This window comes from Apodemus sylvaticus, chromosome 16, assembly GCF_947179515.1.
Source record: "Apodemus sylvaticus chromosome 16, mApoSyl1.1, whole genome shotgun sequence".
In the NCBI taxonomy this organism is placed as follows: Eukaryota; Metazoa; Chordata; class Mammalia; order Rodentia; family Muridae; genus Apodemus; species Apodemus sylvaticus.
In genome coordinates this window covers 65827166-65898941 of record NC_067487.1, presented here as the reverse complement: position 1 = coordinate 65898941, position 71776 = coordinate 65827166, and the positions used below count along the sequence as shown (strand labels likewise).

Sequence of the window (71776 nt, the reverse complement as noted above, 5' to 3'; positions counted from 1 at the left end):
GCAATTGTGAGAAATGGGGGAAGAAGTGATAAAAAGGTCCTTATGGCTGATTTTAGCATTAACTTGCCACAAGTTAGAATCATCTATGTAGGGAGCTTCACCCGAAGAACTGTCCTCTTCAGACCTGAGTTTCTCTTGGGAATCTACGCAGGTGCTTGGAATTACCTCACACCCACCTATTCAGAACACATAGTTTCCCCACAGATATCAGGCTTGTCTAATTGATCTTAGGGGCCTGTGATGTAGACTGGGGTCCCCCCAGAACAGAAAGGACATTCCCTGTCATCCTCGCTTTCCTGATCAAAGGATGATGGCTCGGCCCATCTGATCAAGCAGAATGGTACCCTTGTAATTTGTCCTCAGTCTCGACAGACAATCTTCAAATATTCCCTGTCGATTTTATCTACCAGATATCTTCCATTTCTATGGATGTTTCCAAAATCTGATCTTCCTCTTTCCCTGACCTAGTATAATCCTTGACTTTTGCCAATCTCACCAAAATCCATTCTTAATATAACAGCCAAAGTGATTTTTTTAATCATTAAAAGTCCCCCAGGTAGCAACTTATGGCAGGCATCTTCTACTTCAAGAGTGCTGAGATATCTTTATCTTAAAATGATGTTGAATTGTATCAAATGACTTTGACACAGAGCTTACAAGATCACTGCTCAATACCTAAGTTACTAAAGGGAAATGGCTGACGGAGAGAAAGAACAGAGGAAGGCAGGGTTATCAGAAACAGTTGAGTACCTCCCAGCCCAGTGCAAGGGGCCGTTGACTCCTGATGCAGGGACACCTGGGCATGGACTGCATCCCTTGACGCTAGGGGTGCAATCTCTATGTGAGGCTGACAACAGGCACTCGTTCTCCAGAACAGCATCTTGGAATTTCTCTAGGGAGCTGCAGCTTTTCCCCATTCCCTCTGCCTGGCTGCCACGGCAAACACAAATATGACAAATCAACACAAAGCCCAGCTGCATATCATCCACTGTCATGGCAGCCCTTGTAATTAGCTATTAAGTTCCAGGTGCCAAACGCCCACAGCAAATCCATTCAGAGAGGAGTTCATTGGACTTGACACTCTCATGAGGAACCCCTGTTTCCCTGCCCTTTCATTTAGGCCATGGGTTGCAGGTGACAGCTGTTGCTTCATAACTTGCCTATCAGTGGCATCTTCTATTTTGATCCTATAGCACTTGGACCTACTTTAAAATAACTCTTGATTTTGCAGAACTAATCTTAAGGACAAAAGACCACCAGTTTAACAATTAAAGGCATCTAGACCTAACAAAGGCAATAAACTATGGTAATGTCCCTTGTCTCAGCTTCTACATGAAATGATGCTCAGACACCAGGGTGTATCATACAAACTGCACATTTGCTCAAGGGCAGATCCCAGCTCCCAGATATGATTTGGTAGTTATGCAGGCTCTTACAGTCATTCTGACAATGCAGCTGGCCCATGAACACCTTTGTGGTCTGACCTCTGATACTGTGTATCTGTCAGTAAAAGGACAGGATAAGACATGAGTCTCTTCCTGAAAACCCAGATCAGGCACAGAAAGGGATGTGAACTGAGCGCACACATCAGAAGCCTTGGGAAGACACACAGCTTTGGTTAGTCACTACTGGAGTCTACCCCTCCAAGTTAATTTAGCAAAGATTCCATAGTGTTGGGCACAAGGTACATGATCACTGGTTGTGATCGGAGTAAGCACTAACATATCAAACCAGCTGAGGACAAACTCACTGTTGCCTTCAGGAAGGACTTAAATATTCCTTTGTCTCCCTGTTCTTTCCACCCCATCTGTGAAGTCTCCAGAGCATCTTTTGCTGTTCACTAATTCAAGAGACAGTAAGAACAATTCCTTATAAATCTTAATCAGATGGCTCAGAATTTCACAACTGAACAAACTCTTGAGATTGCCTTCTTCAACCCCAAGAGGTAGAAAGCAGGATCTGAAAGACTTTTCTTTGATCGAATGTTGTATACATATGTATATGAATAAGACAGACAGAAGAAAGAAAGAAAGAAAGAAAGAAAGAAAGAAAGAAAGAAAGAAAGAAAGAAAGAAAGAAAGAAAGGAAGGAAGAAAGAAAGAAAAGAGAGAAGAGAGAGAAAGAAGGAAGGAAGGAAGGAAGGAAGGAAGATGCTATTATAGAAGGAGGAGGAAGAGGAGAAAGAAGGAGGAGGAGGAGGAAGAAGCGAAGGAGAAGGAGAAGACGAAGAAGAAGAAGAAGAAGAAGAAGAAGAAGAAGAAGAAGAAGAAGAAGAAGAAGAAGAAGAAGAAGAAGTACTTTAGGGGAGTCTGGAACCCAGGGAATCACTGATGAGGCACAGGAAGTCTACTACTGAGTTACATACCCTTGAGACACATTGATGTATTTTTTTTAAGAAAAAAAGCCTTAGACCTACACAATGATCTGTCATAATAAATGAATATGACAATCAAATGACAAGTAAAGGTCATCATAATTATAAGTGGAGAATAAACCCTCAACTTTAAAGATCTTGCTCAAATAGCAAAATATGTAATATATGAATAAAAATTTTCCTTTACCAAATAAAAACATTACATTTGATAGTTCCACTGTTTCAAATTTTAAACACAAAGTCTCCAGTGGTCACATAGATGGAAGTTCTATTTCTTCATTTTTCAATCATCGTGCTATAATTGCTTTTTTGAGGACTTTCAGGGAGAAATGAGGGACTATGGAATCCCAACAGTGGAGGCACAGAGTGCACTAAAAGGGGGCTGTGGTTATTTCAATCTGTTAGACATCTTTGCTCTAAAAGAGTTTGTCTTGGGGTCAAAGTACCCTTGGGAGAGAGATAGAGAACTTGGCACTGCCCATAAAAAACTGGGAGTGTGTGTGTGTGTGTGTATGGTGGTGGTGGTGTGGGTGAGGGTGAGGCACACCTGTATATGTATAGGCCTGTATGTGATATGTTTATATATGTATAGGGGCTAGAGGACAACCTCTGCTGGCCAAGTAGGATAAACTGCCAGACCCCTGAGCCCTAGCCGTCCATCTACCTGTCTCTTCCTCACTAGCAGTAGGATTACAAGTCTTGGCCATTATGCATGGTTTTTTGTTTTTGTTTTTGTTTTTGTTTTTTAAAAAAAAAAACAGGGTTCTGGAGATCAAACTCAATTGACACATGTGTACATTTGAAATGCATATATATATATATATATATGCAGGGAAGTTCAATTTTAGCAAGTGTTTAGAATGTGTGTGATGAGACTTTTTTGTTGACTTTTATTTTAGATTAACAGAATATGGTAATATTTAAAAACACAGTAGATTGTAGGACACTTGTGAAGAACCTACAGCTAATTATCCTACTTAATGGTAATAACTGAATATTTCTCTCTAAGGAGCTTCACAGATAAATATATGATACTGTTCTCACCCGTTTCCATTTGATCCTTTGGTATGTAGCCCCAACCATTAAGAAAAAGGTATGAAGGAGGGGCATGTGGGGAATGGAGAAAGCCCTGGGTGAGTGAACGCGTTGCCATCTGCTGGCCATGCCAATGAACTCAGAGCCTCGGACCCAGGGAAGCAGGGGAAAGCCTCCCCCTAGAGTAAGCACAGAAGCATGGTGAACCTTCCTTGGGAGTCCCAGCGTGAGTCCTGACAGTGTACACACACACACACACACACACACACACACACACATGTAGATTTCTCCTCCCACCCTTAGATGTTTACAGCCTGAAGACTGTTCCCCTACACTGACCGCTCCTATCCAGATTAGTTAAACCTTTCCCCTTGATCAAGGGGATTCCATAAATCCTGCCTCCCTCTTTATCTCTATGTAATAACTTTATCTGTAACCAATGACTCTGCCTCCTTGTCTAGCTGTACACAATAAGACTGCTTCTCTGTTCAACTCTAAACAATAAACAGACTGCACTTCTAAGATGCTCAGGCTTTCCCACCTGAGAGCCCAGGCTACCTGATCTGAGCTTTTTGTCTGTCTGTCTGTCTGTCTGTCTTCATTCTCTGGCCATCGTATTCAAGTCCATGACACTGGAGCCACTCAAGGATACAGCAGAGGAGGTGGATACATCAGACCAGAAAATCATAGAACAACTAGAGTTGTAAAAAGGAGCTGTTGTGTAGCTGTTCTCTCTGGGTTGGGCATGATAGCTGCCATTTTGAATCACCACATGAGACCCTCAGGAGACTGGACCCTATTGCCAGAGCCTCATGGAAGGAAGGTAAAGGTTGACACAGCTCACAAGACTGGTCAGTGATTGCTGGGGGAGGTGTGTCAGTGCTGCTGCTGCCTGTAAACCACACAGGGAACAGCAGCCAAGGGGCTCTAGGGCTGACATCCTATGCTGGGGGTGCGGAGGGAGGGGCAGTGAACATCTTTTTTTTTTTTTTTTTTTTTTTTTTTAATCTGCTTGGTTTTGGGTTTTGGTTTTTGAGACAGTTTCTCTGTGTAGCCTTGGGTGTCCTGGAACTTGCTCTGTAGACAAAGCTAGTCTCAAACTCACAGAGGTTTGCCTGTCTTTGCCTCCTGAGTTCTGGGATTAAAGACACGTGTCAGCAGCCCCTGTTGAGGGCTGAACTTAGAGATAGATTAAGTAGAGCATGGATCGAATACAGTCCAAGTTCCTGTAAGCGACTTTAAGAAAAACCTCTGGCTTACCAGGCCACGCGTGGTCAGAGCCCTTTCTTTTGGTCTGAACCTGCACCCTCCGTCTGTGGAATATAACGCCCTCCTGTGGAAAATCACACAAGACCAGAGACGTTAAGAGGCTGCAGCAAGGTTTCAGAGGCAGGAGTAGCAGAACTGGACTCCAGAGCCCTGTTGTCAAAGCCTGTGCCCTCAGCTACTGCCCTGCCTTTGCTCCCGATTGCTTACCTCTGGGCAGAGCCAATGGAGAACTTTCATTTAGAACAGGCAAGATGGAGTGGGGACTAAGGCCAGAACCTTGAATTCTGGTCTCCACTCCGTCCTAGCTACATACACAAGCCCCAAAGTTAGAATTTGTTTTATATTATTCAAACCCAGCAGTATTCTTGAGGTATCCAGCATTCCTGCTCCCCCTGGTGCTATAAATCTACAGCATATGAAGGAAATGGAAACTCCAGGTCACCATCAAATGGAGACCTAGTGGAAGAAAAGGGGGGAATATCCCACAGCACCGAGGCACGTGGTGGGGGGGATAGGACCACCACCATGCTGGTAAACGGACGTGTAAGGGCAGTGTCTGAAGGTGTAAATTGCACCTTGGGTTTGTGTGAAATACTTTTCATGAAATACTTCTACTATCATAGCCTGACAAATGTTCCCACAGGAAACCAAGGCAAAAATAACTTTAGATACCAACACTAGAGAACTTGAAACAGGTATCCAGCCATCCTAATAGTTACCGATAAGGAAAAGGGCTCTCAAGCTGAAGCCTACAGCTGCCCTTAGCTTGTCTGGAGCAGACAGTCCAGGGCAGGATGGAGACCTTACTCTTTTCTGACCACAGGCCTGTTTTTACGGGGTCCCTCTCACAGGGGATATTCCCCCTCCAATCATGGTCTATAGCATCTGGGCCAGCCAGGTAAGAGAGAGGCAACTGTGAGCAGTCTCTAACTTAGTCTGAAGAGCACAGGTGGGGCGTATGAGCCCAGGGGCTGCCTGCAGCTCGCTTTAAGCTGGCTGGGAACACTCAGTCTGAAACAATCTGACCCTTGCCCAGCCACCAGCTTGCTGCCTCCCAGGAGTTGGGGTTCATGTGAGGGTACACATCACAGGGGATTAGTGGGGTACTGCTGTTCTTTGAGACACACGGAAATCATTGATTAAAAAACCCAAACAGAATAAAACACATCAGACACCTCCCATGAGTGTGTTATCACTGAGTTTTCCCCCAAGGCTCTGGGATACCAGAGCTTTGCTTGGAGCGGGTTCTGACTCTTGTCCCAACTATTCTCATGTTAACAAACTTTAAAACAACAACTAAAAGCTTGCTGAAAAGCTTCCCAGTTTGTTTTTTTTTTTTTTTTTTTTTTTTAAGAAGTTGACAAGAGGAATGCTGAGCTTGGTGACTGGAACCCTTTTATTTCCTGAAACTAAAACACTGCCTGTGTTAATCACTGGCTCCCTCTTCCTTCTCCAGCTCCCAGCCTCTACCAGCCTACTTACGTGTCTATAAAGTTGGTTACTCTTGCTATGCCCACGTGGTACAGAACATGGCGTTGGTGAGTGTGTGCATGCATGTGCTACAGGTAAAAGCAAGATATCAAACATGCTAAGCGCACGCTCCCACTGCTGAGCTCCCCTCTTAATCATACTTTTTGGGTTGAGTTTTCAATTCCTCCATGTATTTATGAGATCTGGTGTTGTCTGGCAGCCTGCCCAGCATAGACCTGGAAAGGAATCTATAAAATATGAGGGTTGGTTCCTGCCATTTCAGAGTGATCTAAGAAGTCTTCATAAGAGCTGAGACTCAAAGAATAGACCATCTGGCAGGTCAGAGAGGAGAACTCCGACATTCCTAAATGCAAGGCACCCAGGCTGGGTGTCTCGAAGCAGAGCCAGCTGCAGCCAATGCAACAGTGTTCTGACAGTTCCCCTGGAGACAGAAGAACACAGCGTGGATCTGAATATCGGATCTCTACCTGTCTAATCCAAGCCACACAGCCAGAGGTAATTCCTTACTTCCCTCCCAGTGCTAAAAAGATTTTTATAAGACAGAAAAAGGAAAGGGGGAAAAATGAGTTGATTCTGGGTTTGTTCTTTATAATTTTCTCAGAAAATTGCTAAACCAGCACCGGTGTGTCTTTTTCCTTTTGCAGAAGGATTTCATAAAACCGTGTAGAATTTGTGGAACCCCAGAGACATGAGCCTGAACATGTCTGCTCCAGGCAGTCACACTGGATAGAAGAGCAAACGGTGGGGGCCAGCGTCCTGGGCCCTGTCACCTGCTCTGTCCTCGGTGCAGCCAGGCAAGGAGCACAGCTACCCTTGCTTCTCTTCCCATTGGCTTTCGTTTCCTTCCTTTCATGCTTTCACTTGAGAATGGCTCTGGCTGAATGTGGAATGTCTCCCCTGGGCCCAAGTCACCCCTGGGCCCAAGTCTCCCCTGGGCCCAAGTCACCCCTGGGCTCAAGTCACCCCTGGGCCCAAGTCACCGCCTGGGCTCTCAGGTCTTTGGACTCATGGTCCCCACTGGTAGTGCTGTTTTGAGAAGTTAAGGAGCTCATAGAATATTGGGCCCCACTGAAGGAAGTGGGTCACTGGGAGGTGAGCTTTGGGGGTTACCCCAGGCCTGCTTCTTGCAGACTCTGTGTTGCAGACTCTGTTTAATAAGCCAGCAACCCCACACTCCTGTGGCCACACTCCTATGAGCCACTCCAACCAAGAGTTCTCTACTGTGGTGGACTATACCCTCTTTAAGAGCCCCAGTAAGGGCCAGGCTGTGGTGGTGCACGCCTTTAATCCCAGCACTTGGGAGGCAGAGGCAGGTGGATTTCTGAGTTTGAAGCCAGCCTGGTCTACAGAGTGAGTTCCAGGACAGCTAGGACTATACAGAGAAACCCTGTCTCAAAAAAACAAAACAAAAAACAAAACAAAGAAAAACAAAACAAAAAAAGAGCCCCAGTAAATGTTCTCCTTATCTTAAGTCACACGGAGCTCAGGATGAACTGTATCTAAGAGTGGCCTTGAACTTTCGATCCTCCCGCGGGCCAGGATTACAGGTGTGTGCCATCATGGCTCGGTTTTATAAAATGCTGAGCCTTGAACTCAGGCTGTGGTATTTGCCAGGCATCTACAACCCTATTCTTTCTTCCCTTAAGTTATTTCTGTCAAGTATTTGATCACAAGAGGAGAATAATTAGTAAATGTGTTTCTTCTAAAAGTCCCCCAAATACCCTACATGGTTTTTATTGAGCAACTTGGTCTATAGCCATGCTGAAGGGCGGAGTCAACTGGAAGGTGATTAGGTCATGGACTTCTCCTTTGGAAGGGGTTAATGCAGGTCTTCTGGGACTAGGTCAGTCATTCAGGGACTGTCTCTGTAAGCAGCCCGCCATGTACCGCTCTTACATGTTGCCGAAGAAAGGCCAAATCTTTTAAGTTCAGTCTACATTTTAGAGAAATTGACCTAAATTTAAACTCAGGTAAACTAACAGGCTGGTACCTAACATTAGTTTACAAGTTGCCGCCCAGCAAAACCTAAACCTAGCTCTAGTCTCTAGGATAATCCCCAAGGCCAGTGTCCCCAGTTTACACCCTCAACAAGACTAGTCTCTCCAGGCTATTGCCCCAACAAACCTGCACCCCCAGCTTACAAGCCCACCCCCTGCCTAACAACCACCAATGCAGAGGGGAGCAGAAATTAAGTTAATGATGTGACTCCCAGCACCAGCTGATTATGTTAAAGGCCACAGTAGCTTTCCAATTAGATGTTTGCACACATATCCCCTGATTGCCTCTTCCTATAAGGCCTGGCCCTGATAGACATTAGGGGCTCCCCTGCCACCAAAACCATACTGTGTGATGATGGTGCATTGGGGGTGGGGGAGTCCCTGAGCTGGCTTGAATAAAGACCCTGCTGTGAGTCGCATCAGATCAGCTCCTGTCTGTTTTCTTCATAGATGGATCACTAACATTTCCCTGACACTACACCACCACTATGAATCTCACCATGATTCAAGTATATATGTAGCATATGCTTGGGCCTTCAGAAAAAAATTAGCTAAACTAAACCATTTTTTGTTATAATGTACTTTGCCTCTGAGATTTCGTTATGATGATGGGACATGAACCAAGATACTTAGTCCCTTCATTTAAGTTACAGCAGAAAGGCAAAGACAGAGGCTCCTTTCAGATGAGACACTTCTCAGTATGTGCCATTGTAGATGTTTGGCTCTGATTGTCCAGTCATCTAAATGTGTTTTAACAGAAACTGCAAATGCAGGGCTGAGTTTGTCAGCCAGAGAAGCCTTTGCAGGGCTCCTCAAAGCCACAGGAGAATGTGTGATAATAGAGGCGCTCCTCCCTGGAGAGGGGACTAACGGATTCTGAAAAGGAGTAGAAAATCTGGGACAAATCTCCAAACCATTTCTTCTTAATAGTTCTAAGAAATATAAATTGATTTCTAATGCATTTCTGAGAATTCCCATAGGAAGGAAGACAGCCATATTTTTTTTTCTGTTACCAAAACATTGGTACAAGCATACAACTCTGTAATTTATATCCTCCGGGAAATCTCCATATATATTTTCCTAAAACCTGGGTAGCCCGGGTAGCTGACACCTTGATTTTGACCTCCAGTCCCTAGTACATATCTGATGCATTAAGTCATTTCATTCATGGAACTAATACATTAAATTTGACCTAGCCTCCTTAGGAGCTCCGTCAAAATTAGCAAGAAGACAGCTTGATATACACAGTGGGTCCTAGTTGTTCTGGGGATGCAGTGTACCAGGGCACTAGGACATCAGAGAAAGTTTCTGGATCTACAGAGAAAAAACTGTGGGATGTGGTGGACAGTGGTGAGGGAGGGCATCCCAATGCTACATCTGATAATGAACTTCATGGAGATGTTCCTACAATGTGTCTCACGGAAGGCAGATGATATGAAATCAAAGGACAGGTGAATAAAACCCCATGTGGGAAGGAAATGAAAGAGAGCACTGACAAACAATAGAAAAGACTTGAATGCTATGAGCAACCATACCCATCACATGGAAATGAAATGGACGGGTCCCCAGAAGATCCAAACTACTAAAACTGTCACAATAATAAACAAATAACCTAGGCCTGAAACACATGAAGAGATTTAACTAGTACTTAAAAAATGAATCAATTTTATTCTTCATAGATGGATAAATGCTCTTCCCAGAAGCCAGGGAATATTAGTCTCCGTGCCAGGTGTGGTCTAGCTCCCTTCCAAGTTGTTGCCCAAGCTGGTCCCAAAGGCCCTTGGAACAATACAAGCCTTCGCTCTGGGCCATCCGTTGTTGAGTAAAACCCTGCTGCTGAGACAAGACTGGCACTGGCTACAGGACACAGAGGAAGCCCCTCCCTACTGGGTAGCTCTTGTGGGGCCAGAGGTGCTATGTGGACTGTTGTCAGGGAGTAAAGATCAACAGTCGCACCCAGCTGTGAATCCTGTGAGCTACAGTCATGAACTGCTAGGCGAGTCATGCTAATTAGTGCAATCTTGGCATGACTGTTATGAGGGTAACCTGCTGCTTTGTGATTAGATCTGAGACCCGTTGCAAAGGAGAGAACGCCCGTCTGGTTCTGTAAACCTGGTGTCTTAGTCAGGGTTTCTATTCCTGCACAAACATCATGACCAAGAAGCAAGTTGGGGAGGAAAGGGTTTATTGAGCTTACACTTCCACATTGCAGTTCATCACTAAAGGAAGTCAGGACTGGAACTCAAGCAGGTCAGGAAGCAGGAGCTGATGCAGAGGCCATGGAGGGATGTTTCTTACTGGCTTGCTTCCCCTGCCTTGCTCAGCCTGCTCTCTTATAGAACCCAAGAGCACCAGCCCCAAGGTGAAACCACCCACAAGGGGCTCTCCCCCCTTGATCACTAATTGAGAAAATGCCCCACAGCTGGATCTCATGGAGGCACTTCCCCAACTGAAGCTCCTTTCTCTGTGATAACTCCAACCTGTGTCAAGTTGACACACAAAACTAGCCAGTACACCTGGTCAGGAGTCTGTGACTTTGGGAGGTCATAGGTCATAAGTGGGGACTAGGACCATTGTCTTCCTACAGGGTCACATGGTCCAACTGTCTTCTAAAACCTCGTGTTTACATCCACAGATTAATGCTGCACCCAGCCTTTGTGAGAGAATCTTCTGATGGCAATGGGTAGTGGTTAGTATGGAAATGCATGCGTGACGGTGGAGTTCTCATCCCTAAATGGGACCACTGTATCACACACACACACACACACACACCCAGACCAGAGAGCATCAGACCAGAGGAGGCAGGCAGAACACAGGAGTGAGAGGAAGCTAGCTAAAAGATGTCTTCTAGATACAGTATACCCATCGCAGCACTCAGCAACTAGCTGAAGTTGTGGCTGTTTGAACAAGACCTTCAGGAGACTGGGCCCAATACCATTTCTTCAAGATTGTGAGAAAGAAACAAGAGGCTCCACCTCTTCCTGAAGTTCATGCAGACGCTACCGGTTGCTGAGAGAGAGGGGTCACTTTCTTCAGCGGTGTGTGGCCGCTGAGAAGATGCCCTGGCTCCAGTAAAAGGTGCCACCCACATTCATGCAAAGAACTCTAATGAAACTCAGCGGGTCACCCACAAAGGCAAGAAAGAGGAGCACTTGGTAGGAAGAGGGTTTCAGCAGGAGAAGGGTGAGGATGAGGCAGGGGGATGGGAGGTTGGAAATGACTGAAACTCACTATAGAAAAGTGTGAAATTACCAAACAACAGCAGTAAAACATATCTGTAAGGAAATGGCAGGGCCCAGAGGGGCCTCCTCTGTTTAAAAAAGATATTTTTTACCATTCGAGCACGTCTGTGTCTTAAGAAATCTCCATAAATAATTTTCTCAAGCTGTTTTTTTTTTAAATAAAGATTACACAGCAGATTTTGAGTTTGTTTTTTTTTTCTGGCATGAATCTGCAGTATTAATATTCTGTCTTAACAATGAAATTCAGACCCCTACTCTTTGCCAAAGCCCAGGACAGCAGACATCAATAAAGGATTTTCTTAAATGAAAATTAGATGCTATGTATATAGTAATAGAAGAATAAAAGAGGAATTGCCCCTACCTAGATACTGTAAACAAGGTGACATGAAACCTCCAAGCTAAACCACTCCTTGGGGGAGAAAAACAGTTTACTGGGGGACAAACTGCTGGGCTGCCTCAGAGACCAGAGAACAACTTGTTGGGAAAGCAAGCAGGTTTTATATGTCAGCCGGTGGGAGTATTTGAGCCGGCTGTTCTAGTTAATCAGGAACTAGATGGACTTTGCCCGAGGAAATCAACCATTATGGCCAGAGAGGAGAAGTAATGCTTTTCTGGCAAACCAAAACTTACCTCACAGGGGTTTCTGAAGAATGCTAAATTTAGGTTTCTGTTTACATGGTTAAAAAAAAAATTCTGGCCTGGGCTGGCCATCATCTCCAGCAGTCTGTCATCAGTAGCACTGCCACTGACCTAACAGATGTGAGCTGGAGACTATTTCTCCAGCTGGAGCCTGAGTAAATATCATAAGGGAAAGTGGAGTTTGAGTTATTAGTTATTTTGATACATATTTTATCATTTGCTCTGAAAAGTAATTTAAAAGTACCAAGAAGAGATGTCTGACTATAGAAACTATTAAGTATGACGCCAAAATCAGGAGAGACAGACTCTTTTTCTCGGGTCTTAAAAAGAAACCCCAAACACATCTTGTTAGAGTAACAATGCCTGGAGATCAATTCCCACCTCTTCAGGTGGCGAAATGCTACCCCTTCCCAGTGCCTCTGGCTGTTCGCGGTTCACTGCAAGGCTGGACTCTTTTTCCTCCTACTTCATTGCTGCTCTTCCTGGGGCTGCATCTCCCCCAGCTGTAATCCTGAGGGCAGCCTGTAGGAAACTGTGAACTTCCACTCCATTCCCAGTGTCTGCTTGTTAGGAGGATGTTGCGGTCTAGGTTTACAATCCCAGCTAATAGCCATGCTAAAAACAGGCAGATTGATCAGGTAATATGGCAAGACTCCACTTGGAAACATCATGAAAAAGATACACTAGATGTGTGCACACCTGTAAGCCCACTATTCTCGACGTGGAGACAGGAGGATCAATTACAGGCTCCAGAGCAGCACGGGTTCATAATAAGACCAGTTCGAAAGGAGGGGACTCGGGGTTTGCTAGTGACTCGGGCTTAGCAGGATAAGAGGTGGCACCACCAACTCTGATAATTTGAGTTAGTTTCCAGAACCCACATAGTAGAAAGAGGGAACCAACTTTGGAAAGTTGTCTTCTGACCTCTGTACCCCACCACACACATACAAATAAATAATTTTAAAATCTAAAATAAGAAGAGAGAGAACATTATTCTATAAACCAACAAAAATATCATATACCTCATTACAAGGCTAGTTTGAGCCAAATGACCGAACCCTGTGCCCGCTACCGTTGGCCTGTAGCTCCAGCCTTCTCCTCTTCATTTTTATTTTGAAAAAGAGTCTGGCTGACCTGGAACTTGGATTCCTTCTACCTCTGCCTCACTTGCAGTGCGCCACCAATCTGAAGTGTCAAATGGATGTGTTAAGGCATTCAGACAGGGACACCTAGTGCTGGGGATTCAGAAGAGAGGCCGTGGCTTCCAGCTCCAACTCTGAAACTAGATAAATAAATGAGACCTCTTACTAAAAGATATACCAAACACAGTAATTTCATCAGTGCGGGAAGCACAAATTAAGAGATGGCTTTCAGTGAATTCACGTGTATTGCACACTTTCCTTTTAACCTGGGTGCTTTTGTTAAAGCAGAGGGAGGCAAGCCCACTCCGTGAAATGGAACCCTTACTGTTAAAGAGGCCCAGAACCTGAGACGCCTGAGGTCACGGCCCTAAGGCAAAACCTACTACTATGATCCTGCTAAATTAACACAGCCATAAAACAACTCCCAATGGCATAGTTTTATACCCATGTGAAATCAGTACACCACACAGCCTTCAGCAAAGAAGCTTCTTCCTGCAGTAGAGGCTAACACAGACCCACAGCTGGACAGCTTGCACGGAGTAAGAGATGTTGGAGCATCCTATCATAAATGGGACATCCTCGTCGCATCCTCCCCGAGGCTCAGGGACTGTGTGGGAGAGGAGGTTGAAACAGTGTAAGAGCAAAAGGTGTGGATGACCGCAAGGGAACGGTGTCCTCCAGACCCACCAAGGCTGACACGGGTGACACACAGAGACTGTGACAGCATGTATAAGACCTGCACGGGGGCAAGCCAGACCACATCCCCGTGAGAGAAGAAGCGGGCAAGGTCCCACTCCTAACAAAGAGGCCATTGCCGTTTACCCCTGCAGGAAGAGGGTGGAAACCTGAGCTTTCTCCAGTAGAGATACTGTCAATCAAGCACACACCAGGGCCGCCTTCGCGCTCAGAGTAGTTGGCCATTACAAAACCGGCTCCATGTGTGATGGCTGCTCTTGGTTATCAACCTCGCCGCATCTGGAACTAACTGAAACCCGAAAATGGAAGGCACACCTGTGAGGGATTCTTGCCTAATCTGAAGTGGGGAGATCCACTTCTAATCAGGATCTTTGAGGTAAGAAGACACACCTTTAATCTTTTGAGCCAGAAAAGCCCATCCCTAACCTGGGCCACGCCTTCTGCTGTAGCCTATATAAGGATGTGGAGGAGGATGCTTTTGCTCTTTGCTGCTGAGCTCTGGCTGCCCTTGCTGGCAAATCCATCTGCGCTAGTATTTCTGCCAGATTCCAGCGTATACTGAAGACCAGCTGAGACATCCAGCCTTGTGAGTTGAACAACTAGATTCCTGAATTTTCCGTTCATAGGCAGCCACAGTTGGATTTGCTGGAACACAGCCTGTAAGTCATTCTAAAAATTCCCCTTTCTATATATAGAGAAAGAGGGGAATTTGTTCTATAAGTTCTGTTACTCTAGAGAATCCTAATACACTTTTTAAAATGTGCTTTTTTAAAAAAACTGGTTTGCTGGATTAAAAAATAATATGATCAAAATATATTGTATGAAAAGAAATAAAACTTGAAAGAGGGGTAGGGAATCTAATAATAAATTTCTCCATTGCAAAATTATTCCTTTCAAGATATCCAACAAGATTTTTGTTTCCTCTAAAGTTCTTGGCATAGTAAAAAGTCAACAAATAGGTCTATCAGGTTTGTTTTTTATTTTGTTTTATTTTTTAAGTTAGGGTTATAGTAGTTCCATGGCAAAACGTGTTCTCTTCATGAGCAAGGCCAAGGGTTCATCCCCAGCACCTCCCTTCCTAAACCACTTGAACAAAAGCAATTAACATGGATTGTAGTACTAACAAAAGAATTTGTTTCTTTTTTTACATCTTTTTTTCTTATTGTCTTCTGGCTAGCAAGGCTTCTTGTCCATTGTTCAAGTGTCTTACTTTGACCAACAGAATGTGAGCAGAGCAGTACTTGGACTGAAAAGATTCAGTGGGTAAAAAAGAAAAAGTCGTTAAGGACGATCCATCACCCTCTTCTGGATTCCACTGGCACTGCACCCATGCAAGCACAGACCCCACCACCACCACCACCACCACGCTAAAACACTAAGTTATAAAGCAACAAATTATTAGTGAGGGTTTTTGTTTTGTTTTTATGAATAAAGGGCAGAATGTGCCAGCTGTGCGTAAGAGCTAACTGGTGCATTCTTGAATTTGGCAAGTCACTTCCTTACGACTATTGTAGATTATAGTCCGTATGTCGATTAAAAATCCGTATGGTGGGAATATTTAAAGGGCTGGAACAACAAACTACCTCACAGGATTGCCCCTCAACCTGCAAAGCCCCAGAGCTCTCACCCGCACTTTAGCGGGCTGCACTTGAAAAGGTTTCTCTTTCCACCCGGAGCGTGGAACCGAGAAACCCGCCTTAGAAGGCAGCTGCTGGCGGCTGATGTAATTGTTGTAAATCACGCAAACGCTGTTACTCAATATAATGAAGACAAAAGTAGTCCCCTGTGCTGGTGGTTCGGGTGAACACCTTTTCCTCCTTAGACCTTGATTGCAAGGACTTCTGACTTGTGTCACATCAGAGTCCTTAAACAGAAAGAATGCGAGCAGTGCCCCCGGCTAAGGATCTGGACCAGCTGAATCCAGGTCTTGGAAGGTTAACGCAAACGTGCGTTTAGCCGCGGCTAAAACGCTTTCAGCATCCCTGCACTATTATTGCACCGTTCAAAAACCTCCCACAAATTTCAATTCGTTAAACTAGTTCTCCATCCGTTACTCTAAACCCCTCCCGGACCGGATGGTTTAGCAGGGCGCCCCGGCGTCCAGACCACGCGTCACCGCCCCCTGGACGCCCCCAGACGCACAAACTGAGCGCTGTGTCTTTAAGGGGGAATCGGCTCTTTCCGTCCAGGACAAAATGTCTGCGAAGAGCCCGGAGGCGAGGGGCGACCTTCGCGGCGTCCCGGTGAGCGTGGCTGGCTGGGGCTAGGCGGCGTGGCGTGGCAGGAGCGATCGCGGGGACACCGGGGACTGCAGTGGTCTCGGGGGTCCGCGGGGACGTCGGAGATCGGAGAGAGCGCGGGGTGGAGAGATGCGGGGGACGCCACGCAGGACCGCGGGGACTTCGGGAGCCCCTAGGCCCTGGGCTGGCTCCGGGGCCGCAGCCGCGGGTTTTGCAGGGGATGCCGGCTACCCCAGGCTTGGCGGAGGGGCCCAGCCTGTGGGCTTCCAGGGCCTTCTGGGGCTTCTCGGTTCTCTAGGGTTAAACAGCTCGGGGGGGGGGGGGGGGGGGAATCTGTCCCCATAAAGTTGCCTCGGTGAAAGCTGACTTTGAACCCAGCCTGCGGCTGTGTGCCCACCGGGGCCCTCTTGCGCTAATTGTGACTTGGTTAATGTTTCCCACCTGTGCGAGGGGGAGAAAACCGGTGTAAACCAGAATCCCCTCCTCCACTAGACACAAACAAAAGAGTTTCCCCCATCCTTTCCCGGCACACTGGTGCCTTTGGTTGTGCAAGCCTTCTGTGGCTGCCTCAAAGCTTTACTAAAGAGAATGGGAAGAGTTTTCCTTCATTGGAAGAAAAAAAGTACCTGCCTTTGCTGAGCTCCAAAGAGGTGTTTGGATAATTAGTTTCCTGAGTTGAGAACAGCTGTTGGATAATTAGTTTCCTGAGTTGAGATAATTAGTGGTGTTCCTGATTTTTTTTTTTTTTTAAGACAGGGTCTCACTATGTTTCCTTGGGTGACCAGGCTAATCTCGATCTCAGGGACTAACTGTCCTCTGCCTCCCAAGGGCTTGGATTAATAAATTCATGGGATTAAATTCCTATGATTCCAGTTGGCCTCCAAGATAGTTCAGGCAAGTGACAATAAAAAGCATAGGAAATTTTGTTTTTTAAAGTGTTTTTTAAAGAATCCATACCAGGTAATTCTCAACTTTAAAATATTTTTAAGTTACAAAGGCCATAAGTGTGTTTATGTACATGAATAGATACATATATATTAATGCAGAGCTGAAATTGAAGGTGCACTTTCGGGCATAGTGCCTTATTTTAAAATGCATTAATGGTGCTTTGGTGCCTTTTAGCTAATGGTAGAAGTAGCTGAGAACCCAGCTGAGCTTAAAGCAGTCAGGTAGCACTTTTGCTTTACTAAATAGCTATGAGTCCAGTACTTTTTTAACAGCCCATGTAAAACCTTTTTCTGAACCTTTTTTGCACTTACCTCTTGTTTCACAATACTTTGCAGTCATTTTTACTGACTTAAAACACTTTGTATGTGAATGCTTCCACTCCCACCTGGTGTTTGCATGCCCATGAGGATGCCTGAGGAAACCAGAGTGTCGGATTCCACAGAGCTGGCTAACAGGCAGTTAGGATGAGCGGCTGGACCCGGATGCTGGGATTGGGATTCCGGTCCTCTGGAAGAGCAGCCGACGCTCATAACCACTGAGCCCTCTCTCCAGCCCTTCTACCAGCTTTTAATATATGCCTTCAGGCTAATAATTACAGACTAATTTTTCTAGTTGTCTGGGTCTGTTTATGAATGAGTCCATGGCAGGAAACTGATAGGTGAGCAGAACTGGACAGATCACAGGTGAGTGGATTGTAGCTCCTTGGCACTGCAGCTGTGAAGGCTAATTAATTACTCAGTTATGTTTGCTTTGATTTTAAACCTCTGTTGAAGTAAGCACAGGTGCAGTTAGTGTTTCACATAATCTGTGAATTTCATAACATCAGTTTTTCATGTTAGATCCAGGCTCAATCAACACATCCCTGTTTATTACTTTGCCGGGCCAATCCAACTGAAGTGACTGGCCTTGACTACAGAAGCACAGACAGGACTGCACCTCACTTGTTTCCTTTTGAGAATTGTTCCCTGGTTCTTTGACCTCTGGCCTACCCAGTTCTAATGTGTGCAAACATGAGCTCCTGGGTGGCTTGTAGTGACCACATGCCTTAAACAAAGCCAGGTAGATGTGCAATAAAGGTGCACGGCAAAGCCCGGGGCTTTAGAGTGAATGGAAAATGGAGCCCTGGTGTCCTTCGGGATGGTTAAGGTTTATTGTAGCTCAGAGCGCATAGCCAGAGGCAGCCAGAATATCCAAACTGAAGGAGCCCTGAGAGGGTAGGGGGAAGAGAGGCAGGAGGGGCTAACAGCCTGGCGGGCAAGTAGCCAAGAGGTACTAAAGTGGCTACTTTATAGGTAAGAGTATAGAGAGCAGGGGTTGGGGGAAGGGAAGCCAGCCCCTGAGCTGGAAGGTGTAGGGTAAGGCGCCAAGTAAGGAGTACTGAGAGGAGCCAGGCCTCTGTAACAGGTGTTGGGGACGCTGATGGAGACCAGCAGCCATGGTCTACTTTGATAAGTTAAATAGTCACCTTAGCCATTTGTCCTGAGTTTGAGACGGAACAGTTTTCTTCCTTTTTTTTTTTTTTCTACAGGGCAGGAGATAGAACACTTGCCTAGCATATGTGAGTACAGTCTCCTAACAGCACACACACACACACACACACACACAATAAATAATAAATAATAAATAAAAACCAAAACCACCAACAAAAGAATTACTAGAGATAGTACATCTGCTTGTCTTATGATAAATGTTAGTTATACATATGTACATGTATACATGTATAGACATACATATTAGCATATAAGACCATAGTTGCACCATCTGAGTCCCAGTGTTCTAACTCTGGTCATCAGGCCTGGGGTAGGTGCCTTTAACTCCTCAGCCATCTTGCGGGCTCCATAGTTCCAGGTTTTAGTAGCCTCCTTAGCCTGTGTTGGTATTTGTGGAAGTCATACTGAGGAGTCTGGATTTAACCTGGTAGTTACTAGTGAGTTTCTTCAAAATGGACGCAAATGCGGAGTGATCCACAGGGAATCTGTTCTCTCACCGGATGCAGGCTCGTCACTCAGAGAGTGGACCCAGGTGACATTCAGCAAGATTTATAGGCACAGCGCCAAAGTGGTGGTCTCCCCTTGCCGTGAAAGCTCGCAATTAACTTTGTCATCTAGCACATGTCCCCTCTAAAACTGGACTCAAAATTGTCTGTTACTAAGTTGATTTTATCCTAGCAGTACTTTTAAGTAGCTTGAATGTGTTTAATTTTAAAACAAGAACTCAGAAGCCTAGTTATATACTAACAAAGCAGAACTCTTTTTGAAGCCAAACGCTGATGTGACTTTAACCAAGGATGTTGGAATTTTTATTGGAAATACCACTTCCTCCCCCACGCCCCTGCCCCTGTGGTGAGTGTTTGAAGGCAGAGTCTGCTCGCCTCTTCTCAGCTCGGCAGCAGCAGGCCCAGGGGGGTGGGGGGAGCCCCACACAGGTGCATGGCGAACTTTTATTTGGATGAGAGTTGGCCAGAGTAAAGGCACAAGCAAAATAATCGCACCTGCCGGCGCCTTTGTGCCAGGTTTTAAAAATGTCCAAGGAAAAGAATGAAAAGTCTTGGCCTTCATTTTCTCCGTTAACTACTCATATACTAATGGTTATGCATTGGTATCTGGTGCTAACAGATGTGGACGTCACCTAGCCTAGGCTAGCCCACCTTGCCGTAGTCCCTGGACCTGAGTATTGAGCAATCTGTGTCTATGTGAAGGGCTATTTGGAAGGGGAAATCAATCTGAAGAGCGATGGTTGTGGGTCTCAGGTCCTTTCTGGTTTGCTTTGGGCATTATGAGTCTCTTAGGACTCCATCTTGGATGTGTGTGAGAAATGCCACAGTGCTTCCCAGCCACTACAGTCTCAGTGCTGGTGCGCCTGAGCGGGAGGTGCTAGTCACGCCTCTGCAGTGCCTCTGCACAGTGCTGGGCAGCCAGGCAGCCTGCATCTTGGCAACCCTTTAGAAGCACACCATCTTAATTCACAGAAATGTACCTGCGGCCTCCGCAGCCTGGTGTCTGCTCTGTCAAGCAGGGGAACAGGTTGAGCTCCTTCCTCTCCCGTTCCATCCTCTGCTTCTTGTGGGCACAGAATCTCCTGCTTGAGCAAGGCTCAGGGAACAACGCTACACTTATGGACCCTATAGGTCCATGTCGCCCTTCAGATGGCAACCCTCTGTGCCTGTGGATCTCAAGTGTCTGAGCAAGGGCTTCGTCCTTGGGACCATCTTCCTCCAGCCTCCTTAGTGTCTGTTTCCACCTGAACTCATAGCTGAGAGGCCGAGGGTTGTTTATTAAAAGTTGCTTTTTATTTACGTATAGATCTTGCCACATGCATTGTGGCAAGGCATAGGCATAGCACCCATACGCTTTCTCAGGTTTTCTTTGGCTTTTTTAATATTTCCCCTCCTCCTCCTCTCCTATCACCTTACACCTCAGCTGTTATGTCTCCATACTTTCTTAGCCTGAATCTGTGGAGACGGCTCCATATAGGAGTTTTGGACTCTGTGATGATGGTATGCAAGTGGTAGACATTCAGTAGAAGCTGTATTTTTTTTTCCGATGCAAAAAGAGGAATTTATTGTTCCAACATGTTGGGGTCGCCCTGCACACAGAGAAAGAACGATCACGCACAGCCCACCCAGTGGGCCTTTATACCCTCCTCAGGGCAGCCGCCATTAAACACAATGTGATTGGCGGAGCAGTGTTACCTTTAAACTAACTGGCAATTAGAAGCTGTACTTGGAGTTCTGACATGTGATGTGGCTAGCAGCACACAGCACGGGCAGCTGGGCAGAAATGCCCAGTGGCAGCTCTGGGAGCCTCGCAGTCATGAGGAAACGGCTGATGCTCCGTAATGCACTGCAGTGTTTAGTGCACACAGTGCTTGGTAGGCTAACTGGGTTAAAGCCAGCTTCTGCTTACAGATCTTCCGTATCTGGTGGGTTCATTAGGCTATAAAAGAACATTTGTATCTTTACTGCACTTTACTACACTATAGAAATCTGGCATTATCTAGAAATGATGGGATTTTATACATACTTTATAACATGCCCCCCACTTTATCCCCCCCCCCGAAAAAAACTTCTGCTAGAACACCTGGTAGATTTCCCATCCTTTAATGACTGCAATAATATTCCCTGTTGTAGACAGACATTATATACTCAGCTGTCGTTCCCATTCTAAATAATAATGAAGTAAATATCCTACCACCTATGACTTCATGTGTTGGTACCTTTAGTTCTACAGAATAAAATCACACCTATTTTTAACTAATGTAGAAGGTTCCAGATGGCTTTCCTCAAAGCGCTCAGATGTTTGGTAGGAAGCGAGTGTGCCCTGTTTCTGCCCCCTTCCTGACTTTGGAGGTCCTGCCTGCCCACCTCGGTCAGGGTGGTGGATGTAAAATGACACTTGCGCTTGCCCCCATAGCAGTTCCCTGAGCAGAACTGCCTTTCCACAGATGTTTGAACTGGCCCTGGGGTCAGTGGCCTACCCATGATTCTTGCCCAGTTTGCTATTGGATCGCTCGCTTTTTAAACATCCCGTTGTGAGAACTCGCGGTGCTCTGTCGTGCTGAGCAGTTCAGGAGCTAGATGGGTGAGCCTGGGCTTCCGCTGGGCTCCAGGTAAAGCAGAAATGGCTCGGGTTGCATTCTGGGGCTGGGCAGGTGCGGGGGCGGGGCTTCCACCCTGATAGAAAGTCGTATCTTAGGGAGCCGGGATGCGGCCGCTGTGGAGGACAGAGAAGGTGGAGCAGTCCTACCATGCTGCCTTCCATTGGTTAAGACCTCCAACAGTAAAGGGCTGACCAGGCAAAGAATGTCCTCTCCACCACCTCGGAGGGGCAGGACTGAGCTGGCCCACACCCACCACCTCGGAGGGGCAGGGCTGTGCTGGCCCACATTGCAGTGTTGCTTGTCCCCTCTCTGGTGAGGAGCATGGTGAAGAACTCATGCTAGCCTGAACTCCCAACAGACCGCACATGTGGCCGGTGCGCGCTCAGCATCCCAGAATTTACAGGAAGCCCAGCTCGCAGCTCACAGGGATGTAAAAAGCTTAACAGAGATGGGTCACCCCGGCATTGTTAGAGGTGCATAAGAAATGGGGACTCTGAACCCTCCACACAGGTGAAAAAAACCCACAGGCTCACATGCCTGTCAAAATGGTGAAGCGGTAGTCAAATCCTTTTAAATTTATGAAATAAAGTATACAGGTTCACTATGATAGCATTCCATCCTCTGTCTAGTCACTAAAACAAGCCCTGAAGAGTAGATCAAAACAGAAGGAAATGGAGTTTTTAACAGATGGGGTATATAGATAAAACTAGATAACCAGGTTCTAATATGAAATCTTGTCCTATGTACTCTTTAGAATAATTGGGCAGCGTGAGGAGATCTGGGTTTCACTGTGACATTTTCATACGTAGCTGTTTCTCCACAGTTCGTTCTTTTACCCCTCACACACATACCTACCTTGCTGGTCCCATTGTCCCCTGAATGGTTCTACCTTCTGCTCCTATGACGCATGTCTGCTGTCATCCTCTTGTCCCCTCCCTAGCCCTTAGCCTCTTCTCTCTCTGTACAGTCGTGTCCTACAGATGCATACATTTGTGTATACACCTTACTTCTGTATGTGAGGGGGAAGTGGCACTTGTCTGAGTCCGGCTTATTCACTGCATACAGCTCAGTTTCCTCCACTGTCCTGTGATGTCAAGCTTTCCCTTGTCTGTATGTGTCCCCTGCCACATCCTCAGCCATCTGTTGATAGACATCTAAGCTGGTCATATTTTAATTGTGTGTATATGGGGGGTGCACATAAATACCCTGGGAGCTGGCTGTCACACGGGATGGGAGCTGGCTGTCACACGGGGTTGGGAGCTGGCTGTCACACTGGGTTGGGAGCCAGTGCTTCCAGTTTTGCTGGTTTGCTTTGCATTGAATTGACTAAGAGTCAAGAGTCTTCTGTGTCAAATGAATGTTGGGTGTTTGTTCTCTAATTCTTGCAGGTGATTGCATTAACTCTGTAGATAACTTTTGATAGCATAGCCACTCCCACTATTAATTCTGCTAAACCATGAGCACAGGCTCTCATCTTCAGTGTCTACTTCAAATTTTTTTCAATATTTTAGTTTTTATATTAATAGAGATCATTCACTTTAGGCTTTGGGGTTTTTGTTTCGTTTTTATTTTTGTTTTGGTATTGAGAATGGGATTTTCCCCCCTTTTTTCTTGGCAAGTTTGTTACTAGTATGTAGAAAAGCTACTGATTTGGGATGCTGAGTTTGTTTCCTGTTACTTTCTGAAATTGTTCTCTGGTGGTGACCTAAGGGTCTTCTCAGGATCCTGCCATCTGCAAGTTGAAATAATTTCACTACTACATTTCTGTTTGTACCCATTCCCCTCGCCCTGCCTCCCCACACTGGCTGAGACATTGAGTGAGTCCACTGAACCAGGGCAGAGAATGGGCACCTGTCCTCATTAGGGAAAATGCTTTGTTTTCCCCATTTATACTGTATATAGCATTGGCTACTCTTTTTGCCCATATATAGCAAGAATGGTTTAACAAAAGCTCAATAAATGTAAGTGTACATAAACAGACTTAAAGTCAACCACATGATCGCCGAAGCAATGAGGGATAAATAGAACATACTCAGTACCTATTGCGATCAGGGATATTGGTCTATAGTCTAGTTTCTCTCTTGTGTCCGTATCCGGGTTTGGCATAGAAGGAATCCTGGCTTTGTAGAGAGTTTGGTAGTGTTGCCTTTTCTGTTTTTTGGAATGGTTTTGAGGCACATCTGTAGTAGCTTCTTTTAAATGTTTGGTAGAATTCAGCAGTGACCCCGCCCTCCTTTGTTGGGAGACTTAATGCCATTGCCTGTTACAGAGCTGTTTAAATTATTCACTTTCTCTAGCCTTTAAGTCTGGTAGGTCATAAGCAGCTGGGAGTGGTCCACTGTTCTTTTGGAAAATGGGTGGTCTAATTTCTAAATGTCCGGGAAGTTTCTATAGTTTTTGCTGTTTTCTAGATCTGCTTCACTGTGATCTGTTGATTCCTTTGTATTAAGATTCCATGGGCTACTGAAGAGAACTTATAGCCCTTGTCTTTTGGGAGGCTATTCTGCATGAATCTATAATTTACAGTATAGTTTAGCTCTGAAATTCCTTTGATCTTTAGTTTGGATGATCTGTCTGGACACGGGGAATGGGTGTCGGAAGCACTCGCTGATGTCATTTCTGGGATTTGATGCCCATTATTTTGTAAAATTGGGAACCTAAATCTCTCCATGTCCATTCGTGTGTGTGTGTGTGTGTGTGTGTGTGTGTGTGTGTGTGTACGCGCGCGTGCGCACAGACACAGACATACATGTACATATGCAGAGGTTATTTTTCCTGGCCTTTGTCTTCAGTTTCATTGATTTAACAGTTCTGTAATGTTAGTCTCTCCTGCTCCTCCCTCCCCCTGGCAGAGGGAGCAGTCACTGGCCCATTCACTAAGCTTGACTCTCCTTGGCCGTGATGCTTCCTGCGATGGTCATCAGAAGAGCCCAACAACTCTTAAGCATTCTGTTTTAACTTTCACAGTCTGTCCAGATCCACACATTTGGTCCACTTCCAACTTGTTCCAATTTGTTCCAAATGCCAACTTTTTAGGTTTTTTTGGATGGAGGGGCAGGGAGTTGTGTGGGTGAGTTGTCTTAGCCATTGGACCAGGGTGATGGCTCAGCAGGGAAAACGCTCGCTTTGTGAGCCTGGTGACCTCTGAGTTCAATCCCCAGAACTCACGTAAAGATGGAAGAACAACCCCAGTCCCTGGGTGAGTTGTCTGATCTCCGCACCCATGCTGTGATGCCTAACACATATTGAAGACTTGGTAATTACAGTCCTGACACTGCGTTTGGGTCCCTCTTGGGTAGATACTTTAGCAGACAAAGCTTCTTCCCCAGCCCTGTAACTGGAAGTGTCAAACAAGCTTTCGATCATTCTAAATGAGTGTGTCCTAACCGTTAGTTAGCATGGACAATAAAGACTATGTGCCTATGTGTTGTAGACTTAGAAAATGCTCTGGAATAGAGGATCCTAGATGGGTGTTCACTGGTCATCTTCCTGCTAACCAAGGCTGTTGTTCCATGGCATTTCTGTGAGTCTGTATGTCCTATAATCTCTAAGATCATCCTGAGTTATCCTGTACACATCTTTCTACTTTGGAACCTAGGATGGTCCAGAACCTCCTGCCAATAACCAGGACCTCAAGGTCATGAGAAAGACCTGGCTACCTTCTAATTTAAAGGCTCTGCTTTATATCTGCCTAGTTCCTAAAATGTGCATACTTTGAAAGCTTATGGTTTCCTATATGGCCAATTTTCTTATAAGTACATTGCTATAATCGCCACTCCTAATATGTGGTGTTTGGGATCAAATCTAGTCACGTGTGCATGCTGAACAAGCACACTACCTAGTTACATCTCCTGCATTTAGCTTAGTTTCTTGATTCACATACGTGGAGATAACTTGTTCGGAAGAGACCGCTTAGTGCAAGAAGGACTAGACATCTCTAACATTCTTTTCTTAGACATTGGCATTTAATGCTGAGTATTAAGGAGGGGAGGAAAAAGCATATCCACAAATTTTCTAGCATAAAAGGTAGTTTGTCCTCAGCTAATGTTTATAGGATCTGTGTGTATAATAATTACTGTTATTCTCCCCGCCTCCATGCAGACACTGCAGAAGGAATGAAGAGTAAAAAGCCCCCGAAGACCACCATGGAAAACAGAGGCAGGCCTGATAACCCTGCAGAAGAAGGCAGCCCCACAGGGCTATCCTACTCCGAGGCCTGGGGCTACTTCCATCTGGACCCGGCTCAGCCTAGGCAACGGGTGAGCACCTGGGCCACCTGCCGCCTGTGCGGGGAGCGAGTGGGCGGCCATCCCACCTTCCAGTTGTGGACACGGGCGCTGTGGCAGCACCTGAGTGCTGTGCACCTGCAGGAGCTCAGGAAGAGCGCTGATCAGAGCACACCGCCCACCGCGTGCTGCCGGCCGCTGGTCACCGTGGCTGCCGAGGGCGACTGGGCACGCCTGTTGGAGCAGATGGGCGCGCTGGCAGTGCGGGGCAGCCAGCGTGAGCTGGAGCTGGAGCGGCGCGAGGCGGCCCTCCGACAGGCGGAGCTCGCGCTGGAGCGCAAGAGCAAGGCTCTGCAGCAGGAGGCGCACTCCTTGGCGCAGGAGCGCCGCCAGCTTCAGGTGGAGCGCGAAGCGCTGAGTGAGTGGGTGAAGAAGGCCAGCCCCAGTGCGAGCCCCAGTACACAGGTCCCGCAACAGCCTTCTCCCACGCCTCTGTTGCCCAAGGAGGACCCTGATGTCGACAACGACGGCGGGATCACCAAGATCCTGCTGTAGTACCACCAACCGCTCCGTGTGTAAACCTAACACTGCAGGCTCAGCAGCGTCCCCAAGTCCAGTAGCCTGGTTCAGGTACACAGGATGGGCCTCTCAGCTACCTCCTTGCAGTGCCTGAAGGCTTTTTAAGCCAGAAGGTTCTCTAAACACCAAAGACTCATCACACCGCCAGCCTTTCAGGGGAAGGGGCATGGTTATTTATCCAGGAACCTGTCCACTCCTTTCCAAATGTATAATCTTGACCCAGCACTAGCATGTTCCAGAAAGGAACCTTGAGTATCACCTTCAGCATCTATAGAACCCTACATTGGGCCAGTCCCAAAGAGACCCCTTTTTGTTCCTGTCCCTCCTTTGACCAATCTGAGGCAAAGAGCACCCTTTTACGTAAATCATCTTTCCGTGTGTATATTGGACACAGTGACGGGTACATTCTCCCATTTTCTGGTCTTGCATCTTGACATTAGCAAGATATCTGTCACTAGGGAGAATAGTTTCTTGCCCCACAGGTCCCCACAGACCTCCCCCTGAACCAAAAGAGAATGCGGAGTCCGCACCGCACTGCCTTAGAGTCAGCCCCTGACTCATTCCCTCCCTTTCTTCAGTCGGTCCCCGCAGTGCCTCCTACCCCGAAGGTCAAGAAGTCCTCCTTGCCCACCCACACTTGGCACTTTGCGTCCCCCCATGTTTGTCTCACACAGTATTACATACTGAGCTGCCACCCAGAAACCAAATACGGTTCCCGCCCCCGATGTTCTTTCTGAAGTCCCTTTCGGAGGTGGAACGTGGAACGTGCTTTCCCCAAGTTTTGTTTTGAGATACGGTCTTTTTTTTTTTTAGTAGATGAAATGTAAATGCCTTTTTATGAACAGTGTGGAAGGGCAATCTGACCATTATAAAACAAGTACATTCTAGGACAAATCTGTACATTTGACTTGGGAAAGAAATGTTTCTATGACATAAAATATAACACTAACAGATTAATCTCATGAAATACTTGTAGTTTTGCAACATACTCTTGGGTCTTTTTTAAATAAACTATATGCATTGTTTTCCTTGCATGTATGTCTGTGGGTGTCAGCTTTGGGAGCTACAGACAGTTACGAGCTGCTGTGTAGGTGCTGGGAATTGGACCTGGGTCCTCTGGAAGAAGCATTCAGTGCTCCTAACTGCTGGGCCATCTTCCCAGCCCCGTTGTTGTTGCTACTGCTGCTGTTTTGGAGTTGTTTGGTTTTGGTCTCTAAAGCTTCTGTTTTCCTGAGTGAGTTTGAAAATTAGAGTCATCCTTAGCACTTGAGCACAGGAATGCACATAAATTATTGAAGGTGACTTCTAAGCAAAGACAGAAGAAAATAGGTGAGTAAGCGACCTTTAAAAAGTTCTGAAAGTTCGGCCCTTTGAGGAGTAAGTGACGAGTCTTTATATCGTTGGTGAGATAAGGTTTTTCTGTCCCGGAACTCCCGTGCAGACCAGGCTGGCCTCAAACTCCGATCTGCCTCAGACTGAGACTAAAGGTGTGAACCAAGTCCCCAAACTGTTTTTACTCAGAAAACTTGTCAAAAATTTTTTTTTACCTTGAACAATCTAGGAATAGTTGAAAGGTAACAAATTGAATACCCGTACACATGGATGGCTATATATGTGGTTATATATAAAAAACAAGCATCCACTTGTATTTTAGATTGGTTTTTATGGGCCATCTTCTACATTCGGCCCCTGGTTCATTTCCTTACAGAGTTTCAGTAACTTCTGCCAGCAGCCCACAAATCCCTGCCTTCACTGCTCACCCTGGGTCTGGACTTTCACACCCTGTTCCTGCGTTAATGGCTTCTCCTCCTCCCTATCTGCCACACTGACACCTGGTAACTAGTATTTTCTGGGCACGCTGCACGCAGCAGCTCCAAGGCGAGGTTATCAATATTGTGTGTGCTTTATAAACAATGTCATCGAGGAGTCTTATTAGGTGAAGGGGCATGCTGCCAAACATGAAGACCTGAGCTCCATCAGTCGGGACCCTACCCACGCAGTGGGAGAAGAGAAGCAATTCCCACAACGTCAGACTCCCATATATGCACTCCCGCGCGCGCATGCACACACACACTAAAAGCTTAAGTGTTTTAAGGAAAAGCTTGGTGCAAGATTGAAATGGTCAGGACGGCATCCACATGTGGCCAGCTGTCTGCAAGCTGTTTTGAGACCCATGGTGATGCATTCCTGTGATCTGCACTTAGGTAGAGGCAGGAGAATCGGGTGTTCAAGGTCATCCTGGTGGCATGTCAAGTTTTAGGCCATCCTGGGCTGCCTGAGTCCTTGTCTCAAAGGCGCCACACATAAACAACTCGGCAACCTGAGGACAGTTTCATTGTGTAGATGAGCGGGTACAGCCCGCAGCTTTCTCCTCGGGTACAATCGCAGCGGAGCGGGGTGCTATGGGGGGCTCATTCGCAGAACCCTAAGCACACGCTTATGTCTATAAAATACTGCACCCTCCTCTCGCCGTTCAAGACTTCTCATTCACCTGGGATTCATCTCATCACTGTGCGCCCACCCTCCTGTCTCTCAAAGTCCCTTTAGGGTAAAACCTGACACCTGGGGCTGGGGTACAGCTCAGTACCTGTCAAGCCTGTGAGAAACTCCCACTGGCAGGGACAACGCCCATTGTAAGACTCTGAATCTTCCTGAGGGGTTTCCTTCTCCGAGCAGGCCAGCCAGTAAGCGGCTGCTTTCAGCCATGCCTTCCCTGCTGATAGGCTTGGGCTGAGGAGGTTGGAGGGAGCAGTTCACCATCTGTGCTTCCAAGTATGAGAGCTGTCATATGCACTCTAAGAGACGTTACGAGTTGTTCTGTAGTTAGACGTAAAATTCATTTTAATTCTTTAAAATTCCCAGTAGAAAATTAGCTTAGCTAGAAGTAACTTTTTGTTTATTTTAACTGGAAATAGCTTTTTAATTTTATTTCATTTTTTTTAAAGAGAGTCTCAGTAGCCATGTGTGGCCTGGAACTGGCTATGTAGACCAGAATGGCCTCACAGAGGTCTACCTGCCTCTGCCTCTCTGGAGTGTTTAGATTAAAGGCATTTGTACCACATCCCTGTTCAATTTTAAAAATTTCTTTAGCCAAAGAAACAGATTTTAAAGATGCCAGTTATTAGACTTTCAGGCCCCACAACTGGAGGAAATAGTTTGGACAACTCCGTCTCCTTATACAGGTCATGCGAATGTTATGCCACAGTCTAAGAACAGAAAATTTCCCAACATCCACATGTCACCAATCATTTACAACTTCTGTGTTAGCTTAATAATGACATTTCTCCTAACAATTGGACTTTAGCTTCAGATCCATTTATAAATCACACTGTAAGATCTGAATTTGGATGTTTTAGAAGCAAAGACGACTAAGAGATGTTACTCTTTTATCTCACCCAACAATCAGAACCATGAAACTAGAGGAGTCCATTTTAGAATTATGCTTTTAGATTCTTTACAATGAAGAGAACAGAGAGGAGTCGGGCAGCTCTGAGTGCTGGCTTGAGAGGCAAAGGGAGAGACTTGCTCTCTGCTTACTTGTAATTTTTTATATCAAGCTTTATAATAAAAATTATCTACATTTGCAAGCAAACCCTTTCCCTCTGTGCTCAGCTTTCCCGGTCAAAGGTCAAACATGAGGGGGTATATCGTCACCATTTTCCAACACCGTCTAGAGAGAGCTCTCTCCCTAGGCCACCAAGCCATCATTTGACAGTTGAGGACGATGGGCTCTGACCACTCAGCAGGCAACGGGGACGCCAGGTCACCTGTCTCCAGCCTCCTCTCCAGGCGTCCCGCCTCTGGCTTTGAGGGATCCTGGCAAACACACCATGTGGCTGGCACAAACATGGTGCTAGCATTGGCATTCTAGGACCAGCAGAGGAGGCATTGTCTGTCCGGCTCAGGGTTGGGGGTAGGGCCAGAGCAGACTGCTCACAGGGAACTGTCATTCCTGGTTGGTGATCGGGACAGTCTTGCGTGTATCCGCAAGGCTGATAAGGTGACAGGGTTTGCTGATGGCATCACTGCTGCTGCAGTGAGAGGAGGAGAATTTGGACCGCCATGGTTGTACTGCGCACTCTACGTTGGGAGCTGGAGCAGAAGTGTGAGCATAGCGGGTGACATGGCGCCCGAGCTGTCATGCTTGGTGGCAAGAGGATTTGACTGGCACGTGCTAAGTTTCCACTGTGACTTCTGTGCCCTTAAAAATCCCAGAAGGGAGTCACAAACACTGTTCCGATTTTGCCGTTTGCCTAAGATTTTGTTGTATTCTCCCTCTGGACCCTGCACTACTACTTAGCTCTGTCAACTCGACCCAGCCTAGAGTCATCTAAGAAGGGGGTCTCAGTTGAGGGATTACTCGGCTCCAAATGGCCTGTGGGCAGGCGTGTCTGCAGAGGAGAGTCTTCATTATTGATTGACACAGGAGGTGCCCTGCAGGTGGTCCTGAGCTGTGTGAGAAAGCTGACAAACCATGAGCCTTTGAGTGAGCAGGCAAGTGCCAGTGTTTCAAGCTCTTGCCCTGGCTAGCTCAATAACTAGCTGAGACCAGAAGGCAAATAAACCCTTCCCACGTGGTGCTTTGGTCAATATGTTTTATTTTAGCGGCAGCAAGGTAGCTAAAACAGTGCTCCGTTTCTGAAGGTCTGAACTTTGACCCTGCAGCTATCGCTGTGTGACTCTGCCTGGAAAGTGGATCAACCTAATTAAAGTCCCCTTGGCTCTAATCTGCTACAATTAGAAGAAAGATACTAGAACAGCAATTATAGTTCAGTGAATCAATTGCTTGGTTGACTAGATTTTCTTTTCTCTCTCTTTTTTTTTAATTCGATATAATTTATTTACATTTCAAATGATTTCCCTTTTCTAGCCCCCCCACACCCCGAAAGTCCCGTAAGCCCCCTTCTCTTCCCCTGTCCTCCCACCCACCCCTTCCCACTTCCCCGTTCTGGTTTTGCCGAATACTGTTTCACTGAGTCTTTCCAGAACCAGGGGCCACTCCTCCTTTCTTCTTGTACCTCATTTGATGTGTGGATTATGTTTTGGGTATTCCAGTTTTCTAGGTTAATATCCACTTATTAGTGAGTGCATACCATGATTCACCTTTTGAGTCTGGGTTACCTCACTTAGTATGATATTCTCTAGCTCCATCCATTTGCCTAAGAATTTCATGAATTCATTGTTTCTAATGGCTGAATAGTACTCCATTGTGTAGATATACCACATTTTTTGCATCCACTCTTCTGTTGAGGGATATCTGGGTTCTTTCCAGCATCTGGCAATTATAAATAGGGCTGCTATGAACATAGTAGAACATGTATCCTTATTACATGGTGGGGAGTCTTCTGGGTATATGCCCAGGAGTGGTATAGCAGGATCTTCTGGAAGTGAGGTGCCCAGTTTTCGGAGGAACCGCCAGACTGCTTTCCAGAGTGGTTGTACCAATTTGCAACCCCACCAGCAGTGGAGGAGTGTTCCTCTTTCTCCACACCCTCTCCAACACCTGCTGTCTCCTGAATTTTTAATCTTAGCCATTCTGACTGGTGTACTTCGGATGGCGGAGAAGCATCTTAAAAAATGCTCAACTTCATTAGTCATTAGGGAAATGCAAATCAAAACAACCCTAAGATTTCATCTTACACCAGACTAGATTTTCTTATTGTCTGCATTTAGAAACAATGCTGTCACATAGCTATACTTCTCAGTAAAAATAAGTATTTTTTAAAAGATTTATTTATTATATGTAAGTACACTGTAGCTGTCTTCAGACACCCAAGAAGAGGGCAGCAGATCTCATTAGGTACGGATGGTTGTGAGCCATGATGCTGGGACCTTTTGAACTCGGGACCTTTGGAAGTAATCAGTGCTTTTAACCGCTGAACCATGTCTCCAGCCCAGTAAAATAATTATTAAATCTAAAAATGGTATCTGGGTGGTGGTGGCACACACCTTTAATCCCAGCACGTTGGAGGCAGAGGCAAGTGGATCTCAGAGTCGGGGGCCAGCTTGATCTACAGAGCTAGTTCCAGGACAGCCAGGGCTACACAGAGAAACCTGTCTCAGAAAAAAAAAATTAAAATGTTTGGTGGCTCATACCTGTAGTCCTAGCACTTGGGAAGCTGAGCCCGGAGGATTGCTGCAAGTTCAAGGCCAGCCTGGGCCACAGAGTTTGAGGCTAGCCCAGACTAGAGTGAGATCCTGTGTCAAAAGCACAGTTCACGGCCCTTTCCAGGCAGCGGTAGCTAGATCTGCAGCAGCGGACTGTTCTCCCAGGCTCTCCGCCATCCTGTCTGCTGTCAGCACTCGGAACTCTTGCTTTGCTAACTTGAGACTGATGTCGTGCTGGCTGTTCCCAGCCATGAGCTCAGTGATGAGAGCAAACTGTGCTCTCAGAGGAACGAGAGGCTGGCTTTGTCCTGTACCATCTTAGTGACTTAAAAAACAAATTCGACTTAGAGTTCTGCAAATTCTGAAACGGATCTCAAGGGTCAGCAGGCTGTCCCTTCTAGAAGTTCTAGGGGGACATGCAGTTTTGTCATTTCCTGCATCTAAGAGCTCATAGCATCCTTACTTCCAGTCTCAGTTGACTCTTGCATTTCCCTGCCTCTCTCTCCTATAGTTAAAAGGCTGCCTTTAAGGACAGCTGGTTAGCATCCTAACCTCATCTAGACCCTAATCGTTCCTTCCTTCCATAATCTGTTGACAGGCTTACACAATCTTACATAATCTGTTTCAAGGCTTACACAGACATCTTTGAGGGGAAGTCATGCCCGCATCTGACCACAGGCTAAGGTAGGTATGAGAGAGGGACAGGCGAGCAACTCTCCTAGAACGGATGCCACAGTGCGTCCTAAGCTGCCCCTTCAGACATGTTTTTGCCCCGTGCAGGGGACACTCAGACTTCTGGGACAGAAAGTGAGTGTCAAGAATGTCTCTAGAAAGAAATTAGAGTCCTCAAGGATCTTGAAAACATCTGTGACTGTTGAGCAAGTTAAATAGGAAGACTGTAGTGGTGTGTGGGTGGTTGCCAACATGCTGAAGTGAATGGGCGGGGTTATAGCTGAGAAGCAGGGTGGTTTGATTAGCAAGCTGGAAGCCCTGGCCTTATGCCCCATTTAGGTTACAAAAAAATCAGGGCCTGGAGAGATGGCTCAGTGGTTAAGAGCACTGACCTTCCAAAGGTCCTGAGTTCAATTCCCAGGAACCACATGGTGGCTCAAAACCATCTGTAATGGGATCCAATGCCTTCTGGTGTGCCTGAGACAGCTACAATGTACTCATATACATAAATAAATCTATTTTTTAAAAAAAAAACCCAAGCTTCCTGCCACTTAATGCCGTTAACCGTGCCAACCCCCTAACTCTGGGCCCCAGTCTGCTCATCTGTAAGATGGAGATAATACACACCTCACCAGGCTGTGGGGAGGAAGACACAAGTTAGCCAAAAGCTGGCTTATGGTTAGACCCAATGACCAGGACTTCCATGTCTTACTTCATCTGAGAGGGGCCCAAATGTAATCCCACGGCCATTTGAAAGGACAGGCTCCCTGAGGGGACTAAGAGAGGCTGCACATAAGCCACAGAAACAGTTTGTAAAGTCATTCTCCTGCCCAACCCCAAAGGAACTGGTCCCTCCCGCCAAAATTGTTGCCACCCAAGATTACCGGTCACATGACAAGCCCTCCATCGTAGTGACCCCGTAGTCTCCTCGTAGTGACCCAGGAGCAGATACAGTTATTTCAAAAGTACTTCCTTCCCACAAACACCTTGTAGAGTGACCACCAGATCTACCACTTTTTTTTTTTAGTACATCCTTTGAATTAGCAAAATATTCATCTTTTCAGAAACTTTTTTCATGTTTAAAAATAGTGCCAGAGCCTGGCGACTACGGCACATGACTAACCAGGTTAATCTTTCTGACTAATACGGTGAGATTATAACAAAGCCACGATAATTATTTTTGTGTGACGAATAAGCTGGTTTGACAGCACTGTAACGTAGGGTCACCTAAAGCAGCATAGTTACAGAAGAGATTAAAGCTGGTTTTAGTTGGTTTATGAAGTGGAACACTGGAAGCCATTATGTACTTAAACAGTATTAAGTGATTCTTCTTTTGAAAACCTTGATAATGACATTTCTGAGATCAAACTTCATAGAATTAAAATAAGGCTTTAAGAAAAAAAAATCCGTTAAGTGGCAATGAGAGCCTTGTTCTTGCAGAATGACTCTCGTGGGCTTCTGGTCAAGATAAGTAATGTGCAGGTGAACGAGCCGGTGACCTTCCTAACCTTTGAGTCTGCCGGTAATGGGAGTTAAGTAATTCACTCTCGCGTGTTCAAATACATCTAATACCGCTCCACCAGCTGCTTCTGCCTTCTGCCCGACAAGGAGCACTACGCCACGGCGCTTTCTCACAGGTGAGGGAAGTTCGCTTCTCTGTGGAATAACTCTGAGAGCGCTTTCTTTCTGAGCAGACAGGAACACCCTTCTGTCCACACACCAGACCTCCCCTGCACTCCTCGGGCCTCCAGGGACTACCTCCATCAACATCAATACCTAGCAGCTTGACTCACAGCTTCCGTTTTGATTTTTGCTCTGTCCATCATCTACTGGTCAGGTTGAGAGGAATACAACCCAATGTCTACACTGCTGTTGAATACAGTTCTTGGGCAGTGATACAAACTGCACCATCAAATGAGGGCCTGCGGCCTTGGCAAGATTTTAGTCATCTTCATGTCTCAAAGCTCAAAAAGATGAATAGTTGACTCAGAAGAATGGTTAAGGTCTCCAAAACTCAAGAGAAGAGTTAAAGACAGCGTTTGGTAAGACTTCTCCAAATAGCTTTGAAGACAAATCTGAAACCAGAAAAGAAAACGCCTCCCCACACCCTGTCCTGAGAAATCTACCTTTAAAACTTGGAAATTAACAGAGATGTCTTTTGCTTATTGTTTGGCCTTTGTGTTTTGCCTACTTCTACCTGAAAATAAATGTAGGCTCCGTGAATGCCGCAGGTCATCTGTGTGTCCTCGCTCACGGTGATCGCCCTAAGAACCCCAGTCAGCACCCAGCCTGTGCTAAGCACCCTAGAGCTGCCTTCTGGATCTGTGTATGCTGCTCAAACATGTTTCCAAAATCTTATTTTTCTTTCTAAAGTCCTGACAAATCAGCACCTCTTCTGAAGATGGTAAAGATCACCCATGATAGCTTCCACCTTTTCTCCCTGACTTGCCTACCAACACACTACTTATTCTCCAACATGCATCAAGAAACTCGGGTCCTAATTCCATCTTCTTGACGGCATCAACTGCCTTTCACCGAGGGGGATAAAGTAAATGTCTTAGGCCAATTCCTAATCTTCCCCGGGAGTCAGTAAACACATGTCCACTGTAGGACTCAGCTCCTTCACACACACACACACACACACACACACACACACACACACACACACACACACACCAGCAGCAGCAGCACAGAAGGGAACAGTGCCAATACCCAACAAATCTTGAGGGTTATTATATGGTGCCATGAAGGCCCATCTCATTAACAATTCCCAGCAATTACAAAGAAATACCAAGGCATAGAGATTAAATACATTTTTCCAGTGGTCATGTAGTTCAGAGGACTTGAACCCAGGGCCACCAAACTCTTTACCTTGTGCTCCTCAGCATCCCACACGAAATGAACAAAGACTAACATCCCAGCTCTGCAGACACACTAAATGGGGGGGGGGGATACACTTCTTCCTGGGTCACTGGGCCAGCACTAAGCATAGTTATGATCTATTAAAACAACTAGTGCTAATTATTAATTATGAATTAAGTCCTTATTGTGAGTACTCCTGACGTTCCGTTTTCCTGTAAATGGGAAGCAATGTTAAGGACGGGACAATAGGAAGTTTCTTGTTGTTTAACCATTTATTTGTTTTGACTGTGTGGGCCTGCGCATGCGTGCCGAAGTGGAAGAGGTCAGAGAGGACGAACTGCATTTATTTATTCTTGTGTGCGCATGCGCCTGCGTGCTGACGTCCAAGAGGTCAGAGGACAACCTGTAGGAGTTGGTTCTTTCCTTCTACCAAGTTGGTCCTGCTGGAACTCAGGTCACCAAGTTTGTCAGGGGCACCTTTACCAACAAAGTCATCTCAGGCATCTGGGATGGGGCAGTTTGGCTCTATCGACAACAGCTGTTAGCTCGCTTTCCCTCGCTGTCCTGGCTGCCTTGAACCAAAAGGCTGTCGTGCTAACAGACAACTGGGACGACCTTATGCCAGCGCTGGACATGCTGAATATTCTGCCGATACCCTGGAACAATCAGGGTATTATGATTCCAACACAGTGATTCCAGCTGACTGTCCTTAGCTGCGACTGCAGTGACAGTGACAGTGACAGCTGAGTGATAAGGCAGGCTGTGCTGGCCCATTTAATGTCAACTTGACACAAACTGGGGTCACCTGAAAGGAAGGATCCTCAACTGAGGAAATACCTTCAAAGGACCTGGCTGTAGGCCATTTTCCTAGTTAGTGATTGATGGGAGGAGGGGCCAGCCTACTGCAAGTAGTGCTATTCCTGAGCTCCTGGTCCTGCATTCTATAATATAGCAGGCAGAGCAAGCCGGTAAGCAGCACCCCCTCCCATACCCCGGGGCCTCTGCATCAGCTCCTGCTTCCAGGTTCCTGCCCTGTTTGAGTTCCTGCCCCGACTTTCTTCAGCTATGGACTATGATGCGGAAGTTTAAGCCAATTAAACACTTTCCCTCCAACTTGCTTTCGATGATGTTTTCCTTTTTTCATTTTTGTAACATAGCAAGCATGAATAACCCTAAGACACAGGCCAAGTAGGAGATGGCCTGTTGCTTGGCACTGGGACTGGTGTCAGTCCTGATGGTATTGCGGATACAGATATAACCCCAGCCAGGCTGTTCGAAACAGTTTGAGCTAGACTCTTTGGGGCCATAAGCCTAGAAGTCTAAAAAACCTTAAATTATTTCTACCTTGGCCAGAGGGGTACAGCGCCCCCTGGTGGTCTAACAGAAAGCGGTAACTGGTGCCTAGAGACAAGGCTGTGGTTGTTAAACATCCAAAGCATCTCTGACTAACTGGTGCTGAGGCAAGGCTGACTGTCCCAAACAAACAGTGATGGTGCACACACTCCACAGCTATACAAGCAGACTACTGAGGCTCACTCAGCAGGTCAGCAGAAAGAGACTATCCTTTGCTGTTCCTATTTCTGCTGCAAAGCAGGCCCAATAATAGGCTTACTCAGAATGGTCTTGACTACTCAGTTTGAGTTTGGATGTGGGAGGGCAGGATAGAGGGAAGACAGCAGAGGCGCCAGCACCAGGCTCCTGCCTTATAAGGCAGGTGCCTTAGGAGGCCCAGCAGGAGCCACACTGCGCGTGCTATAAAGATCAGCATTTGGAGCCAGTGGTGAACAGTATGAGAGTGGCCAGGCTAAGAAAGGAGAGGGGAGAGGAGAGAGAGGAGGAGGGAAGGGGAGGGGGGAGAGGACAGAGAGGAGGAGGGAAGGGGAGGGGGGAGAGGAGAGAGAGGAGGAGGGAAGGGGAGAGGGGAGAGGAGATAAGAAACTGGAAAGCTGAAGCTAAAGAAAGAAGCATTGTAAGGACCCAGAGAAGAAAAACTGTGAGCTCCCAGTGCCAAGAGTTCTAGGGAGCTGTTTAGGACCAAGAGTCTCAGAGCACAGGCTGAGAGCTGTTATCGCTGGCCACTGGTTGGGTATGGGAAGGGACTTGCACAGGGACTGTGACATAGCTTCTGCCCACCCAGTGGCCCACTGCTGCCAGAGTCAGAGACCAGCACTTGGCATATTTTTTGCTGCTTCTGTACCTGAGGTTTCTACCCAATTAAAGAGAAAGAGCCATCAGCATTGTCATTTCCAGCAAATAGGTGTTTTGACCTTGAAGAAAATAAAGCCCCCACTTTTTTTTTTTTAAATACAGGCAATGCTGTGGATCCACCCCACCTCCCCAGTAAGAACAAGCACACAAAAACCAAGTCTAAGTTCTATAATTCTTAAAGTGCTGAGAGTCATGGCTACAAGTCAAGTGCCTATTGCAGTCTGACACCGTCAGTGTGCACTGCATCCCAGGCAAACATTACCAAGGACCTCCAACGAGGCCATCCTGAGCTAGGTGCTGAAGGACCAGCTGTGACAGACGCTGACAAGGTCTGCTGCCCTCCGGCTCTGCACAACACTCCTGGAAGGTTGAAGGTTTGCTGTACAACCTCTCGGTCTTCAGCCTTCGCTGTCACTTGTCCTGCTGAGAGTGAGGCAAGGAAAGCCCTTCCCTGCTCACGATACCAGTGGGCGTCGGGGTGCAGCGCCATAGCATGACCCGTGTGCAGGCATGCAGGAGACCCTGGACTAATTCATACACAGAAATAAGTAAAAGGAAGTAGAAAGCTGCATACCCCTTGGATCACTAATAATTCAACGTGTGCCTGTTTGTAAAATAAAAGGGAGACTGCACATTCTACAATGTGCCTTTAAAAATCAGAAAGCAGTGACAGATTTTCCCAGGTGAGTGTTTGGAAGTCCGGATTTGAATGGATACAGATCGTAGGGATGCATTGTAATGTGGTTACCTAGGCAATAGTCATCTGCTTACGCAGTATCTACTGCCTCGCCTCTGGTGTCCGCCAAACCTCGACAGTGTTCTGACAGCAACTTGCTCAGCCCCAACTGATGGCTCACAGCTAGGCCTAAGCCACCTGTGACCACCTGCTACTTATCTTTAATAAGTCTCTTGGGGACATTAAGAAGTGGACAGTGTCAGTCTGAGGTCCCTTGCTTTCCTGACAGAGAGAACTGGCATCTAGCACCATTCTTGCCCATTCTCCCTTAGACAGGACTATGGCCAGAGTTCCAAGTCACTTTGCCAAAAAATATGACCAAGCAGGAAGGCAAAGCCTGTGCCGGACGGGCAGGTACACACAGCGAGGCCACCTCACCCTGAGAATCCAACAGCAGCCGACTTTAAAAGTCTGAAAAAGCAACGGAAATGTTCTGATTCAAAACTTTAAAGCAGAAATGAAGGTGATGCCTTAAGAAACACATATATGGGGCTGCAGAGATGGCTCAGCGGGTTAGAGCACTGGCTGCTCCTCAGAGGTTCTGAGTTCAAATCCCAGCAACCGCATGATGGCTCATAGCCACCTATGATCAGATCCAGTGCCCTCTTCTGGCCTGCTGTATACATAATAAATAAGTCTTACACACAGACACACACACACACACACACACACACACACACACGGCCACATTCTTGGGAAATTGTGTCCTCCTGTCACTGAGGTGACCTTAGGGCTTGGTTCAGAACTGTCCCCGGCACCAACCATGTGTATCCTCTCTATTCCTCAACTTCACAAAGTTCCTCAGACCCTGGTTTTCCCTCGTTTGGGATTTGTCCCTTCCACCTATCCCCCAACTCCTATGAAATGCTTCTCACACAAAAAACTGGATGCCTTCTGAGCTGGGTGAGGCAATGTAAAGTTCATAATCAAAAAAAGGAAATGCTGAAAGTAACTGTTTTTCAAAAAATAAAAAAATAAAAATAAAAAAAAGAGTCCTGTCTCTTTGAGTAGAAGTGTGTCCATTAGCTATTTAATACCAGAAAACGATTTGTTGAACAGCTTCTTCAGCAATTACAATGAACAGTAAATTTCTCATGTTCTGACAAAAAGTAAGATGTTAAATTACTTAAAATTCTGATTTAAAAAAAAATTCAATTTAAACAAAGGACTTAAAAGCTACTATATAAATTAGCAAATCCACACATAAATAACATACTACTTAAAATTTGCATTTAAAACCATTGTATGCGTAATCCAAACCCTATGGAGCTCACATTAATGTTTCTAAACCAACAGCTCGCACGTTGTTTTACTAACTTGTTACACATACATCTCTTTCACCTGACAGAGACCTGTGATAAAATTCTTTTCCAGGCATTTATTGACTACATTAGTACTACACAGCACAGCCCTGAGGTTCAGATCTGCAGAGTTAAGAATGCACATACTTTGTACATATATATTTCAGTCTCTGACATTTTCCACTTTTCCATTTTCTTAGTGAAAAGCCCTATGAAAACCACCTCCCCCAAAGTAGACTACAGGTAGAGGACAATAGTCATGAGGGAGAGCCTCAGCAGAGCCTGTTCTGAAGGTTCTCCTATTCCTTACTCAGGAAACCAGCACCAGAATACAACTGACTTCTAAAGAAAATAGTGCAGAGCATTCCTGCTGCCTCCAAGTGCAGGTGTGTGTGCGTGTCATGTGTGTGTGCATGTATGGACACAAAGAAACACTATCCAAATGAGGAGTCACAGGGCTAAAGACCCCACCCGGCCCTCCAGGGACTTGCTAGCTGGTCCTCTCTGGCCTTTGGGGTAACTGACCTTTTAGCACACCGCCCCCCTCCACACACACCCTGTCCTCACCCTCCATTCTGAATCACTTCCTGGGCTGTGTCTCCTATACCGTTAGAGACTCCTGCACTGGCTGCTCAATCTCAGACATTCCTTTTTTCGCAGATGGGGAGTTGCAGTTCATTCTTACCCCCAATGTCGCTCCCGCTGCCCCTGTGGGCAGCTGTCAAAGGGAAGGGGTGGACAGTGGTGACCTGTGGGACACCAGCCCCACAGGCTTCTTCTGCCACTGTTCTGCCGATTCAAAGGGGGCAAATACAAAGTTGGGTGCAAATACAAAGGAGACCAATATGTTTATATCATTTATTCAAGAAATCAAGTCTTTAAAAATGTTTTTTTTATTGCATTTGAAGACATTTCCAGCAAATGTTTGAAGTCTTGGCAAGTAACCCATCTCAGATTCATCAGATTTCTCGAGCACAGTCCCATTGCCCGCAATGGTATTTATCAAAACTAAAAATGCTAGCACACTGAAATGCCAATACTGTACCAGTTGTCTATATCAAATATCCAGCAGCTAGGAAATACCTAAGGCAAAGCTGACCATCTAGTACAAACCAACATTCTTCACAGAAGAAAACAGCGTGAGACTAATTTTCTACAGTCTGTCACCTGCCATCAATTCTTCAATATTTGTACTGCAGTTATTTCAGGATAGTAAAATTAGGCTCCACTACCCGTGGTTTCTCGTCTTTTTTTTAAAAAAAAATCCTAAGTTCTAAAAGGTGTAAACAAGTATACACATAGAATTGTTTATAAACTTTTGATATCTGTGTGTCATAATGATGATGACATGGAGACAGGACACGTGAAGTCATAAGTGGTCATGTGCACTCTGCTCACATGGTTAGCTGCCCTCCATGGGGTGAGTGACAGGTGTCGACGACAACAAAGGTCTGGCAGCTGTCCTGCACCTGTCACCTTGAGCCCACTTTCCGCACAGGTTCCTGCTCAGTGGGTAAGACCTGCTTTCTCTAAGCTGCAGACCACACGCCCCACACACGTGTGGGTCAGGGACCATCTAAGAGTTCCTCCTTGACGGACTCTAGGGACACGAGCTTCTATACTGAAGTTTCCAAGCTCTGTCTCTTCTGAAGCTCCGATCTCCCCTGTGACAGCAGGCCTTTACTCTGCAGTCCCTGTCACCCACGGCCCAGCCCCTGGTGCTTCTTTCCGAGGTTTATTTTCCGTGAAGTTTTCCGCAAAGCGCTCACGTGCTTTGTCCCAGTTTCTTTTGCTCTTATTGTGGAGAAAGTGGACATCATCAATGGAGGATGGCTTCCCTGTCCCCAGGCCTGCGTGTGTCCGTCGGAGCTGCAGCTGGATCTGTTAGGAATGGTGAGCAAAGGAACTGTTTTAGAACTTAAACACGCCAAACTCTGTGTGGACGGACATCTGACTGTAACCCTTTGACTTATTAAAGACTCAAGCCAAGAAAACCTGCCAATCGCATTAACACACAGAATACATGTTGTACTCCACATGCAACTCAAGCTCCTTTTGTGAGCACTGTCTTGTTCAGCCAACTCTATAAAAGACCAGCCTGTGCCTTCAACAGCCATCCTCACGCCCGATGCTTGTCCTTTTCAATTGGGATGAATGCTTTTATCCAAAAAATATGCTCAGAAAATGTCCAAAACCAAACAAGAAGTCCCCCATGCTTTCTGTCCACTCAAGCTTCGATTAGACTACACTCAGCTCTGCCGGACTCTCACAGCCCAGACACCGGCCAGACACTCCTGAACAATACATAGTACATCAGTCCACTCTAGCCAACAGCAAAGGCCATGGGCACATTGAATCCGGCCCTAGCCTCATTCAAGTAAATGTACAAGAGGACCAATCATTAAAAGAGTAAGGCGGCCTGGGGCAGTCACTGGACACTGGAGTGTCTGTCTGCATGTACAAAGCCATGGCTCACTCTCCAGTGCTGTGTGCACAGTTATGTAGACAATCTGACAGCCGTTTATCTTCCTCTGAGGAGATGAGGGCCTCTCATTATGTTAGGAAGTTACCAGAACCTGATGCCTTCTGAAAGTATAGGTGGGGTCTGCAGGACATTCTTGACAAAGACTCAGTAATAAAGCTCACACATGCTAAGAGTCTAACTGCAAAACCATCATGAACCAATGAAAACCACAAAACCAGCACTATATTCCCCCTGGTGGTCCATCAGCTTGGGCAGGGTGTATGTGTGTGCGCACATGCATGTGTACCCATGTGTGCACACACTAAAGATAGCTATTACCTCCCATCAACTATGAGGCTATAGAATATAACCAATGCATTGTATTCTAGACATTATTCTCTATACTGTAAATAAAGTGTTCTGGGGCTCTTGAGCATAATAGATTCTCTAGCTAATGCAGAATCTGCCTATGTATAAACCAACATCAACTGTTCCTTCGATGTTCAGCACTAGACTAGCAAGAATGTCATCTAAAAATTTTTAAAGGGCCAGGCATGGTGGCACATGCTTTTAATCCCAGTACTTGGGACCCAGAAGCAGGCAGATCTCTGAGAGATCGAGGCCATTCTGGTCTGCAAGCTAAGTTCCAGGACAGCCAGGGCTGTTAAACAGAGAAACCCTGTTTTAAAAAACCCAAACCAAATGAACAATGAAAGAAATGGATACATGAGTGAATAGACAAATAAAGTGACAAATAATAAATAAGTAAGTAAATAAATAAATAAATGTACTGAGTGTATTTTAGCAAGAGTACTTGCCTAACATGTTCAAGATTTAAATGGCCAACACGGTAAAGCAAACAAGCCCAAAACCTATACAATACAGTCCAAGAAAACCTTTGATTCACTAAATAACACTTTAATAGTCTTGATTTAAGAAAAAAAAATCTAAATAAGGCTTTCCCAAAGCACAAAACAGGAAAGAAAATGCACGTGTTAAACGGAACACTGTAAAAGCCTTCGCCATGTCTGGGGTGGGCTACGACTCCAGCCGCAGCTCTTGGCAATGCCTGGCTTGTTACCACGCAGACGCTGTGCCTAGCAGAAGACACGGGAGGAAGGGAATGAATGACCATCTTACCGGCGCCTTCATCCCCCCGCCGTCCTTTCCCAGGCCTTCTCCCTGTTTCCATCCCATCTTCTCCAACATCTTTCGGCCTTTGTTGCTATCTGTAATTTCACTGTAAAGGAAAATAAAGCCAATAATTGACTTATAAAAGACTTTTTAGGCCATGCGTACAATAAACTCATGCATCAAATAAATTGGTAAAGATAACCTTAAAAAACTGACAATACTTCTTAGGTGGAGGTCACAAATGCTACTCTATAGACGCTACCTAACGGAAATGCAACCAATGACATATGCACAAGGAAGCAGACCAAATGGCCAACAAGCCACAAGCAATGCAGGCGTCCACACACGCTGAGAGAGACTGAGGACATGCACAAGGAGTCCTATGGCCGAGACAATAAGCTGTATTGAACAAGGCCACGCGGGACAGGAGGACACTGACACCAAGTGAATCCTGTACTGCCCCATGCACTCAATACTTCAAAGAGCGACTGCCGTAGGACGGTGGGTGAGTTTGGGAAGGAACCAGGGCAGTGATTAGCACAGCTCAGAGGTTACTGATACTGTCGCACTTCTTGTTCATGAAATATGTGCGCTTGTTTTTTAAATATGTATTTATGTATTTACTGCCTATGAGTACACTCATAGTACACTATGAGTACACTCTCTTCAGATACACCAGAAGAGGGCATCGGATCCCATGGTTGTGGGATGGTTGTGAGAGCCCATGGCTGTGGGATCAGATGGTTGTGAGCCACTGTGTGGTTGCTGGGAATTAAACTCAGGACCTCTGGAAGAGCAGTCAGTACTCTTAACTGCTGAGCCATCTCCCTAGCCCCAAAATGTGTGCTTTTAATGTACAATCTTCCACATTATTACAAGGCTGAGCAGTCAGCACGGAACAGTATGCCTTTCTGTCTATATAAATGTACCAATATAAAGGGGACCTGGAGCCCATTTGTCCCTGTTGCATTTGCTGTGATGGATAGATTTTCTACTGTGACAGTTTTGATTTTGTATCTTTATTATTTTCTCCGTGTATGGATACTACTCTGGCTTCTTCTATAATATACCAAGCAAAGCAGGCTAATGTACTTCAATTCTGCCTTCTCATTTAAATCGAATGTAATCTCCAGAGTATTCAGCATAAGAGATGCTCTGTTTTTAAAGCATCTGCCCCGCTGCCTACTGCCCCTAACTTGAAGCACTGCCTCATGTCCTGAACTAACTCTCTGAACAGTAGGACATCCTACTCCACCCGCCATAAGGAAACACCAACTGTAACTATAAAATTAAACCTGGGCACAAATACTACAGTTTGGGAACAATAGAAAAAACACAATTTTATAATTTTCATTTCTACACGGAAGATTCAAATTGACTCAACGTAGAATAAAAAAATATAGCTAATTTAATATGTAAGTGTGGTCATATCAGAGGTTTCAAAATCACATTTTTTATGTTGATTAACAAAGCCATTTTACCAAGAGAAAAGAATCACTGAGTAAAAAGATTCAAGAAGTCATCAACACTCACGAGTGAACAGATGCAGGGGCATCATCTCTTTGGAAAGTCCCTTCGCTTCCAACCTGCTCTCTGCGTTTTCCAGCTCTGTCTTTATATTTAGGATTCTTCAATGCTTTTTCATCTTCATAATCTGCATTCTTAACAATCACAAACCATTGGTTGAGAAAAAAAAGAAAACAAATAAAATATAACTTAGTAAAAAATATGGCTCAATGTGGCCTCTCCAGACATGAGTAAGAACAAGTGGCCAAGTTTGCTCCACACTGCTCAAGTTATATCACAAAATACACAAAAGGCAAGGAGGGCCTATGCTGAGGATCCAGGGCATTCTTCAGTTACCCTACGGCCTTCCACTGTCAATGACCACTACGAGCCAGCGTTCAGCGGTTCAGCGGGGAAAGGCACTTGCCGTGCAGCCTGATAAATTGAGTCCAAGAACCCCATAAACATGGAGGAAAAGCACCAGCTTCACAAAGATGTCCTCAGCCCTCCTCACAGCACTGTGGCCTGTGTGCGCACACATATCAGGGATGCACACATAATACTAAGACCTGAACTGCTGGGACTGAGAGAAAAAAATCTTCCCCCTTTTCTCTAAGGATTCCAAAGAACCGAACACGATTTGACACTACTTCTTGGAAGAAAAAATAAGGACTCATTTTAAATGAGGAGATGGCTCACCCTGTTCCCACGAACAGCCTTTGCTTTAATATAACCCCATCTATAGGACTCCTCCACTACCAACACATATCACAGGATGAAGAGTGGGCTAAGCCCCTGTCAGGGGATGGACACAGAATGTAATGATTCCTCAGGAAGGATGACTCAGGAAGGAACGTTCTTGATGCAAATACATGAGGTTTAATTCTCCAGTGCACTGGGCAGCTCCCGTGTCCCCAGCAAGGACAGAGGATTTCGACCGAGCAGCTGCTGCTGGGGGTTTTTAAAGAACCAGACCATAAAGAAAAAGGGGAGGGGATGCTTAGGGTGTGATCTATGTCATAAGGAATGGGGAGATCAGCAGTAATTCATGGCTCAGCAGAAGGTTACAGGTTATCTTGGGCAAACACAGTTACTTTGAGTGGGGATGGGTCCTTGAAGCAAGGGGAGTGCTCGCCCTTGCAGCTGGAGGGAGTGCGGAGGGAGTGCCGGTCTTTGAAGCCGACAGGAGTGCTATCTTAAGGTTGACAGTTTTCTAAGTTGCACTGTGTCTAGGCTAATTGTTAGTGGTCTCTCAGTTGGTTTATTCATATTTAAAAGACATTTAAATTTCTCAGTATGGAAGCGTTACTAAAAAACAAGTACAAACGTTTGCTTTCCAGTCTTTGTAGAACACTGTTTGCACTTTGTGAAGGCACATACCATGAACTGGAATGACAGACACAGCTCCGGCCCTTTACCTTTTAAAGTGACCACTGTTTTCCCAGTTACTGCGTCATTCAACATTCTTCCAGTCACGCAGGAGCTTCTGTTTCCTTCTAACCCTTCAGTGATTTGTACAGACAGCTGGAAATTTCTGAGTAAATCCCCTTGTGGTCTCTCACATTACCATAATCCTTAGTGAACATTTTCCCTGTGTTTACTTTATGACTGTGTAACTTCTTTGGGATGTGTTTACTAAAATCTAGTACTTTTCTTTGACCCTGGAGTGCTTGTTTGATGAAGTCCCCATTGTCAGTGCTGTTGGAGAGCTTAAGGAACCATTAGCCAGCAGAGCCTTGCTGGAGGGTGTGTGGCCCTGGGAGGAAGGGCGTTGGGGGTTTAACAGCTCCGCTCCCTGGGTGTTCGGCCTCCTGGTCTGCACCAGCTGCTTTTCCTGACATGATGAACTCTGTCTCTCTGGAACCTTAAGCTAAAATAAACCTTTTCTCTTTTTTCTTTTCATTTTAGTTGTTTTGGTTTTGGTTTTGTTTTCTTTCCTTTTTTTTTTCTTCAAGACAGGATTTCTCTGTGTAGCCCTGGCTGTCCTGGAACTCAACTGTACAGCAGGCTGGCCTCGAACTCAGAAATCTGCCTGTCTCTGCCTTCCAAGTGCTGAGATTACAGGCGTGCGCCACCACTGTCAGGCTCCTTTTTATTTTTCAAGACAGGGATTCTCTGTGTAGCTCTGGCTGTCCTAGAAGTTTCTTAGTCCAGGGTGGCCTCAAACTCACAGAGATCCACCTGCCTTCCCGCCTCTTAGGTGCCCAGCCTAAAATAAACCCTTTCTTAAGTTGCTTTGGTCCTAGTATTTTCTCACGGCAACAGAAAGGTAATTAGTATACACAGTAGCGCAGGCTGGCCCTGAATGGAAGGAGGGAGGCATGCAGTGTTATACAAAGCAGACTCCTTTGAAATGACCTTGTTCTCACATTCCACAGTGTTCTATAAATTCTAGATCACTATAAAATCTACATCTATGAATTCTAGTTTCTTATCAGGCACATGATTTACAAGTATATTTCCCAGCCTATGGTTTCCTTCATAGTCTCTTAAGTGTCTCTGTGTAAGCAAAATCTTACATTTTGACAAAGTATAGCTTGTCAATGTATTCTCATACATTGTGACTTTAGTGTTAAATACCTCAGAAAATTTGACTAAACGTGTATGTGAATATGCTCGGAGGAATGGGCCGGTTTCCCCAACCATCCTCCACCTTGGTTTCTGAGAGGGGTTAACTGATTCAAATGGACTGGCCAGCTAGTAAGCCTCAGGGACCCTCCTGTCCCCATCCTGGAGTGTGGTTACAACATGCGTGGCACACTGGCTTTCCAACTGGTGCTGGGATCTCAACTCAGGCCCACATGCATACTCTCTTTTTAACTCCAACTTCAGCAGTTAAGTTATAAATACCAGAACTATAGAAATTACATAGGTAATTGTGGTAAATAGTACTTAATTATAGATAGTACACTATATATATGAGACTAAATGAGAGAATATTTAGCACCCTTACCTGCAAGCCATACTTTACTCGTATTTTCTTGAGTGCTTTTCTTCTTTCCAACTCTTTTTCTTCCTTACTCAATGCTGGACCAACTAAAAGGAAAAACTGAGCTTGAATATGACAGATTTTACAGAAAATTAATACTTACTACAAAAATAGTTTATCTTAGTCTATTAACCAGTTCAAACCATGAAAGTTTCATAATCTAGTTTTTCATTACAACAGAATAAGATTCCATTGTGTATACCACATTATCATTATCCATCCATCAGCAAGTACAAAGTATTTGCTGAGATATACCCAGGCCCAGAAAGACAAAATGTCATATTCTCACATTTCACATATGCTATGTGAAAAAATTAAACTGGTGCATTGAACCTGGAGTGTCTGCAAGACCTGGAAGGCAGAACGAGCCCAGGAGAGGAAGGGCGTATGTAATATGGGGGTAAACATTTACGTGGGGAGTCAGGTTAACCAGAACTGAGGACTGTGAAAGTCCCTTCTGGAAGCCCACTGTTGTGAAAGTCAATTTAAACACAGTCTCTACAAAGGCTTTTGAGTAGAGGCAGGCAGTGCGTGGACAACTCCACATGTGCTGGCTCTCAGCCCTGCAGGACCACACACAGGGCACTCCACACACGGTGACACATGAGGGGTGAAAGGTGGGGCTCAATGGTAGTGAGGGGACACTTAGTCTCCTGGAGGTTAGCCACACCCACTCGAGGTGCTTCACGTACCCAGAGACTCATCCTTCCTATCAAGGCGGAGGTGAGCCCTGACCTGCCCCGGTTCACAGCCGTCGCACGTCTCACTGCCAGGGTGAATGTGGAAAGACAGCACAGTCTCCCCAATCTTTACTTCATCTCCGTGCTCAAGGACGTAAGGATCACATTTAGTTTTTGGCTAGATGAGAAAATTTTAATGAATCAGAAATACAAAATAGTCATATGGTTACATTATATCTATGCTAGTGAAAAGTTCAGGAAAGGAGAGGCATGCACACTTCTACCCCTGATGGACAGACCCTGAAAAAGACTACCAGGATCACGACAGCAGCGCAGCAGAAGAACATGCACTTACCATGAACCGAACTCTGGGCTCCACGCACTATCCCTTATAGCATTCCCAAAAAGCTACTTATAATTTTGATCTCATCAAAGGCCACCAATTTTCTTACCATTGAAGTCCACTTTGGACTTCAATCCATTAGCAAAACATAGAATCAGAGGAAAGCTATATGTTAAGAAGTGATTACCTTTCCTCCTCTTTAAAACAAAATTTTGCCCTGTGTATGTGTCTGTTTGTGGGTGCCTAAGTTGTTACATGGGCCCTGGATCAGAACTCTGATTCTAATGATACCCACTGAGCCACCTCTCAGCTTTCTTATAATTTCTTTCTCTCATTCTTCAAGCATAAGAACAAGGCCTCCCTGGTGGTTTATATTATCAGTACGATAGGCTCTAGAACTACTTATGGTCTGAGCACACAGGCGTATATGCAGCTCAGGGTGACCTCTGGCCATGCCACTGAGGGACCTTCTAGATTAGGTTAACTGAGGTGACAAGATCCACTGAACTGTGGTGGCCCCATGCCATGGGCTGGGGTCCCAGACTGAACAAACAGGAAAGACTGAGCTCAGGACTTGCACTTCTCCCTTTGCTTCCTGAAGCCCAACATGATATAACACCTGCCTCACCATGGCCTGCTTCACTAAGATGGACAACTCTTTTCCTTTCCTAAGTTCCTTTGTCAGGGTACTCTGGTTTTCAGAAAATTCCTAGTTTGCCATTATTTTTATTAAGACAAAAAAAGGGCAGGTTAGGGCTGTTTCGTAGCATGTCAGAGGGAGAGCATCTACTTGGCATGCAGGGAGAACCTGGGCTGCAGTCATGGCAGCACCCAGGAAAGGAGGGCCACCAAAGCTGCAGCTATGAACAGTCAGTCCCGGGCCTGTGAAATGACTCAGGAGTAAGTAACTCCGCATGTGGAAGTCACACACATACACACACACACACACACACACACACACACACACACACACATATTTAATCTATACAAACTTTATGATACATTCATACCTAAAAGTAGCAATAGAGATATAAACTCTATTTATATCAGAAGTCAAAACTCAACAGGCCAATATCTACTAAATATTTTTTCCTAGCCCTTTCTGGAAAATTCCATCCAAGTTATAAATTTGAACTTGAACTCTGACCTGAACCAAATGATCCGGAGTGATCTAAGCTCTGACAAGAAAGTACAGGCAACTACTCCACATCACCTTACCTGAAGAATCTGCTTCCCGTTGACAATGGTACCATTCTGGCTTCCCTGATCCACGAGAACATAGCTTTGCAAGTCATGGTCGAAATAAACTTCTGCATGGAACTGAAAGGAAAGCAGCCAGGCAATTACAAAGAACTGCACATTTCTAGCCCAGAGCTAACTGCACTATGATGCAGTGGTGTAGGCATTAGTCTCTGATCATTTCACCCGATTTCTCTTAAAGCTTTTCTCTTAAAAAATTACAAATTATTACAAGTTTCTGGTAGAAATATGGAGGCTATACTTCCTATGCTTCCATCTTTAACTATGATGACAACTTTTGTATATATCCTGGCTTTTCTATTTTTAAAACATAAGATTATACTATACATACAATTTGATTTTTTTCTTGCCTAACGTAAGTACTACTACTGCCTATTTTAAATCATTACAATTCTCAATACATACTAACTTGAAACCCTCATCTCAAGGAAGCAAGTTGTCCAGATGTTCAAGACACAGGACAGGCCTCCCTCACTGCAGAGCACGCTGTTCATAAACTGCACAGCCCTGCTTAGCTTGTGCCATTCAGTTCGTCCACGCAGTGGGTACAGCACTTCGTTCACCTATTACATGAATAACCCCACATTTAAGGCTTGTAAACGGGACATTTAGGCTATTGCCTTTAAAACGTTGCTATGGTCAGGCTGGGGAGATGGTTCAGTGGTTAGGAGCACTGGCTGTTCTTCCAGAGGACCAGAGTTTGGTCCCCAGCACCCACAGGGCAGTTCATCCAGACAAAGGCTTACAGCCATCTGTAACTACAGTTCCAGGTAATCCGCCATTGTCTTCTGGCCTCTTATGTGCATGAGGCCCCCAAGTGGTACACAGACACACACACACATGCAAGCAAAACACCCAAATACATAACTTTTAAATTAAAAAAAAAAAAAAAACCCTGTTACAAGCCTTCTGGTATATTCAATCCAACTATTTCTCTGAGAGATATACTTAAAAGATGGAATTGTCAAATTACCATATGTGTAAATTGTTTTTAAATTAAAAATGGACATTTATTTTATGTGTATGTGTGTACATGGGGTACCCTGGATATACATTAGGCATTTTGGGGTGTGGGTGTCCCGGGGTGTGTGTGTGGAGGTCAGGGGACAACTTACAGGAGTCGGTTCTCTCCTCCTACCACGTAGTTTCTAGGGATCAAGCTCAGGTACTCTCCCTTGACAAATTATCTTGCTTTCAGTTGGCCCCTACATGCAAACTTCTAATCTTAAACTAAATACTGCCATATTACTTTCCAAAATAGACACATCCCCATTGTCTATGAGAATTCTTGTGGTTTTAAACACTCTTAACCAGACTTGGTTATTGTCAGAGCTTAAATCTTCTATTAATCTACCAATGTGTAATAAAGTTGTGCCATTGATTTTATTTTTGAGTTTCTCTGATTTCTACTGAAAATCTTTTTAACAAAGGTTTGATTATTATTTTTAATTATGTGTATTGCACAGGTCTCTGTGTGGATCAGCTCCCCAACTCTGAGTGTACTCCAGCCCTGGGAACCTCTGCTCACTATTTACCAACCACTTGGGGGCTCTGCCTGGTACTTTCTGTAGTCAGACTGTCTAGAGTAACTTTATAAAAGTTTTAAATGATTACAAATGTTTTCACACTGCCAAATCTTATTCCAAAAAGCTCTTTTAAAGTGAGCTCCCAATAGGAACAATTTTTAATAAGTATGTGAATAAAAATTCCATCTTGCCTTCACATCTTCTCGCGTGTGAGCCAAGACATTCTCTATGGTGAACTGGCTGTACCTTTGATTCACTGACCTATTGACATCACAGTGGAGCTGGAGAAAATACATTTGTACAACACCTACTTACATCTGTCACAGCTTTGTGATGGACATCACTGTTGGCCTTTTTAATCTGCTTAACACACAAGAAGCTTCAAACTTAGTCAAAATTAGCTATGTGTGAATTTTACTGTCTTTTTTAAAACCTCATAAAGCCTCCTGTTCAATGCTCAAGTACTAGTTTCTGTTTTCTTCCATGGTAAACGGAAGGTGTTACAATCAGCACCCTGACTTCACGTGCCTGGGAGTGTGCTGTGTGAGCCAGCACCTTGGGGCTTTTCTGGGTCATCGACCTACCACACAACGGCAGAGACACTAACCAGACCAAACAAGAAACACACTTCTCTGCATCTCAGCCTAGCTGGGGGGGGGGAGAAAGAAGTTCTCTGCTACTAAAGGTACAGGTTGGGCTTTTTTTGAAAGAACAAAATAAGTGAACGAGGCAGGAGGATTCCCTGCTTTCAAACAGTGCTGGGGAAGACTTTACTGACAATAGTAAGAAACAAATTCATCCTTTTTGTTGGTTGGTTGGTTGGTTGGTTTTTCAAGATGGGGATTCTCTGTGTAGCTCTGGCTGCTCTGAGACTCACTCTGTAGACCAGGCTAGACTACATCCCATTCTTAAAGGACAAAGATCATAGAAGTCTCTGTGGGTTCACGTCACTCCGTTAAATAAAATCAAGCAGGGAGGCAGAGGCATAGATGCCTGTCTCCTCCTCACAGAGCTCTGGGTTCAGTTCTCAATAATGACGGAAGGACAGGTAAACAGTTGCAGACACATAGCACAAGAGCTCAGAAGTGCAGCCTTTCCCTGCTGTTTTAAAGCTACAATTCTGTTTGTTTTGAAAACTCACCTTTTTATTGCTACAACATGAAGTCACTGAAACTGAGAAGTCCTGAGGTAAAAAAGGCTAGATTACCCATGGATTGGAATCAGGGTTGGATTTATTTTTAAACTGCCACAAAACAGCATATTTATTTCACTTGATAAATGTGTTAATTGGATACTATTTTACTATTTAAGTTAACTAAATCCATGTTTTGTAACTCATGCTTCAGACTTTTAAAAAGGACATAACTAGCCAAGAGTGGTGATACACACCTATATTCCTACTAATTCAGAAGGCTGAGCCTGGATTACTTGAGCAGCCTGGGAACAAGAGGAAGAAGACCCTGTCACAAAACAAAACAACATGACAAAAAATCCTAGCCAAGCATGAGTGGCCCATGCCTATATAACACTTAGGAAGTAGGTGTAGAAAGACTGGGAGCTTAAGGCCAACCCTGTTACTTAGTGAGTTGGAGACTAGCCTGGTCTACAAAAGACCCTGTCTTAAACCAAATCCAAAGTGCCATAATTTTTAAACTGTGATAAGGACTTTTTGTCAAACACTGAAAGAAACAAAGGTACTGCTGCCATCACTATTACCATACCATAAGCCCCTCCTGTGCAACAGAAAGTCTTAGGTTTTCTATTAAAACAATTGATTCTAGGTTTCCTTTTTGTTCAATCTGGTTTTTGTATAGGATCTTGTATAGTCCAGGCTAGTTTAAACTCACCGTGTGGTTGTCTGTTCCCTAACTCTTAATTCTCCTGCCTCTGCCTGGGACAGGCACTGGGACCCAGGCAGAGGACTATCGCACACGCACTCTCTCCTCAGGCTACAGCTCAGAGCGGAGGTCTCACCTTACTAACAGCAACCTCAGGGATCCGCACAGTGTGCTCCATGTCCTTCTCTCTGCAACAGTAAGGAAAGTGAGTCAGTAATCTGGGAACACAGTAGTGACAGTGACAGGGCACAGTATGGTTTACTAGGTGAGGCTTAAACGGAAGTCTAGCACCAGCAGTCCCCCGGCGTGGAGGACCCTTGTCGACACTATAGAGTTGGCATGCTTCTGCACAGTATTTGTTTACATCTTCTTCTTGTTAAGTTGTGCTTTCTTTGATAAAGATGTTGCTTTAGCCTTTAAGTTTCTAGAGCCATGCTTTAAATACACTACTGCTCATCCACCTTCTTGAAACAACTGAAAGGCCTTCAGCTCCAGCACCCTTACCTGCCGATGGTGGCGGGGCTCACAGCGGTGATGATGAAGAGCGAGCCCATCTGCAACACTGGAGATCTAATGACAATCACCCGGATACAGGGCGGCCAAATCCTTTCCTCCTCTACCAAGGGGAGAGGTAAAGATTAACATAAAGGGGGAAGGGGACGGGGACACGGGAGTGAGAAATGAATGAAAGGGGCAGGGATATTTGTCCCAGAGAGAGGACAAAGGACTGCTTCTGGATAGAAAGCAGACAGACATGGCCCACAGGCAAATGTCAGCTTATAAAGGTAAAATGACAAGTCCCCTGCTGGGATGAGGTGTTTAGTTTTAACTAGCGTGTTAATTAGGTAAATCAAAGGGGCTTTTCCTTCCTGACTTCACATTTTGATAGCTGGACCTTGATGGCCAGCCTCAGGAGGAAGAAGTGGCCAGATAAGGGAATAGGCATATCTATTTGGTGGCTAGCTTTAGGAATATAATCTAGGATTTCTAGTAAGGGGGAGGACATTGGAGCGAAGAGCAGAGCCTGCAAGAGCCATGCTGGCCACCCTCGAGCTGGCACGAGTCCCTTCATTACTGATGCCGCTACAGTCTACAGCTCTGCTGAGCCCAGTTCTCACACATCTGGACCTTCAGAAGCTGGCCCTCTCCATCCAACAGCAGCTGACTAACGAGTCCCCTGAACTCCCTCCCTTCCTACACTTCTGATGAGCACATTCTGCTCAGTTTGGTCTACTGTCTGCCAAGCTTTCCTTTCCCTTTTGGCTATACTGCCGGAATCCAGTGTCTGCTCTTACAACAGGTCCCAGGTTTCTTGGACCTACTGAGGTTTCTCTTGGTGATGGATCTTGGGTGACAACCCTCTCTCCCAGCCAGATATTCCTATTTTGGGCCTCTCTAGAGACATGGGGATGCCCTGTCTCTTGACTTTGGCCCACCAGCTTCCACATTTGATGGAAATGTTCTCCCCGACCTAAAAACTTCCTATTAATGGTGTACTTTAGCACCCAATGACTCTGGCGCCTGAGTGTGTCTCTGTCTTCTCGTCTGCTCTAGCCCTCTGACTACACTCTGAATTTTTCCAGGTGCCGCTGTAAGCCTTTGGCCATTTTGTGTTCTAATTAACCCTGTATGTGCTGCAGAAATACTGTGCCTGCCAGCTGCTGTGCTGCACTGCAGCCAGCCCTGCCCCGCTACCATTCACCACACTGCTGTGGGACCCACCTGGGCCTCAACCTTGGCCCCGATGATGCAGGCCACACCCCTTAGGCCAGAGGCATGTTAGCCAGCTGGCTAGAGTCCCTTCAGCAGCCAACATAAAGTACAAGATAGATTTAACATTTCTAACCCTCTCATGACTCAACTCCTAAAATCTGACAATGGGTCAAAATAACCGGTGAGCCCCCGGCCACGCTGCCGCAGCTCTGCTCCCTTCTGGCAGAGTGGATTTCTTACTCACTCACCTTCATCGTCGGAAGCTTCTGAGGACTCCCTGTGCCCACTGCTACTGTCTCCATCATAACTCTTCTCACTCTGCGAGTCTGTGATCTCACCCTCTTCTGGCTCGCTCTCACTCTCTCTGAGTCTCTCATCCTTAGGTGAAGCTGAGTGATCGCATCCAGGAGACTCCACAGTGTCTCTACCAACTGCTGCCGTAAGCTGTAAGGGGCTGCTTTTGTAACAAGTGTCTATTCTGGCCTTCTTTTTCACATTTCCAAGATGTTCATCCTCACTGCAGTTTACATACTCTACACTGCAGACTTTCTGATCTTCTGAATTCAAGTCCTAGAAAGAGGCAACGGGAAGTAGGTGACACCAGCATCTTACACCACTACATAGAGCCCCACTGATTCAGGAGAACACAGGACAAGGACAGAACAGGACCCACATGTCCTGCTTCACGACACCGTTAGAATTACATTCATTGTTACATTCATTGTTGATAGCACAGCATCACATGTGACCAATATCCAAATGAGAGGCACCCCACAGCACAGTGCACTCCTCTATCTGCTCTCAAGACCCATATTCCCATCCCAGGCCGGCATACCTGTTACTTGGCTTGTAAGAAAGCTGTATAATAAAAAATGTAATGCAACTCCTGTTTACACTTTGAAATTTTCTGGTAGTCACATTTAAAAACTTAAATAAAAATGTTTATTCACTTTTGGTTTTCTTTCTTGCTTTCTTTCTTTAGGTTTTCAAAGCAGGGTTTCAGTTTTAGCTCTGGCTGTCCTGGATCTCTTCACAGAGGTCCACTTGCCATTGCCTCCTGACTACTGGGACTAAAGGTGCTCGCCGCCCCAGCCTGGGTATTCATCCTAAGACTTCACATTCTTACCCACCCAGGATTCGCACACACAGGACCTTCCCGTCAGTCCACAGACACATGTAGCTTATGGCTAACATGAATAGTGTGAAACTAGAATGTATCAGTTCTAAACATGAGTTGTTTTTTGGTTTTTTTTTGTTTGTTTGTTTTTTGTTTTTGGTTTTTTTGAGACAGGGTTTCTCTGTGTAGCCCTGGCTGTCCTGGAATTCACTTTGTAGACCAGGCTGGCCTTGAACTCAGAAATCCACCTGCCTCTGCCTCCCAAGTGCTGGGATTAAAGGCGTGTGCCACCACTGCCCGGCCTAAACATGAGTTTTTAAATAAGACAATGTATATAAAACACAGAAATATTTTAAAGGATAACATGAATTTAAAGATCTATCAAAGTATCAAAATTGAGGTTTTGTCAAAAGTGAACATTTTAGACTTAGACTGAAAATGCACAGAAGTGTAAAGTTTAAAATACAAATGTTCTATTTATTTGTCTTTAGTTCTAAAAATTCAGCCTGTCTACTTTAAGCCTTTTATTGTTAATTTTTGGCATGCTTTCTGAAAAAATGAACAGACTCTTTTAATTAACAAATTAAAAGCTTATATTTTTACAATGCACACTTCAAGTTACACATAGAATGAATGATTCAATCAAGCTAACGAACATGTGCATCACATTCACACAAGGTCATTCTCATAGTGACTTTCAAAGATTATGGCACATGGGCCAGGGCACAGCTCAGCAGTGAGATGTGTGTCTAGTATGAACAAGGTCCCCGGTCCGGTCCCCAATACACATAGAGCTAACACAGCCACTAAGTACAGGCACCGTGCTGACGACAGCCGGTTGTTAGTGTCACAGAAACTGGTAGAAGCACAAAGTCATTGTTCTTTCCCTTCTGCATGTGACACTCTCAATTTTCCTTCTGCCATGTGCATATAATGAAGAGAGCTCACATGTAATTTCACAAATATGACAGCATATCTTTAATAGCAGCATAAATTGAGTTTGGAGTCAGGCTGAACATTCACAGTGTGATAAACTACATAGACTTTCAGCAATACAAACTCACCAAGGGCAAGAGCAAGGACAAGGAGCTAAAGAGCTACGAGGAGCGGTACAGCTCTGTAAAGTGGACAACAGCATCTACGCGCTGCTTAAAAAGCAAGCTCCAACATTCTCATCCAGAGAAAACGACTAAAACTGTCAGGGCGCTTCTGATAAGGGATTCCTGGGGTAGACTGTTAGATAAACATGCAGGAAGGACAAGAAAGGGCACTTAGACACAGACAATGAAGCACCTCCCTCCCTCTCTGCCCCCCCACCATCTGTGTGTGTGTGTGTGTGTGTGTGTGTGTGTTGCATGTTTTTTCCCATACCTAGGACATGCCACCCTCCTTCCCATGTCCTCACTGTGAACAGTGAGGTTCCAGAGGATCTTAGAAAGGAAGGACACTGGGGTGCTGTCGCTATCACGCAGCTCCACAGCTGCCTCTCACAGTCATCTTACTGTCAGGAAGGGGGCTTCTAATGGGAACAAATCATTAAGTTTTATTTTTATTTCTGAGACGGTTCTCTGTGTAGTGCTGGCTGTCCTGGGACTCACTCTGCAGGCCAGACTGACCTCAAACTCCACCTGCCTCTGGCTCCTGACGGCTGGGGTTTTAGATGTGCCCACAAATGCCCTGGCTCCAAGTGTTTTAGTGATTTACTAGCACACTTTCTACTCATTTCCATACTGTCACTATGGAAACACAGTGAGAACAAAAAGCAAAGAATCTTAATTCCAAGTGTTGATAGTAGACCTTATTACTTTAAGTAAATTTCTTTGGGTTAAAAAGAAAAAAAAATGATGTAAAATTTCCAAAGTTAAATACCAAATAGTTGCCATAGCTCACGCAATGCAGGGCAGCAAGCAAGGGCCTCCTCCGTATCACCGACCTCAGCCACTCAGGGAGCAGAAAGAAGAGCGCTAAGAACATCCTAACCAGCATGGCAGCTTCTTAACTAAACTCCTCTTCCTGCACACGTCCGTCACCATGTTCTTAACTATCAACTACAACATGCTAGGGCTCAAACCCACGGTACTGCACTTCAGCTCTCAAACACATGGTACAGTCCAGGACCACATTTCCCCCCTCCCTTATGCAGAGTGCTATGTTAATTAAGCAAAAAAAATTTGTCTTTCATTTTAATTTTTTGATATAAATTACTAGAAATGAGATTCTCCACCTAGTGCAAACAAAAAAACCTTGTGATTATTGATACAGTCAACCTTTTTCTAAAAACAGACACAGGATGAAACTATGGCCCGGCAGTTATGAGTGCCTGCAGTGGATCCAAGTTCCTTCCCAGCACCCAGGTCCACTCACAACCAACTCTAACTGCAGCTCCAGGGGCCCTGGTACCTTTGTCTGCCTCCACGTGCACCTGCACGCCCATGCACACATGCAAACGTACATGTGCACACACACTCATAAAATGTGTATCTATATACATAAACAATAGCCCTCTCTTCTTTCTCCTTCCTTCCTTCCGTCCTTCTTTTGTTGTTATTGTTCTTCAAGACAGGACAGGGTTTCTCTGTGTAGCCCTACCTGTCCTGAAACTCATTCTGTAGACCAGGCTGATCCTGACTCAGAGATCCACCTGCCTGTGCCTCTAGAGTCCAGGGATTAAAGGAATGCACTGCCATCAACCACCCAGCAACAATAAGTCATTTAAAACAAACACCACCAATAAATAGCCTCTCGATATGGACCTACTATAAACCTCACTGCATATTTACCCAGAATGCATTTTAAGTCAGCAATGTAATAAGTGAGAAACTACTTGATTAAGAAAGTTGAATCTATATGTGCCAATATATAAATTATTTTTCTTTTGTGAACTGTAATAACCAACTTATTAAATCAAGTCTGGACATTGTCTGGATTTTTTTTTCTGAATTATACATTGTAAAATGTTTTACATATCTTAAATAAATACTTCCTTCAAATTTTACAAAACGCCTACTTCTAATGACCAAGTTTGTTACAAAAAAAAAAAACATTCATTTCACTTGAACCTTTCTTAGTTTTAGAATCTGAAACCTTAATAATAAATATATTTAAAATACAAAAATACAGAATATTCACACTCATAACATCTGTGGCTTAATTAATGATACTAAAATACCATAAAGTTTAAAAAGTGAAAAGCATTACCTGCTAACCCTAACCCTAAAAAAAAGAAAAAAAAAAGAAAAGCATTACCTTCTCTTCATTTGCTGTATAAAAACCCGGCTCCTTCCTCCTCCTCTTCAGTCTCCTATCTCTGTTGGGTTTTATGCTGGAAGTCTGGTACGGCTGCAAGTCCACTCGAGAGTGGAACTGGTAGCGCCCACTCTCCACATCGCAGTAGTAATAAATCCCCGTGGAAGGGTCATAATACAGTTGGTTTTCCTTTCAAAGTCGAGACAGTAAGTTTTATTCATGTATAATGAGACAAAAAAGAAAAAGAAACAACAAAAATACCAAATATATCCAAAGATAGTGGATACAATTGTTTTAACAACTATAATATTTTCAGAGGAATTAAGAGAAAAAAATACCTTAAAAAAATCATTAATGTCTGCTCTGCTTTCCACAGTAGAAAAATTTAATCTTAATTCCATCAAATGAAACTGCCAGTATTTATGGTGTTCTACTTTATGTGAAATGGCAACTTCATATGGTTTAACTGACCACATTAAAAAGAAATGAAAGAAATGTTTTTTTTTTGAAGGCATGAACACTTAGATGTGGATGACAGACTGCAAAACCTCATAACACAACAAAACACTTGACCATTTAGTGACAAACTAAAGAAGCTGGGGTTGGGGTACAGGTATAAGAAACTGGTAAACAACTATGTTCATTAATTTTCTATTCCTTTTTTTTCTTGTTAGAAAATTGAAGACAAAAGTTCAAAATAGGAAGGAAAACTTGAGCAAGGAGACAGAAACCCTGAAAAACAGAAATACTTGAAATGAAGGCTATCTCCATTTGCAGTCAACAAGATGTTACAAAGTCCGGCAAACTGCACCATTAACAGACAAGACCGTGGGAAGCCTACTCGCCAACCCTCAAGCCCAACTTTAAAATTCTGCCAATTCTTCCTTCTCATCCCTTACTTCAGCTGGGACTTACTTTTTGCTATCAGGCAGCTGAAACCCCAACAGAGCAGTGTTAGGAAGGTCTGAGATACTTACAGAATCATAATAGAAACCAGTGCTGTGGTCAAAATACAAGCCCGTGCTCTCATCGTAGGTGAAGCCGGTCTGCGACACAGCAGCTTCCGCTGCAGCTCTCAAGCTCTCGGCGAGCGAGGAGCCTTCGGGTGCTGGGCCTTCTGCTAACGCGGATGCGCTCTCCTGCAAAGACAGGCGCCAAGTGACACACACTGTCAGCTAAGCGGGATCCAGGAAATCCAAACCCATGTGCCCTAAATTTTGTCTTTTTTGGTTTTACTGCAGGTAAGACAGAGGCCCGCACATGGGAGGCCTGTGCTGTACCACGAGCTGCATTTATCCCCAGAATCTTGTCTGAGTTTTAAAGACACTACAGTAAGATGATAAAAAGTTAAATGTATGGAAATACAAGGAAGCAACCATAAAATATAGACTATGAAGTATCTCTAAAACAAATGATCTAAGTGTTCTATATAGTCAAAGGTAAAGATACTTTAAAACTCGAGATGGGGAAACTATGCCAGCTTGCATGCACACACAGCACTTGGCAGGCTCAGGTCGATGGACAGTTTGTGCCTGAGAATTCAACACCAGTGTGGGCAACAAAGGGGCACTCCAAGTCAAAATAACAAATAACTACTTTGGGTATAAACGACTGTTCTTGTGCCCAAAGCCCCTTAAAGTCTTCCTATCATGTGTGACTGCAGACCTGAGTACCATCGCCACACATGGGTCAGAGAAAACTATATGCACATGGTTCTCTCCTTCTGCCTTCATGGAGGTGCCAGGGTTAGGAACTGAATTCAGGGTGTCACAAGCACCTTTTACCTCCTGGGTCACCCCACCGAGCTCCAAGGTTCCTGGGCTGAGTTAAAATATACTGATAATACTCCTTTAGTTCATATAATCATAAAGAGAAAAATCATCACAACTATAAATACATTCCCATTCTGTTTTTTAGCAACCACAGCTGAGTGTGTCGACACAAACCTACACTCTTAGGAACATACAGACTGAGGTAGGACACTTGAACTCAGGGGAACAAGGCCAACCTAAGCAACACAGCAAAACTTATTTCAAAAGACAAAACAAAACTGGTGCTCTATGCATAACCATACATTTTATAACTCATTTATGACTATTTATAATTCATGTATGTATCCTACAGGATCCAGGAACCCTATCTTTCTCCATGGTTAGCCTTTATTACCTGTGAATCAGAGGTGACATGATCCTCCTGTCTGTGGTTACCACAGTCGGTTACATCAGGGCCAGCATAACTATCATTGCCTATTTGTGACTTGTCTTTAGAATTAAGAGCAGAAGCTTGAACATATTGACTCTGCTGTGCAGACAGTTCCGTCTCTTTACTAGGAAGACTATCCTCATTATAATATGTCTGATAGTAATAATCTGTAGAGAAACAAACAGCTGGTGAGGATATAGGAAAAGTTTAATTGTTAATTGCAAAATCCAAATAGCAAACACAAAACTGCACCCACTGAAACCCTGAGTATGGAACAGAAAACTGCACCCATTAACCCTGGCCACAGGCCAAGGCAGGTTTAAGGGGGATAGGGGAGGTGCAGGGATAGAAGGCTTACTAACAAAATTATTCAGTATAATCAGTATGGGGGTTCATGGCGGGGATGATGTTCCTAGCACTGGAGAGCCTGAGGCAAGAGGTTGAATGGAACCGACCTGGGCTACTCAGCACGTTCCAGACTGCCTTGACCTCCATGCTGAGACCCTTACTCAAGCCACAATGACAGGCTGCTTAGTGCAGCACTGAAAACATGTACAAGCGTGAAAAAGGTTAGAAAGTATAATCCATTTCTATTTTGCCACCCATAAACTGATAAAAAAAAGTGACATACAGAGAAATCTGTATTATCAGATTCCTCATATTTACATATTTTGTCTGTATTCTTGTTAAAGAAACATTACATCCGTGTGTCATGAATGCTCCGAGGGTACTAGTGCACCCATACTAGACAGCGAATACCTGAAGTTGACCAAGGAGCATGGTTCTCTGTCTGCACTTCTACATCAGACTTCTGACTATCTTCATTTTTCCTACGATGGAGTATTTTACTAAGTTCTTCTACCTGAAAGGAAACAAAGCTTTAGGAAAAATAAGCCACAAAGCAATTCAATAATATACAACCCTCTACCATCCTCAGAACATTACAAGGCATTCATCTTGGTAGAACTTTTAGACCTGTGCCCAAAGCAGCTGGTTCCTTTCTCAGCAACCCTACAACCATTCACAAGTAAAGGCTGACCTCTGGCTTTCTCTAGCTCATTCCTTCTTTTTTAACACAGATCTCAGTGTTCTGCAAGCTGATAATGAACTCACAGGCTCGAATAACCCTCTGGCTTCAGCCTCCCAGATAGTTAAGACTAACCACTGTGACCCACAGTATTGTCACACCCCTGGGTAAATACCCAAACCACTGCTGGGCATGGTGGTGAACACCTTTCATTCCAACAGCTGGATGGCTGAGTTCAAAGCCAGCCAGGGATACACAGTGAGACCCTGTCTAAAGAAGGGAGGGAGGAAGGGCAAACCATTCAAATCATTCCTCCAAAACTCTAGAGATGGAGCTCAGTGGCGGACATGCCTAGTAATCCTGAAGGCCTAGACTCAGTCCCCAGCACCACAGAAAGAAAAGTCTAACTAAAATCAGTTTAAATCAGGCAAGCCCCACTCTTAGCTTGAACAAAAATAAAAGGTTTATATTCTTATAGTCTCAAAGGCCAACAGTTCTTGCTACAATTTAATACTACAAGTTTCCATCTGAACTGAATTTTCTACCACCACTCAGAGACTTAGAGTCATTTACTTAGATATATTTAAAAGCTATTTATACCCACGATAGTGAAAACTATTCTCAACAATAAAAGAACTTCTGGCGGAATCACCATTCCTGACCTCAAGCTCTATTACAGAGCAATAGTGTTAAAAAACTGCATGGTATTGATACAGTGACTAGATCAATGGAATAGAACTGAAGACCCAGAAATAACCCACACACCTATGGTCACTTGATCTTTGACAAAAGAGCTAAAACCATCCAGTGGAAAAAAGACAGCATTTTCAACAAATGAGGCTGGGTCAACTGGCGGTTAGCATATAGAAGATTACAAATTGATCCATTCTTATCTCCTTGTACAAAGCTCAAGACCAAGTGGATAAAGGACCTCCACATAAAACCAGATACACTGAAACTAATAGAAAAGAGAGTGGGGAAGAGCCTTGAACACATGGGCACAGGGGAAAATTTCCTGAACAGAACACCAATAGCTTATTCTCTAAGATCAAGAATTGACAAATGGGACCTCATAAAATTGCAAAGCTTCTGTAATGCAAAGGACACTGTCAGCAACCAACAGATTGGGTAAAGAATTCTACCAATCCTACATCCGATAGAGGGCTAATATATAGTATATACAAAGAACTCAAGAAGTTAGACTCAGAAAACCAAAAATAACCCTATTAAAAAATGGGGTACAGAGCTAAACAAAGAATTCTCAACTGAGGAATATTGAATGGCTGAGAAGCACCTAAAAAATGTTCAATATCCTTAGTCATGATGGAAATACAAATCAAAACAACCTTTAGATTCCACCTCACACCAGTCAGAACGCTAAGATCAAAAACTCAGGTGACAGCATGTGCTGGTGAGGATATGGAGAAAGAGGAACACTCATCCACTGCTGATGGGATTGCAAGCTGATAAAACCACTCTAGAAATCAATTTGGTGGTTCCTCAGAAAATCGGACATAGTACTACCTGAGGACCCAGCTATACCACTCCTGGGCATATACCCAGAAGATGCTCCTACATGTAATAAGGACACATGCTCCACTATGTTCATAGCAGCCTTACTTACAATAGCCAGAAGCTGGAAAGAAACCAGATGTCCCTCAACAGAGGAATGGATACAAAAAATGTGGTACATTTACACAATGGAGTACTACTCAGCTATTAAAAACAATGAATTCATGAAATTCTTAGGCAAATGGATAGAATTAGAAAATATCCTCCCGAGTAAGGTAACCCAATCACAAAAGAAGACATATGGTATGCACTCACTGATAAGTGGATATTAGCCCAGAAGCTCGGAATACCCAAGATATAATTCACAGAACACATGAAGCTCAAGAAGAAGGAAGACCAATACTTTGGTCTTTCTTAGAGGGGGTACAAAATACTCACAGGAGGAAATACAGAGACAAAGTGTGGAGCAGAGACTAAAGGAAAGACAATCCAGAGACTGCCCCACCTGGGGATCCATCCATATACAGTTACCAAACCCAGACACTATTGTGGATGCCAACAAGTGCTAGCTGACAGGAGCCTGATATAGCTGTCACCTAAGAGGCCCTGCCAGTGCCTGAGAAATACAGAGGGGAATGCTCTCAGTCAACCACTGGACTGAGCACAGGGTCTCCAATGGAGGAGCTAGAGAAAGGACCCAAAGAGATGAAGGGGTTTGCAGCCCCATAGGAAGAACAACAATATGAATCAACCAGTACCCCCAGACCTCCCAGAGACTTAACCACCAACCAAAGAGTACACATGGAGGGACCCATGACTCCAGCTACATGGGTAGCAGAAAATGGTCTGGTCAGACATCAATGAGAGGAGAGGCCCTTGGACCTGAGAAGGCTTGTTACCCCAGTGTAGGAGAATGCCAGGTCAGGGAAGCAGTAGTGTGTGGGTTAGTGAGCAGGGGGAGGGGAAACATGGAAAGGGGATAACATTTGAAATGTAAATAAAGGAAATATCTAATAAAAAGGGGGAAGCTACTTATATGCTGCACGTATTTTTTCTTTCCTCTTATCACTGACTTCAGCAGAATGAACAAGAACTCAGCAGAGGTGACATCCTTCCTCTGTGTACTTTGTGCACGGAAGCACCCTAACAGACGTGCAGCACATGCCCATTAGTGAAAGAGAACTGCCTCAATCCAAGCACCTCTCCTCTGACAGGATCTCAGTCAGTGGACTCAATGATCAGTAAATGTGAACACAGAAAAGGCAGTGAGAGTGGTTACATACAGGTTTATCTAGGTACTTTGTGAACTGGGAGGTCTTTCTTACTACCAGGGCAGAGACAGGACAAGTAATTAGTAAGAATGTTGAGGGGGCACTCACTCTCAGGTTCATCGCTAAGTCTGTCATCCCTTACCCTGGGAGGCAGACTGCCTTGCTCTAGTGCTGCCTGCCTGCCTGCCCTCACCACCACTGCCATGAACTAGAAGACTTAGTATCCACATTTATACAGGAACTGTTAGTAATATCTTAATTTACACACTCCTTACAAAACAGCTGTCCTGATGCCAATGTTACACATGAAATGTCTTAAGAAACAAAGTAACTTGTAATGGGCTTGTTAATCCCCAAACCAGCATATGCTATGGCTCTTAGGTTACCCCTTATTTACTGCTCCAAAAGAAACACAGTCAAAGACTTGGGACCAACAGACAAACACACTCTACCAAGGAGAGACTGCTGATTACAGGTTAGCTATAATTATCAGCAAGATATAAGACTTTTTCTACTTTGGGTTCATTATTATTACTATTATCATTTATTTTTTTATTATTACTATTATCATTTATTATTATTATTATTATTATTATTATTATTATTATTATTATTATTATATTGGGGGAGGGAGGTATTGGGGAATCCAACCCAGGGCCTTCTATATACTTACACTCTACCATTGCTTTTCTTTTCTTTTCTTTCTTTTCTTTTTTTTTTTTTTTTTGGCTATTTCGAGACAGGGTTTCTCTGTGTAGCCCTGGCTGTCCTGGAACTCACTCCATAGACCAGGCTGGACTCAAACTCAGAAATCCACCTGCCTCTGCCTCCCAAGTGCTGGGATTAAAGGCATGTGCCACCATTGGGTTTCCATTTTCTTTTCTCTTTTTGTTTCTTTTTTAAAAAAAGATTCTCTATATTGCCCACACTAGCCTCAAATTTCTAGACCAGAAATATAATTCTAAACAATGGGTACAGAAATAATTTCAACCCAGCAGTTATTTTCTGAGCTCATTCTAAGAATGGTATGTCAGGGACTGGAGAGAGAGAGATGGCTTACTGGTTAAGAGTATGCTGTGCAGCCTGTAAGGACCTCAGTTTGGACCCCAACACCCACAGAACAAGCTGGTTTGGTCTCCAACATCTCTGTAAGCCCAGAACCGTTGGTGGTAGAGACAGGAGGATCCCTGAGGATTGCCTGCAGCAAGACTAGCCAAAGAATGTCAGGTTGTGATTAAGGAAGACACCCTGTCAAAGGAATTTGGAGGGAACAACAGAGGACACTCCTGTCACACTGGCCTCCACGTGCACACAGGTATGAATACAGCACCCACACAGTATACACACATTGCACAAAGGATAGGATGGCAAAGCTTAATGGTATTTCAGGATCTAGCCTAGAGATGTAGTTTTTTTTGTTTGTTTGTTTTAAAGATTTTATTTATTTATTATATGTAAGTACACTGTAGCTGTCTTCAGACACTCCAGAAGAGGGCATCAGATCTTGTTATGGGTGGTTGTGAGCCACCATGTGGTTGCTGGGATTTGAACTCAGAACCTTCAGAAGAGCAGGCAGTGCTCTTAACCACTGAGCCACCTCTCCAGCCCCGAGATGTAGTTTTATAAAGCACTAAGCTATAGAGAAAACATTGGGTTAAAATTCTCTAGAAATAACTTGCTAGGATAATATGCAACTGGTCAATAAACAAGGTAAAATAGATATTGGGGTTTTTTTTTTTTTAAGCATAACAGTCAAGGATCTTTTTTCTTTTTTATTAGAATATTCTTATAATATATAATATATTATATACAGGAATATATAATATTCTTATATTAGGATATTCTTAGAATATCCTTATTCTATTATGAAAATGAAACACACTTCTAGCATCTGTAAGAAAGGCAGGTATACCTTTCTACAAGTGAACGCAAGAGGATAACTGAGATCACCTTACACATGGAGTATGTTCAAGAGTGTGTAAAGTTAAACTATGTTCCTGCTTTTAAACTTCATTGTTGTACACTATTATCACCCAGACTTTATAAACAACAGGGACACTCAAGATTAGGAAATGGGATTCTAAGTTCAGCTTTAAGCAAACTCAAAAGGGGATGGATGAGTGTTGTTTCGTGCCTGAAATTCCAGCCCAGGAGGCTGAGACAGGACTGCCATGAGTTTGAGTCAAACTGGGGCTACATTCTAAAATCTAAGACAGGCTGACCTACCGAGTGAGATTCTGAATCAAGAATCCCACATGGGGGCGGGGGAGGGGGGAGAGTGAAATGCTAGCCCACAGCCTCAGCACTTGGGAAGTGGAGACATGGATCAAAAGCTCATCCTCTGTCACACAGCGAGTTCAAGGCTCCAAATGGAGCCTTCGTCTCAACCAAAACAACAAAAACCCAACCAACAAAACAAAACAATCAACAACAAAAAACCCTCAAACGTGACCTCCCCTCCCCCCAAAAAAACCCAAATGCGCCATTGCCAGTAGGACAGGAGATGAAGACTATGTGGCCCATGCTTAAGTTCATTCTCGCCTGCCCCGAGACAACTGTCCAAACCAATTGGCTGGCACTTTTCAACTGGGAATTCGGGGTTTTGTACAGCTCTGGGCTTTAATGACTTCAGAGAGTCCATAGGGGAGGCCTGGCTCCGGCAGAGCGCGCACCTGCGTGCGGAGTTCCTGGTTATTGCTCTCGGCGTTCTGGTACAGGCGCTCGGTGTGATGCAGCAGCTTCTCGACCTCCCGCACCTGCCTCTTGCAGCTCCGCAGCTCGCGCTCCAACTTCTCCACCTTCCGCCTTAGCTGCGCCAGCTCCGGCTCGGGGGAGGCGGGCGGCGGCGAAGGCGCCTCGGAGGCCATGCGGCCGTGAGCGCGGAGCCCGCGGGTGCGGAGGGGCTGCTTAAGACGACACCGGTGCTCGCTGGCCAAGGGGCCACAGGAGCGCGCGGGCAGCGATAGGCGGCCTCACGCTCGGACGACCCCAGCGGGCCCTGGCCATGTCGCCCCGAAGTCGGCGACCGGGACTGCGAGCTAGGGGACGAAGCCGACCCTACCGGGGCCGCGTGGCCGTGAGCTCGGACACCCTCCTGGTGACAGCCTCAGGGAAGCCAGGGGACCAGAGAACTAAGGAGAACCAGGCGGAAGACTCTAGTTCCGGGCTGAGCCGGAAACGCAAAGCAGGAGGGGGTGGGGCCAAGACGGAAAAAGGAAGCGACGGGAAGCTAGAAGGGTCCGTCAGCGCTGGTACGGGAAGCGTCCTCCCGAGGGGCTAGGAGCCATTTACAAGTTAGTATTTATGTACCCAAACAATGGTCTGTAGTTTTACTTCCTATTGCTTCCCTAGGATTTTGAATCCAATTTGTGAAGTTTCCCCATTCAAAACCGAGGGTTCTTCCAATGTACAAGTATTCTTACAAGTGCATTTTGTAAGTTTGCCTTATAACGTGAACTTTAACATTTAATTCTCTTCCCAGACTAAAGGGATTCACACGACATAGCTTTATTAAGACCATGCCCTTTCATAGCTTTGCAGAACCATCACTATCATCTATCCGGTTTCTGTATCTATCTAGAGGATGACTTCTGAGCGCTCCATTAGTCTGTTACCATAATACAACCACATGATCACTTTGGTTCTGTAGGATGCCGTTTTAAAAATACGAATAAAAAAAAACCTTAATTTTTATACAAAGTCAACATGTGATCCAGCAATGATACTCCTGACTCCAAGTCAACATTGTTAGGATTCTGTCTAAGCTCCACCCCACAGTTACCTAGCAACAGTCAGGTATGCTCCTCCTCACCATTACCTGGCAAAAGTCAGGTAGGCCTGGCCTACTATAAAAAGGGCTGCTCAGCCCCTCCTCTCTCTCTTACTCTTGCCTCTCTCTTGGGCTCTCCTCCCCTCCCCCTCTCTCCACGTGGTCATGGCCGGCCTCGACTTCTCTCCTCTCTCCTCTCTACCTTTCTCTGTCTCTACTACCCCATTAACTCCCATCCTCTGCCCTAAATAAACTCTATTCTATACTATGCCAGTGTGTGTCTGGTCCCTCGGGGGAAGGGATGCCTCATCATGGGTCCACTGGGGCACCCCTTCCCCCACACTGCCGTAAACCATATTCTCTAAACCTTTCTCTTTTTATGATCACAACAAACATGTCACGGAGAGACTTTGCGTACCAATTACAATAGCTAAGCTACAGAACCAGACTAACAACAATGTTGTGAATTAAGGAAAATATGGCATATATATGCAATGTATTTTTAAACAATAAATAAAAATAAAATTAAGTTATTTGTAGCGAACTGGTTTACATTTGCAAATGGATACATATGGGGATAATCATATTAAGGGAATTAAGCCAGTTCCAGAACAGCAAATATCATGTGTTTTCTGAGAGGGCTTAAGCAAGTGTACCCCGTGGTGTTTCTCGTCCCCGGGTTTCTGCACCAATGAGAGGGCTTAAGCAAAACCCATGGTGTTTCTCATCCGAACTCACAGCACCAAATGAAGAGCTTAAAAAGAGAGGATGGAGGTTAAGGGAGTGTGACATGGCGGCGTGGGGAAGGGGGTACCCAGGCAGGCCCATGTCCAGGTACTTCTTCCCCCTGAGGGACCACACACACACAGGTATGGTATAGAATAGAGTTTATTCAGAGTAGAGGATGGGAGTTAGTGGTAGAGAAAGGCAGAGAGAGAGAGAGTAGAGAAGTGGAGTGGAGTGGAGGCCGGCCATGACCACGTGGAGAGGGGGAGGAGAGCCCAAGGGGCAGAGAGCTGAGAGCATGTGGGAGAAGGGAGAGAGCAAAGAGTGAGAGGGGGGCAAGTAGCCCCTTTTATAGTGGGCCAGATCTATGGGGCGGGGCATACCTGGCTATTGCCAGGTAGGTGTGGGGTGGAGCTTAGACAGAATACCAACATTTTCTCTTACTAGGTTTTATAAATATTCATAAAATAAATTATCTATGATATTATCTGATCTGTTAATAACATAAATATATAAAGATAATTATTTTATGACATGAGAGTAACAACAAGACTGTCGGGGGGAAGAGAAGAGATTAATAAGGGGAGAAATGAGGCCAAGATAAAGGAAAGAATATACTTGATGTAAAAAAAAGTTTGGAGATGCCTTTATGTACCATAGTAGCATGCACAATGGATATAGACAGTGGAACTTTTTTAAAACTGGAGGGACATTTATTTTCATTTTGAGAATTTTTCTAGTGTTCAGCTACGAAGGTAGAATAGAATTTTTACTCAGAAGTACAGAGTCACATGTGGTGATGCATGCCTGTAATCCAAGTACGCAGAAGATGGAGGCAGGTGGATTGACAAGCCTAAGGCCAAGTAAGTCCCTGGCCACCAGAGCTACAGAGAAAAGCTGGGGGCAGGAGGATCCTGAATCCTTGGCCGGCCTAGGCAACATAGCAATATGATGTCTTGAAGAATAGCAGCAACAACAGTGAGAAACAAAGTGTTAGGCTTGGGTTTAGCTCAGTAGTAAAGCTTGTACACACACACACATACACACACACATGCACATACACACATGCACACACACACACACACCACT

At 45.0% G+C, this 71776-nt stretch overlaps 2 protein-coding genes and 1 non-coding gene across 3 annotated transcripts; 2 read left to right on the top strand and 1 right to left on the bottom strand.

Moving 5' to 3' along the window:
• The first annotated feature begins 15968 nt into the window (after positions 1-15968).
• Zbed3 (zinc finger BED-type containing 3) lies at positions 15969-27497 on the top strand. Its single transcript, XM_052159952.1, has 2 exons — positions 15969-16128; positions 25774-27497. The coding sequence occupies exon 2, from the start codon at positions 25788-25790 to the stop codon at positions 26451-26453; it is 666 nt and encodes a 221-aa protein (XP_052015912.1). The 5' UTR covers positions 15969-16128; positions 25774-25787; the 3' UTR covers positions 26454-27497.
• Positions 21789-21924, top strand: LOC127667169 (small nucleolar RNA SNORA47). The gene has a single exon (XR_007973816.1). It is a non-coding gene; the product is annotated as a small nucleolar RNA SNORA47 (small nucleolar RNA).
• A 13711-nt stretch (positions 27498-41208) lies between the features above and the next one.
• On the bottom strand, positions 41209-69367 carry Aggf1 (angiogenic factor with G-patch and FHA domains 1). The gene is made up of 14 exons (XM_052159547.1): positions 68865-69367; positions 63142-63244; positions 62347-62549; positions 61158-61319; positions 60181-60369; positions 56066-56387; positions 54609-54720; positions 54241-54292; positions 50699-50800; positions 49150-49315; positions 48422-48504; positions 45496-45623; positions 43969-44068; positions 41209-42245 (listed from the first exon to the last, which is right to left on the bottom strand). The coding sequence occupies exons 1-14, from the start codon at positions 69057-69059 to the stop codon at positions 42045-42047; spliced, it is 2118 nt and encodes a 705-aa protein (XP_052015507.1). The 5' UTR covers positions 69060-69367; the 3' UTR covers positions 41209-42044.
• Positions 69368-71776: the final 2409 nt, after the last annotated feature.

What these genes read in the sequence shown, in the direction of transcription:
- Aggf1 (XM_052159547.1), bottom strand. Translation starts at nt 69,059, where the DNA reads ATGGCCTCCGAGGCGCCTTCGCCGCCGCCCGCCTCCCCCGAGCCGGAG. An exon ending in ATACAGCAAATGAAGAGAAG is followed by an intron (nt 56,388 to 60,180) that starts GTAATGCTTTTC and finishes GCCTCTTTCTAG; the next exon opens with GACTTGAATTCAGAAGATCA. An exon ending in CTGAGGTTGCTGTTAGTAAG is followed by an intron (nt 50,801 to 54,240) that starts GTGAGACCTCCG and finishes CTTTCCTTTCAG; the next exon opens with TTCCATGCAGAAGTTTATTT.
- Zbed3 (XM_052159952.1), top strand. Translation starts at nt 25,788, where the DNA reads ATGAAGAGTAAAAAGCCCCCGAAGACCACCATGGAAAACAGAGGCAGG.